Raw genomic sequence first — 72,089 nt, 5'->3', positions numbered from 1 at the left:
GAATAAAATACCAAGGAATAAACTTACCAAGGATATGAAAGACCTATATGCTGAAAACTATAAGACATTTTTGAAAGAAATTGAAGAAGACACAAAGAAATGGAAAGACATTCTGTGTTCATGGATTAGAAGAATCAACATAGTTAAAATGGCCATATTACCCAAAGCAATATACAGCTTTAATGCAATCCCCATTAAAATCCCAATGACACTTTTGAAGAAATAGAACAAAAAATCACCAGATTTGTATGGAACCACAAAAGACCCTGAATACCAAAGCAATCCTAAGAAAAAAGAACAATGCTGGAGGTATCACACTTCCTGACTTTAGCTTTTACTACAGGGCAACAATAATCAAAACAGCATGGTATTGGCAGAAAGACAGACACACAGACCAATGGAATAGAATTGAGAACTCAGAAATAAAACCACATAAATATGGACAGATAATTTTTGACAAAGAAGCCAAAAACATATAATGAAGAAAAGACAGCCTCTTCAATAAATGGTGCGGGCAGAATTGGAAAGCCACATGCAAAAGAATGAAACTGGACTGCTATCTGTCACCATGTACCATACTAATTCAAAATGGATCAAAGACCTAAGCATAAAACCTGAAACAATAAACTCCATGGAAGAAAACATCAGTACTAAACTTATGGACCTTGCGTTCAAAGAGCATTTTATGAATTTGACCTCGAAGGCAAGGGAAATAAAAGCTAAAATAAATGAAAGGGACTGTATCAAACTTAAAAGCTTCTGCACAGCAAAAGAAACCATCGACAAAATAAAGAGGCCTCCAATAAGGGACTAATATCCAAAATATACAAGGAACTCATACAACTCAACAACCAAAAAACAAAGAACCCAATTGAAAAATGGGCAGAGGACCTGAAGATAAACTTTACAAGGGGACATATAAATGTCAAATAGACATATGAAAAAGTGCTCAACATCACTAATCATCAGAGAAATGCAAATAAAAACCACAATGAGATATCACCTCACCCCAGTCAGAATGGCTATCATCAACAAGACAAATAGTACCAAGTTTTGGAGAGGCTGTGGAGAAAAAGGAACCCTCATACACTGTTGGTGGGAATGCAGACTGGTGCAGGCACCATGGAAGCCAGTATGGAGGTTCCTCAAAAAATTAAGAATAGAATTACCAAATGACCCAGCAATCTCTCTCCTGGGTATATACCCTAAAAACCTGAAAACATTTATCCATAAAGATATATGTGCTCTGATGTTCATCGCAGCTTTATTTACGGTGGCCAAGACTTGAAAACAACCAAAGTGTCCTTCAATAGATGAATGGATAAAGAAGATGTGGTACATATACACAATGGAATACTATTCAGCAGTAAGAAAAGATGAAATAGTACTATTTGTGACAACTTAAATGGATCTTGAGATTATAATGCTAAGTGAAATAAAGAACTCACTTGAAGGAATTAACAGCAGGTTAGATGAAGCAGAGGATCGAATCAGCGACTTAGAAGACAAGTTAGCAGAGATCACCCAAACAGAACAACAGAAAGAAAAAAGAATAAAAAACAATGAAGATGGTTTAAGAGACCTCTGGGATAACATCAAGCGCAACAACATGTGCATCATAGGAATACCAGAAGGTGAAGAGAGGAAGCAAGGGATTGAGAACATATTTGAAGTAATAATGTCCGAAAACCTCCCTAACCTGATGAAGGAAACGAACATACAAACCCAGGAAGTGCAGAGAGTTCCAACCAGGATAAACCCAAACAGGTCCACACCAAGACACATTATAGTTAAAATGCCAAAGGTTAAAGACAAAGAGAGAATCCTAAAAGCAGCAAGAGAAAGACAGAGGGTTACATACAAGGGAACTCCCATAAGATTATCATAGTAGGGGACTTCAACACACCTCTGACAACAAGGGACAGGTCTTCCAGACAGAGAATCAATATAGAAACAACAGCCTTAAATGATACATTGGACCACTTGGATTTAATCGATATTTTCAGAGCATTGCACCCCAATGCTGCAGAACACACGTTCTTCTCAAGCACCCATGGAACATTTTCCAAGATAGACCATATGTTAGGCCACAAAAAAAGTCTTGATAAATTTAAGAAAATTGAAATCATACCAATTGTCTTCTCTGACCACAGTGCTATGAAATTAGAAATGAACTACAGGAAAAAAACTGGAAGACACACAAATTCATGGAGGCTGAATAACGTGTTACTAAATAAGGAACGGATCAAGCAGGAGATCAAGGAAGAAATCAAAAGATATCTCGAGACAAATGAAAATGAAAACACGACGACCCAAAAATCTATGGGATGCCACGAAAGCAGTCCTAAGAGGGAAATTCATAGCATTGCAGGCCTACCTAAAGAAACAAGAAACATCACTAATCAACAGTTTATCTGTAATGGAGCATCATGGGGGACTTGACTTGATTTCCCGAAGCTGTTTGTGACTGACCTTCTACACTCCAAAACCACCTGACAGACACAGGGCTCAGAAGCGAATGTCCTGTGTATAACGCAGGCATTCCCCGTCCGGGTTCTGGTCCTCTTGAGACGCTCGAGGCCTCGAGTCCTAAGTCTCCCAGAACTTCTGAGTGCTGCCCACCAGGTAAGACTTCCCCCAGTTGACACTCTACCACCGGCCTGGCCAGGCCAGTCGGTAGAGGCCTCTGTCCCAAACCGCTAGACTCGGTGTCCTGGGCTTCTCTTTCCAGAAGTTCTCTGCCTGCCTGTCGCTGACGGATGTCTGGCTTAAACTCACTCTTTTAGCTTCCGCCTCTTACTTTCGGTTTAGATTGTTGGCCTCCCCAGGACGCTAACATTTATCTTCACACTTAAGGGATCTGGAAAAAGAACAGCAAAATAAGCCCAAAGGGAGTACAAGGAAGGAGATAATAAAGATCAGAGCGGAAATAAATGAAATAGAAACCAGAAAACAATACAAAAGATCAATGAATCCAAGAGTTGGTTCTTAGAGAAGATAAACAAAATCGACAAACCTTTAGCCAGACTCCTTTAAAAAAAGAGAGAGAGGACCCAAATTAATAAAATCAGAAATGAAAGAGGAGAAGTGACAACAGACACCGCAGAAATACAAAAAGTTTTAAGAAATTACTATGAACAACTATATGCCAACAAATTTGACAATCTGGAAGAAATGGGCAATTTTCTAGAGACGTACAACCTTCCAAGGCTAACTCAAGAAGAAACAGAAAACCTGAATAGACTGATTACCACCAGGGAAATTGAATCAGTAATCAACAATCTCCCAACAAACAACAGCCCTGGACCAGATGGCTGTACAGCTGAATTTTACAAAACGTTCAAAAAAGAATTATCACCTATTCTCCTCAAGCTCTTCCAAAAAATCCAGAAGGAGGGAAGACTCCCAAACACTTTTTATAAAGCCACTATCACCCTGATCTGAAAATCAAAGACTCCACAAGAAAAGAAAACTACAGGCCGATATTGCTAATGAACATAGATGCAAAAATCTTCAACAAAATATTAGCAAACAGAATTCAGCAATACAATTAAAAGATCATACACCATGATCAAGAGGGATTCATCCCTGGTATGCAAGGGTGGTTCAACATCCGTAAATCAATTAATGTGATACACCACATTAACAAAATGAAAAATAATTATCACATGATCATATCAATAGGTGCAGAAAAAGCATTTGATAAAATCCAGCCGCCATTTATGATGAAAACCCTTAAGAAAGTGGGAATAGAGTGATCATATCTCAACATAATAAAGGCCATATATGATAAACCCACAGCTAACATCATACTCAATGGGGAAAAGCTAAAACCATTCCCCTTAAGATCAGGAACAAGGCAAGGTTGCCCACTTTCTCCACTTCCATTCAACATAGTGCTGGAATTTCTAGCCACAGCAATCAGACAAGAAAAAGAAATAAAAGGGATCCAAATCGGTAAGGAGGAAGTAAAATTGTCATTATATGCAGATGATATGATACTATATAGAGAGAACCCTAAAGACTCCACCAAGAAACTATTAGAGCTGATAGATGAATTTAGTAAAGTAGCAGGATACAAAATTAATATTCAGAAATCAGTTGCATTTGTGTATACCAATAATAAAACATCAGAAGGAGAAATTTTAAAAGCAATCCCATTTACAATTGCTCCAAAGACTATAAAATACCTGGGAATAAATTTAACCAAAGAAGTAAAAGATCTGTACTCAGAAAATTGTAAGACACTGAAGTGAGAAATGAAAGAAGATACAAATAGATGGAAACACATACCATGTTCATGGATAGGAAGAACTAAAACAGTTAAAATGTCCATACTGCCTAAGGCAATATACATATTCAATGCAATTCCTATCAAACTACCAACGACGTTTTTCACAGAAATAGAACATATAACCCTAAAATTTATATGGAACCATAAAAGACCCCAGATAGCCTCAGCAATCTTGAGAAATAAGAACAAAGTGGGAGGTGTAACAATACCTGACATCAAATTATACTACAAGGCTACAGTAATCAAAACAGCATGGTACTGGCATAAAAATAGACACATAGATCAATGGAGCAGAATAGAGAGTCCAGAAATAAATCCATGTCTATATGGCCATTTAATCTACAACAATGGAAGCAAGAATGTACGGTGGGGTAAAGACTGTCTATTCAATAAATGGTGCTGGGAAACCTGGACAGACACATGCAAAACAATGGAGCTGGACCACCTCCTTACACCATATACAAAAATAAATTCAAAATGGTTTAAAGACTTAAGTATAAGATCTGAAACCATAAAATTCCTAGAAGAAAATGTAGGAAGAAACTTCACAGACATTACCCAGAGTAAGATTTTTACTGATATATCCCCTCACATGAGGGAAGTAAGAGAAAAAATAAACATGTGGGATTACATCAAACTAAAAAGTTTTTTCACAGCAAAGGAAACCATCAATAAAGCAAAAAGGGATCCTACTGAATGGGAAAAGATATTTGCCAATGATATATCTGATAAGGGGTTAATAACACAAATTTATTAAAAAACTCACTCAACTCAACTCCAAAAAAACAAACAACCCAATTAAAAAATGGGCAGAGGACATGAAGAGACATTTTTCTAAAAAGGACATACAGATGGAAAACAGACATATGAAGAAATGCTCAACCTCACTAACCATCAGAGAAATGCAAATAAAAACTACAATGAGATACTACCTCACCCCAGTCAAATGACTATCACCAATAAATCAAGAAACAAGTGCTGGCGCAGATGTGGAGAAAAGGGAACGCTTGTGCACTGTTGGTAGGATTGCAGATTGGCGCAGCCACTATGGAAAACAGTATAGAGGTATCTCAAAAATGTGAAAATGGAACTTCCTTATGATCCAGCAATTCCACTCCTAGGTATCTATCCAGAGAGATCCAAAACTCCAATTCAAAAATCTTTATGCACTCCTATGTTTATTGCAGCACTATACACAATAGCCAAGACCTGGAAACAACCGAAATGCCCATTGATAGATGACTGGATTAAGAAACTGTGGTACATTTATACAATGGAGTATTACACAGCCATAAAGAAGAAAGAAATCTTACCATTTGCAACAACATGGATGGACCTAGAGAACATTATGTTAAGTGAAATAAGTCAGACAGAGAAAGACAAATGCCATATGATCTCAGTTATATGAGGAATCTAAAGAAAAGAATAAGTGAATGAACTAATCAGAAACAGTTTTGGAGACATAGAGGAACAACTGAGGGTTGCTAGATGGGAGGGGGGTGGGGATAAGGGGGAAGGTGAGGGGATTAGAAAGCACAGTCAGTAACCACAAGATGGCCACGGGGTTTTGAAAATTAATTTGGGGAACGTAATCAATAATGTTGTAAAGATTTTGTAGGGTATCCGACGGACACATGTCCCATTTGGGAGACCACCTCAGGGATGATGTAGATGCCTGATCACTGCATTGTACACCAACTATAATTATATATATATATATATATATATATATATATATATATATATATATATATATATATATAATTATAGTATATGTGTGTGTGTATATATATATATATATATATACATATCCTCCCAACCTTCATTTCATTTCATATATATATGTATGTATATACTTAAAAGTGGAGTACAGCATTAGGAATAGAGACAGTGGAAATGTAATGGCTCTGTGTGATGTCAGAGGGATAGTGGAGGGGAGAGGGGGGTTCACACAGTGTGAGAGATATAAATGATAAACATCTAAGTATTACTTTGTTTTCTGCACCTGAAAGTAATAAAAAAATTTTTTTTAATGCAACTGTCTTATGAACTCAGCAATTTTACTCCTCTGTATTTATCCAAAGACACCCAAAACACTAATTTAAATGATATATGCACCCTTCTGTTCACTGCAGCTCTGCTACAATAGCCAAGATTTTGAAACAACAAAAATGCCACTCAGTAGGCGGTTGGCTAAAGAAATTGTACATTTATACAATGGAGTATTATTCTGCCATAAAAAATAAAATCTTAACATTTGCACCACCGTGGATGGACCTAGAGGATATTTTGCTAAGTGAAATAAGTCAGACTGAGAAAGACAAATATCATATGATCTCACTTATATGTGGAATTTAAAGTACAGAATAGACAACAAACAAAACAGAAATACACTCATAGATAAAGAGAACAAACTGATGGTTGCTAAATGAAATGAAGGTTGGGAGGATAGGTGAGAAAGGTGAAGGGATTAGGAAGTATAAATTGGTACTCACAAAATAGTCACAGGTATGTGAAATACAGTATAGGGAATATAGTCGATAATGTTGTAAAAACTGTGTATGGTGTCAAATTAGTACTAGACTTATGAGGGGGTGGGGGGGTAACTTCTTAAATTATATCATTGCCCATTGCCTAATCACTGTGCTATACACCTGAAACTAATATAAAATAATATTAAATTCATATATATATATATATATATATATATATATATATATATATAGTATATAGTCATGGGATGTAATGTATAGCATAGAGAATATAGTCAGTGGTATTATAATAGCTATGTATAGTGTCAGATGAGTAGTAGACTTGTTGGGGTTATCACTTTGTGAAGTGTGTAAATGTCTAATCATTACATTGTTTTGTATACCTGAATCTAATTATATATATTTGTACATATATGTGTATATATATGTGTATTTATAAATGCGAAGAAAAAAAACAGGACATCCTACTTAACAATGTTTTCCCAACAATTTGCAGCACTTCTGAAAACTATTATATGAATATTTTTATATTCCATACTTAGCTAAATTTCTTTAAAAGCATCTGTCTTACTAGAAGAACATTTTACAATAATTGAAAGCACATTACCAAAATCCCATTGTTGTTCTTTTCCTTAATATAACAATACCTCAATTGAACATAAAAATCCCTATGGCTTGGCAGTGTGCAAAATCCCAATTTGTTTCTAAAAAAAGAAACAATTTCCTTACCGTGGTATATGCAATGCATCATACACAGAGTAATTTGGTATCAGTTAACATTAAAGAATTTATCTAGAAGATTCATCCCCAACTAGTGTCTTTAACTCAGATGAGACCGTACTCTTCTTGCTCCCACTTAGTCTTCTCTTCCTTCTCCATTCCTCCTTTTACCTAGCTCAAAATAGTTTTGTTTTCCATATCAAGTCACAAATTTTTCCTTATAGGCCATCCTACAGATTTTGTTCTTCATTTTGGCACAATGACCAGAAAAAAAAAAGGTTTAATGGGCAACTTTAGTCCTCTTTTTTCACAACACACTCACTAATAACCTGAAATAAACATAATAAAAATAGCCAATATTGATTGCATACATTTCTATTGGCCCTGTTCTAAATGCTTCACATATTAATTCCTTCTATCTCTATAACATTTGTACAAAATAAATAAATACTCCCTCCATTTTATGGAATATAAAACTAAGACAGAAAGCTTGAGAAACTTACCCAAGGTGAAACAGGTAGGATATAACAAATCTAAACCCAGGCATAATCTGGCATCAGAAACCATGTTTTTAGTAACTATGCTGTATTGACTATTAGGTTAAAAAAAAAAAAAAAGGCAGAATGCTTGTTATGCAGATGCAGTGTGAAGCCACATGAAATAAATGTACAGGATAAAATAAAACAATATATTTGCTGTGCAAAAACATTAAGACACTTTCTTGTCCTTTATTTTTTAGTAGATTTTTCTTAGATACCAAATAGGTAATAGGTGAACTTATTAGAATAGGTAATAGGTGAACTTTTATGGACACTTGATAAGAGAACTACATCAAGCTCTCATTAATACAGACTTAACAAATCTTTAAATAAGATCCTAAAATTATCTTAGTGTGCTGTAGATGGAATACTTGTGCCACCCCCCCATTCATATACTGAAACTTAACCACCAGTGTTATGGTATTAGGTGGAACATTTGGGTGGTAATTAGATCATGAGGTTGGGGCCCTCATAAATAAGATTAGTTCCCTTATAAAGGAGAACCCAGGAGGGAATACCAAGATGGCCACAGTAAGTAAATGCTGTGCTTACCATCTCTCATGACCAAATCAAAATTACAACTAAACTACAAAACAACCATCATTGAGAATTGGCTGAAATCTTGCTGAACCAAAGTCCTACAAATATAGACATGCAGAAGAAACCACCTCAAGACTAGCAGGAAAAGCAGAGATGTGGAACGGGCTGGTCCCACATCCAAGTGTGACCATTAAAGATCAGGAGGGATATTTTGGCTGTGGAGCCCTCTTGCCATTCCCCCCAGAGGAGTGAGAAGTCCCAGACCTACCCCAGCCCAGGGTTCCAGTGCCAGGGAGAGAAGTCTCCATAATGTTTGGTTGTGAAAACCAGCGGAGATTGTGACTTAGTGAGACAGAGGGCGGCTGCACTCCCTGGTGCTCCTCTTAAAGGGACTGTGCAATGACTTACCCACCAACAGAATCACCAGCTCTGAGCTCCAGCACTGGGGCAGCAGCTGGAAATGTGGCAGGGACATATGGTGAGGAACTGAGTTGTCTGGCTCGGGACAGAGGCTGGAGAGGCAGCTTTCTCCTGGAAAAAGGAGCTGGTAGAGGCCACTGTTTCTTTGGTGAACCCCACCTTTTCCATCATGCAGACACATGTGGCTGCCATATCTGAGTCTCCGTCATTCATTCACCATGGCATGGTCATTTGAGACCCCACCCCGCCCAAATTTTGGGCACACCCAAGCTGCTTCCCGTGACTTTTTCATACAAACTACCTGCCTTAGCTCAAGCTGCAGACTTTTCTAGTGCTCTCAAAGGTTCGTGGAACCCAGACAAGCAGCATCTGGCTTGAGCATGTCTTGTACCTCTGGCTGAGCAGCCCTAAGCTCAGCACTAGGTCATCCAGCCTTGATTCATGGCTTTACCTCTCAAGGAATATCCTAGTATTGCACAGGCGGCAGCCATCTGCAGATTTTTCTGTGGGTCCTGCCAGGTGGCCCCCGGTGGGGCATGGGCTGTGGTTGAACTTGACCTATAGTGGATCCCCCCCAAGGTTGTCCTGGGGCTGGAGCCCCCAGTGGCCAGCTTCAAAACAAGACAGAGCATCACACAGCCACCTCCAAGTATGACACACTGGGCAGGCACCAGAGTCCTGCTGAGGCAGATTCTGCTCTGTAGGGTCAGCCCCTGCACAACAATTCTTTGACTGCAGTCAAGGCCAATCCTCACAACAAGTGAACCCAGGGGTCAGTCCCTCCCATTGATATGCAATTATCAGCCAAGGCTCAACTATAAAAGAAGGGCACATACATCCCACAAAAGGGACACACCTGGAGTTCATGGCTCAGGTGACAAGAAAGACTGTGCCACTGCCCCATACCTACTACATAAGGCCACTCTACTAAGACCAGAGGAAATAGAAGCCCTACCTAATCCATAGAAATAAACAAGGGAGACAGCCTAACTGGGGAGACAAAGAAACATGTCTCAAATAAAAGACTAGAACAAAGCTCCAGAAAAAGAACTAAGCAAAATGGAGACAAGCAATCTATCAGACACAGAACTCCAAACACTGGTTATAAGGATGCTCACTGATCTCAAGGAGAACTCTAACAAAAAGATAAGAAACATAAAAATGGAGATAGAAAACATGAAGAAGAACCAGTCAGAAATAAAGAATACAATAATGGAAGTGAAGAATATATTACAGGAACAGAACAGTAGATTAAATGAAGCAGAGGATCGAACCAGCAATGTAGAAAATAAGGTAACAGAAAACAACCAGCCAGAACAGCAAAATGAAAACAGAATCCAAAAAACTGAGGAGAGTTTAAGGGGCCTCTGGGACAACATCAAGTGTACCAACATTCTCATTATTGGTGTACCAGATGGAGAAGAGAGAGAGCAGGGAGTTGAAAACCTATTTGAAGAAATAATGATGGAAAACTTCCCTAACCTGGTGAAGGAAATAGATATACAAGCCCAGGAAGCACAGAGAGTCCCAAACAAGATGAACCCTAAAAGGCCAACACCAAGACACATCATAATTAAAATCCCAAAGGTTAAAGACAAAGAGAGAATCTTAAAAGCAGCAAGAGAAAAGCAGTTAGTTACCTACAAGAAAGCCCTCATAAGACTGTCAGCTGATTTCCTAACAGAAACTTTTCAGACCAGAAGGGATTGGCAGGAAATATTCAAAGTAATGAAAAGCAACCAAGATTATTCTACCCAGCAAAGCTATCATTTAGAATTGAAGGACAGATAAAGAGCTTCCCAGACAAGAAAAAGCTAAAGGAGTTCATCATCACCAAACCAGTGTTACAAGAATCTTAGAGGGACTTCTTTAAGATGGGAGTGGGTTAGGGATTGGTTGTAAGGCGAAGGAATTAAGAGGTACAAATTGGTTGTTACACTGTAGTCCTGGGGATATAGGGTATAACATAACGAATATAGTCAATAATGTTGTAGTAACTATGTGTGATGCCAGGTAGGTATTAGATCTATCAGAGTGGTAGATGGGAGGGAGCTGGGTGTCAGAGTGAAAAAGGTAAAGGGATTAAAAAGTACAAACTGGTAGTTACAAAATAGTCATGGGGATGTAAAGTATAGGGAATATAATCAGTAATATGGTAAAAACTATACCTAGCGCCAGGTGGTACTAGTTAAGGTGATCACTTCTTAAATTATATAAATGTCTAACCACTGTGCTGTACACTTGAAACTAATATAAAATAATATAGAATGTCAACTCTAATTGAAAATTTTTTAAAAGGGGGGGAAGAGCAGTAATATTGTGATAGTGTGGTACAGTGTCAGATGGTTGCTGGACTTATCATGGTGATCGCTTCTTTACTATAGGGAACGAAACCAACAATGTGGTAATAACACTGTATAGAGCTAAGTGGGTACTACTCAATAACTATGATGCACACCTGAAACTAATATAATATTATATGTTAGCTGTATTTTAATTAAAAATCTCAAAACAAAGAAAAAAGAACCCAGAAACAAAGAGAAGATGGTTATGAACTAGAAAGTGGGTCCTCACCAAACATCGAATCTGCCAGCATTTTTACCTTGGACTACCCAGCCTTGAGTACTGTGAGAAATAAATATCTGTTATATAAACCACCCAATCTGAGGTATTTTTGTTATAGCAGCTTCAACAGATTAAGACAGAATACATTAATTTTTTTTTTAATGATAGTTGGTATTGATGATGATGTTCAAAGAAATTTAAATAAACTGGTAAAAAAGAAAATGTCTGATTTATCCTGTCAGTTTTCATGATTCATGTGTACTACATACATTGAAATCTGAACAGATTGATATAATATGAACCAGCTGAACCTCTGGTTGACTGATTGCCTTTGCTGGGTTTCATGATTCTTTTTCTTTTTTTTTTTTAAATCAATAGCCAAATGTCCCTTAAAAGCAAGCAGGAATGGCCTGAGATGCAGGGCCACCCATTCTGTAAAGGTAAATGAAGGGAATTTCTCAAGGCCTCAATATTTAAGAACTCCATGAAGCCAGTGACTAGGCAACAACTCAAGGAAACATCCAGTAAAAAAGAACTTGCTCTACCAACTTTTGCTTAAAATACACACCTGATGCTCAAATACACAGAACTGGTCCAGGATATAATTTCTCCTCATTGTTTCTGCAAAAGAATGGCATTGCCGCTCACATATTCCATATATCTTCTTAGGCCAATATTGTTTAACTTTATCTCCCGTTTGCAGTTTCCCATGCAAAAGCTGATGGAGAAGAGATTGGTAGTAGGGAAGATCGTTGGCTTGGGTACTGAGAAACCAAGTTCTACTTGCAAGTTACCAAGAAGCTATGTGATCTGAGCAGTCTGTCCTAACAGGGCCTCAGTTTCTTCATCTACAAAATGGGAGGGCTTGTAATAAACAGAGATGCACTCTAAAATATCTTCCACTTTTAAAAATATTCTGTTATTTTAGACTTACAAAAATAAGGGATCAACAACTTAACTGCATATAATACCCCAAAATTTCTTATGCTGAATGATCACATTATTAGCTGACTTAAATATCACTTCCTCAGAGAAGTCTTTGTGACAACCCTACCAAGTGGAGCACCCTCCCCCAGTCATCTTTTATCCCTTTACTTCATTGTTTTTCTTCCTAATATTTACCACCTTGTAGTATGTGTGCCCGTATTCTATCTTCCCTTTGGGGAGGGTACAGACTTAGAACTCTCTTTGTTTACTGTTATATCCTCATTACCTCGGACAGTTCCTGGTATTGGTTAAAAGAGTGAATTTTTATCCCTCCCTAATTATTACTTTTACTTTAGCAGTCTGGTTTTTAATACACTTCTTTCAAGTAATGATCTAATCTCTAATTCTTAAAACTCAAAACATTAACATCTCTTGATTTTTTACAAATTTCATTCTCAAAAGTCAAATCAAAAGTAAGCTAATAAAAAAGTAAAGGAACCAACTTCTATATAAATTTTAGTACAAAAAAGTTTTTGTTGGAGTTTTGCTGAAAATTAAAACAGCATTGAAGTTGGAAAAATCTTATTTAACTCTGGTTCTCATGGGTTTTATTTTCTTCCCTTCTCAGTTTAGTTGAACAGATATTTCTTTACAGTCAATCACGAAATAAGTACTAGAAGGTCAAAGCTAAATAATACTTGATCTGTGCCTTAAAAAATGTAAAGTTTATTAGGAATTACAAAGAAAGAGATCGTTTATGCTACTTAAGGAGCAGACAAAAGAGGAATTTAGAATAAATGGAAACTTCTTTCTGAAATGTGTAATTCCTGAAACATTACCAGTCTACTTTTCTTTTTTGTTTAATTAAAGTTGATTGGGGTGACAATGGTTAGTAAACTTACATAGGTTTCAAGTGACAATTCTGTAACACATCATCTATATATCACATTGTGTGTTCACTTCCCGGAGTCAGTTCTCCTTCCGTAGAATTACCATATGACCTAGCAATCCCTCTCTTAGGTATATACCAAAATAATCTGAAAACACTTATCCATAAAGATATATGTGCTCTGATGTTCATTGCATCTTTATTTATGATGGCCAAGACATGGAAACAACCAAAGTGTTTTTCAATAGATGGATAAAGATGTGGTATATATACATAATGGAATACTATTCTGCCATAAGAAAAGATGAAATACTGCCATCTGAAACAACATGGATGGATCCTGAGATTATTACACTAAAGCAAAACAAGCCAGACAGAAAAAGTTGAGAACCATATGATTTCACATATGTCTATTTGGGATATAAAGCTGAAAGCAACAAAGGAACAAGACAAACAAATAAAGAAACAAAAACTCATAGACATAGACAATAGTTTAGTGGTTACCAGGGGGTTAAGGGGGAGGGAGCTGGTAGATGAGGGCAAATGGGATCAAATATATGGTGATGGAAGGAGGAACCAGTCTACTTTTCAAACACTTACATGAGGAATTTCTTCCTACATCTGGTTGTGTGAAACTTCAAGTAGAAAAGTGTTTCATTATATAGTAAGGTGGAAATTTTCTTTTGTTTTTGTATGTGATTTTTATTCTGCATTTTAATATCTAATCTGTTTACTTTAGTTTGGATCAGTTCCATTAATGATGTTGGAGAAGGTTAATAATGCAGTAATTTCCATACTAGGTAATATATGGGAGAGCAGGAAAAACAACATAAAAACAATTGAAGGTACAAACATTCTTGTTGATTCAGAAGGTTCACCTTCACTTCTCGAATTTTGTAGTTGCTTGCTTATTAGCATATCCATCACATACTATTCAAGGGGAAATTTTTAAAATTATAATCTAGGAATTTGCCAGTTATTAAGCATTCTAGTAAAAGAGAAGATTAACTTCCTACTAAGGTTAGGGATTTAACTATTTGTGAATTTCTATTATGCCTTCTACAATTATCAGGAATAGAGGAAAAAGGCAAGGTCTGGGAATTTCAGTCTTGGTGGCTAGTTTGTCATCTTAGATGGGTCTTTTACCTTTTCTTGGCCTAAGTTTCTTTATCTGAGGAAGAGGAAAAACAAGAGATTGAAAAAGATAATTGCTATGATATCTTCAAGTTCCAAATTTTCTAAGCATGTGTTTTGAATAATTAAAAACTTGCTATTATCTCTCCAAATAATTGCAGTACAAACCACTACTTGTGGTCTATGAGAAATTCAGTACTTTTCCCTGTGTAAACATCATCGGCAATAATATTTGTTGCAATTTACATTTGTCAAGATACAAAGCTTACAACATAACTGAGAAAAATTTTTTTTTAATTTTTTGAAAAATTACCTACCAGAACAAGTTAAAGCTACTGATTATCAAAAGACTAGCATATACTAGTGGTATCCAAACCAGCATAGTAACCAGAATCATAAGGAATTTTAAAAAATAAAAATAGAACACAGAAAAAGAGTACCTCAGCATGGGGTCCAGGATTTTTTTTTTTTTTTAATTTCCTCCTGTGATTTTTGATGTGTAGTCAAGTTTGTTAACCACTGTTATGAACAATAAATGTTATGAGCTCTGAACACTGAGGGACGTCTGTGCTCTAAATTAGTTTGGGAAAGCTAATAATAACGTGTATTATTGAAATTGATTCATAATATTTCCTTGATCAGCCAGTAATTGTTCAAACAAAACTGACAGTGGTAAGTCCTTAGGGAAATGATAATCAGCCAAACTTTTCATAAGGCAAGTGAATTGCATTCAAATAGACTCATATATTCTCTCTCAAATCTCATAACAATAATAATTATTACACCTTGTATTTGTATAGTGTTATATGGATTACAATGTGCTCCACATGAATTCTCATTTAAACCTTACTTAGCTATGTTATCACCATTTTAAAAATCAGGAAATTAAAGCTCAGAAATAATTATTCCAGGATCAGACAAACAAGTAGAAGCTTGAATTTAAACAAAAGTTATTCTGACTCCAAATGCTTCTTATCTAATCTCATAAACAGTAAAACTTGTTCTTGCCATAAGATACTATCTAAAGATATTCCATTCGAACCTATATGTTTGTATAATTTAAATATAACTTTATTTAATTTAGGTAGGTAAGAAATTTTTATTTCTCAAAGATTTGCAAATATTTTTATTTTATATAACTTCTGAGGCAGAATCACTCTTACCTCAACAGCTCAAATTAATATTCAGAGTGATCTTAATTCTACTTTTTAAGCTCCATCTAGAAACCTGGGGAAAAGTCTCTGCTAGGCATGACAGTGGGTGGGAATGATTTCTCCCACTAGGAAGCAAACAAACCTGAATGCAACAGAAGAAAGTGTTGTAAATAAAAACAGAAAAAAAACAAAAACAGAAAACTAAAAACTGTAACCTCATCCAAGAGAAAATTCCAGAGAGGATCGTTTAATAAGAGCAGAGCTTATAAAACAGAGCAGAATAGCACAGACTTGAGGTCAGATAACTTTAAATACAGGCCTTAAATGCACTTAATTTTCATGTCAGCTTGGGCAAATAATCTTACAAATGGAGATATATAGTATATATCCTATGGTATTAGTTTTTTATGCTGCTATAAAAATTTACCACAAATTTTGTGCTTTAAAGCAACACAAATTTATCTTGTAATTCTAGAGGTCAGAAGTCTGAAGCAAACCTCACTGGACTAAAATCAAGATGTCAGGGCTGCATTCCTTCTGGAATCTCCACTTTCTTGCCTTTTCCAGCTTCTAGGAACTGCCTACATTCCTTCGGTTGTGACCACTTTTATCTTCAAAGCCAACAATGACTGGCTAAGTCTTTCTCACATTGCATCACTCTGAAACTGCCTCTGCTGTCTCCCTCCTCCACATTTTAGGACCCTTTGTAGTTCCACTGGGCCCACCTGGATAATCCAGGATAATTTCCCTATTTTAAGGTTAGCAGATTATCGACTATCTAGATACAGAAGAGAAGTGGTGATTTATCCACGATAAACTGGCCTGCTCTTCCAAACTGGCCTGCTGTTCCTTTCCCATAGGCATATTCCCTGCTCTTTCAAGAACTCCAACTGGTTATTCATTGTCTTGCAGTTCATTTTTCTTGAGCAATATATGAGTTTAGAAAATTTCCTTACAATGCAATGTATAGCCACCCCAAGTCCAGTTTCATTCTAAACGTGTTCCAAAACTAGCCTACTTTGAGAACTTTTTATAATTTTTCTAGGAATGAGCACATGTATCTAGATAACTAAGTTTACTTACCCAAATAATCTTAGTCTCTTAGACTCACAACTGTTAGCAGGGGGAAGAAAATTCAGTGAGATGGAGAGACAGGTAAATAATATAGCAAACTCTCAAATATTAGTAAACGCAAGAAGACATTTATTATTGCTTTCTGTTCCCAAGTTTCTCATGCAGAAATGACTCCTTTGATATATCAATCATAGTACCAGACCCTTTTGATCATATGATTGCTTAGAGTTGGAATTTGACCAAAGACAAGCCAAAGTTCCAACATGGCCATTAGCCTAAAGTCTTCATGTTCATACATAGAGCCATAGGTCACTGCCAAATGACTGATCTGAATCCCTCATCATTCAAATTCCCAGAAAGAGAATCTGACTGTCCTTTGGCAGATGAATGCACTGAGTAGCTTTGGGTTAGGTGTCCATCTCTGTCCATTGTTGAGTTGAATAATGGAATTGCAAAAAGAGCTAGGAATCATGAGAGAGAGAGAGAGAGAGAGAGAGAGAGAGAGAGACAGAGAGACAGAGAGACAGAGAGACAGAGAGAGAGAATATTTTAACTGTAATCCCAAAATGGAATGAATAAATAGATTAAATAAAACACACATCTTAGTAGAAAGTGTACCTCACACATTTTAGTTAGCATTTTAGTTGACTCATATTGCTTAAAATAAAAGGATGATCAAAGGCTCTTTGACCCTAGTAGCACAGCATAGCACAGCATAGCCATGGCTATGAACTGCTCTGAATCTCTGTTCCCAGGTACCAGGCTATGTCAGAAGTATTTCCTGAAGGAGCTGGTCTTCCATGTGATACTTCCAGCAGAACTTTCCCTGCCGAAAACTATTGGTTTTCCATAAGAATTAAATGCTACATCTCCCATTCCATGAGGTACAGAGTCAGAGGACACACCAGACAGCTAAAGGTAGAGTGCAGAAAGCCACCAGCAAGGACAAGAACAGCCCCCACAGTAAACCCGAGTGAGGTCTTTAACACTAGCAAAGCCCTGGCTTTGACCCAAAAGGGTCTACACTGAGAACATTAAAGTCTCTACAGTTTGCCAACCAACAAGAACCACAATTCTCTAGAAGCCAACAGCTAGAGTTTCTGAAAAAATAGATCAAGACATTGTGGAATAGGCCCAGAAATCAGGACAAAGGAGGAGCCCAGAGAACTGAGCCAACAAAACAACACGTGCTTCACGAAAGATGACTGGCTACTTCTGGCCAGTGGAGAGATGCCAACTTTCCATGTGAAAAAATGGTTTTGATGGTCTAAAAAGCTCACAATGTAAACAGACATGTAGCCAGCTATGTCTGCTTTGTAAACATTAGTTATACTCCCCCACAAAGAGTGGGAATCCAGTAATTCTTATAAAACCCCTTTTGCTAAAAGGCACTACCTTAAGTATCTTGTTAAGTATTGTTATACCTAATATAGCTAAATCTAAGTAGACTAGACCAACAATATCCTCTCTTTATCGATGTGTATGTAAAAACTGAAGAATTCTAACTGGCTCTACCTCTGCTCCCACCTTCTAGGTTTGAAAAAATAGAAGATTAAAATTTTCTAAGAGAGTATATCTCATGTTAAGTGTTCTTACCACAAACACACACACACGCACATGCACACACATGATAATAATATAGGGGGCAGGAAGAAGCTGAGAGGTGATGGTTATGTCTATGGCCTTTGTGGTAGTGATAGTTCATGGTGTATATTTATCCCCAACTCATCAAGTTGTATACATTAACTATGTACAGCTTTTTGCATATCAATCATATCTCAATAAACTAGTTTATGTATTCAACTTAATATGTAAGAAGAGTCATCCAGAAAATGTTTTGTCTCTCTTCCTGGTAACTAAAGAACAGTTACGTATAATTTCTTCTAAGGCTGTTTTTCAGCTTGGGTTATTGTAGTTAAAAGGAATCATTGCTTATTGCTTTACACAATGCATTTCTATGAAATAAAACATCATTTATGATCTTGAATCTCTATTTTTAACTACATTGTGTTACATTCCTAAGAAACATGAAGCAAAACAAACAAATAAGCAACAACAACAAAAAAGAACTAGCCCTGGCTGATATAATAAAGTCCTCATCTTATGAATATGTCATTCTCAAGTTCAGCTATTGAAACTGAGAAACTATTGATTGGCTATATCTACAGTCTGTGTATACTTATGAAACAGAACATTTACATTAATTGTTTAAATATTGTCAAATAAATAACTCCCTAAAACCTTTATCCCAGCACATGCCTCCTCTTGCTTGTTTTATTAATAAGCACACTTTATAGAATGCCTTTCTACAAATGCATACCTGAGGGATGAGGATATGGGGTGGAAAGATGGCACGGAGGATATTGCTAATACAAGTTGAATACATAAATACATTAATCACACAGACCACGCTATTATTCAGCAGCTGACATTATAGTATGAGATCAGCCAGCTCGTGGCTCCTCTGCCTGTCAACTGAACACATATTTATCAAAGCCTTACTCTATACCTTGTACTCTGGTGAGAAGCTGTGGGGGAGAGAAAAACGGGGAGAAAAAGAAAGGAGAAGAAAAAGGAGAGAGAGAGGGAGAGAGAGAGGAAGAGGGAGAGAGAGAGAGGTGCAGAGACAGAGGACACACCAGACACCTAAAGGTAGAGTGCAGAAAGCCACCAGCAAGGACAAGAACAGCCCCCACAGTAAACCCGAGTGAGGTCTTTAACACTAGCAAAGCCCTGCCCTGGCTTTGACCCAAAAGGGTCTACAGTGAGAGAGAGAGGAAGAGGGAGAAGGCACTGCCTGAGGAATGCAGCTCTGGCTGGGAAAATGCAATGTACCTGGGGAAAACAACTGCAGATCAGTACTTATGTGCTGTCATATTCTTCCTTTGACCAGGAATTTGTTAGGGAGATTCATTGTCTATCATTACTGCTACCACAAGGCATTTAAGAGAATTGGGACTCAAATAAGTTTGTTGTTTTTCTCCTATTTAATAGATCTGGGAAAAGTCTTCATAGGAGAGGAGGGGAAGAGGGTAAATTTATTGATAAAAAGAAAGTATGAGGTTACCTACAAATGGCATTTTCCGTGTTATAACACATTCATATTAGCATGGGAAATCACATAATAGCTTTATTGGGCACTATAACATATTAAAACATTATTGTGAAATATGATATATAGATGTTCTACATAGGCAAAAGTCTCTTTTCAAGGTTCTAGTTTTCTTTATGAAACAGATTGAGTTACATATTTGGACTACAATAAAAGCAGAAAGTCTTTGGTATTACCCTGTTTCCCCGAAAATAAGACCTAGCTGGACCATCAGCTCTAATGCATCTTTTGGAGCAAAAATTAACATAAGACCCGGTATTATATTATATTATATTATATTATATTATATTATATTATTATGTTATGTTATGTTTTATGTTATATTATACCGGTATTTATTATATTTTATATTATATTATATTATATTATATTTATTATATTATATTATATAGACCTGGTCTTATAGTAAAATAAGACTGGGTCTTACATTAATTTTTGCTCTATAAGACGCATTAGAGCTGATGGTCCGGCTAGGTCTTATTTTTGGGGGAAACACAGTAGATAGACCTTGATTTGAATACTTATTCCCTGAATTTTTTACTTATGACTCACGTGATCAAGGGCAGATAATTTAAGTTCCCTGAGCTTTAATTTCTTTTTATGTCAAACAAGGGTAACTACAGCTATTATAAAGGAAATAATGAAAATTAAAATAAGTGATATGAATAATTTCACCTAGAATAGTGCCAGGTACATAACAAGTAATCAATAGATGCCTGTTTCCTTTCCCTCTAAGCATAGAAGTGGGCAAACATGTGTTCTAAAGCTTAAAAAGAGAAATATTCAAAAATAGAATTGTGTATTATGCAAAATTAAGAAGAGAACACAACTGCATTTAATTTAAAATATCACCCTGAAGCAGGCATTAACTTAAGTGAACATTTGTATGGTGCTCCCTTACTGTAGATTAATGGTACTTAAAATAGATCTCTCTATTAGAGTAATTATTATCCTCATTTATAATTAACAGTGTGCATATCTGTCTCTTCCATCCTACAAGGAGCTCTGTGGGGTCGATAATCAAATCTGATATATAACCTCACAGTTTTAAATGACTGTCAATCGAGATTAATAATTGGCTCTTAAAGGACACTCACTTTAAATGTTTATTTTATTTGATCTCACTCTCTCAATTTGATCCTGAGGTTTTCTTCTCACTGTACTCATTTTTTTTTTTTAATTAAATTTATTGGGGTGACAATTGTTAGTAAAATTACATAGATTTCAGGTGTACAATTCTGTATTACATCATCTATAAATCCCATTGTGTGTTCATCACCCAGAGTCAGTTCTCCTTCCATCACCATATATTCGATCTCCCTTACCCTCATCTCCCACTCCCCACCCCCCGCCCCCGTTACCCTCTGGCAACCACTAAACTATTGTCTGTGTCTATGAGTTTCTGTTTCTCATTTGTTTGTCTTGTTCTTTTGTTGCTTTTGGTTTATATACCACATATCAGTGAAATCACATGGTTCTCTGCTTTTTCTGTCTGACTTGTTTCGCTCAGCATTACTCTCTCAAGATCCATCCATGTTGTCACAAATGTTCCTATATCATCTTTTCTTACCGCCGAATAGTATTCCATTGTGTATATATACCACAACTTCTTTATCCATTCATTTTTCATGAACAATCTTCTTTATTCACTTATTTAATCAGTCAATCAACATATATTACTTTAGTACCTCCCATGTGCCAAGCATCCTGCTAGACTGAATACATTGAAGGGAATGAGGCTGGCATATTTCCTGCCCTCATTGATCTTGCCAGGAGGACAAGCATTTAAGGAGAGTGCTGAGGGTCAACAGGCTCAGAACAGTGTGCCAGCAGAGCACGTAACTCACTCAGGTAAAAGGGAAAGTCTGTTGGAGGAAGTAATTTTAAACTGAAATACAAAGTATAAGAAGGAGTTAGCCTTGAAAGAGATGAAGAAACTGGTCGGGGCAGGGGGTACATTTCATTGACTTCAATTGCAATCTATGTACTAGTATCTCTCACATTTGCATATCTAGCCCAGAAAATTCTCATTACCTTCAAGCTAATATATATATGGCCTTCAACCACCTTATAGCCAACATGGCCAAACTGAAATCCTTTGTCTCCATTTCTTCTTCTACATTCAAAAAGGGGTGGGGAGGGCCACATTTACTCCATATTTCCACTCCTTCCAATCACCTGACAGAAATATCACATTATTCTATATTTCTCTCCCTCATCTTCCATATCCCATGAGTCACTGAGTGCTATTCTAACACTTCCTGCTCATCCCCACCATCATAGCTTCAATCCAGTTCCTTATCATCTCCTCAAAGGGCTATTAAAATAATTGCCCTATGTCCTTATTTGGCTTCACTGCTTCCAATTTCACCTCAACTCTCAGTCCATTTCTCACATTTCCTGCAGAGTATTATTTCAAAAATGCAAATCTGGTCATATTTCTTCGTGCCTCCCTCAATAACTCCCCATTGCTCACAGATAAAAGTTTAGATTCTGTATGGCTTTGACATCCTTCATCATCTGGCTTCTGCCCACTCCCCCGTTTTAACCTAGCACTGGTGCCTTCTTCACACTTGAGTATCACAGTACACCAAATTATAATCCAATTTCTAAAGAATATGGATAAAGCTTCTAAAATTCTCCTTTGGCCAGGAGTATACTGTCTGCCTTCCTCCAATTTCTACTCGACAAAATCTTCCCCCTCCTTCAAAAATCCACTCAATATCTCCCCTTCTACAAATCATTTCTGAGTCTCTAGTCATGAATTTAGTGTTATTTCCTGTATCTTCCCACTGTATCTTCATCCATCTTAAAACAACTGTCTAACTCTGCCTACAATACTCCCCCTTACGCAATTTTTGTCCCGTTAACTCCTCTTCAATCTTTAGATTCCTCCAAACATTACTTCCTAAGGAAGATCTGAGACCCATGACTAGGTCAGGCCTTTTTTAATAAGCTATTTTAGAAGTATGTTTTTATTTCTTCTCACAACTTTTATTAGTTTGCAATTATACGTATTCACTACAGTGATTTCTTTATTAATGTCTCTTTGCCTGTAGACTATACTCGTATATAGTGACAGGTGTCAGGTCCATTTTTGTAGTAATTTGCTTGATAACACACCATTACATGATAAGTATTTAATCCCCACAACAACCTTAAGTTATTGTTATTATTTCTATATTTATAGGTAGAGAAATTGAGGTTTTGAGAGGTCATGTAACTTTCCCAAAGTCAGATATTGAGTCAGGCTTTAACTCCAAGATTGTCTGGCTTTGGAGTCCAAGCTTTACAAATCACCATCATATAAATATTTTAAATAACTTATTAAATAATCCTTTTCATCAATTATATTTAATTCATAAGACTATAGGTGAATTTTGTTATCTGCTTTATATATTTTTATATTTTCCAAATTCTCTATAATAATATTGTATTGATTTTTGACAAAAAAGTGAACATTTTAAGTCAACTAAATTTTACATGAAGATTTTAAAGTGTGCTTTGTTCTGCACAAACAATGTTCAAAGAACAGAGATAAAGGTTAAAGTAAGTTATGAGAGATAGAATAACACTTCACACCTATTAGGGTGGCTATTATTTAAAAAAAACACATAAAATAACAAGTAATGATGAGAATGTGGAAAAATTGGAACCCTTGTAGACTGGTGGGGATGTAAAACGGTTCAGCTACTGTGGAAAACAGTATGGCAGTTCCTCAAAAATAAAAAATTAAATTACCACGTGATTCAGCGATTTTACTTTTAGGTATATAACCAAAAGAATTGAGAGCAGGGACCTGACTGTATATTTGTATACAGTGTGCCTAGCAGCATTATTCACAATAGCTGAAGGTGAAAACAACCCAAGTGTCTGTTAACAGATGAACAGATAAAATGCGGTATACAAGTTCTGACAATTAAGTTCATAAAGTTGCCAACTGTGCACTTACATCGGCAGCACTGTACAAACAGCTTGGTAAGGTTCCATAACCCTGGTATATCAGTGTCTCACAGCTGTGTTCGTGTCAACATGTGACAGTGTCTTGCTGAGTGGTGTTCATTATTGTTGTTGCGTGTTTTTGTGCAACATCACAAGGAAGTCTGAGCTTGAATTAGAGCAACGAACAAACATTAAATTTCTTATTAAACTTGGCAAGAGTGGAAGTGAAATCAGGGACATGTTAGTCCAAGTTTGTGGGGATAATGCAATGAAGAAAATGGCAGTGTACAAATGCTTTAAACATTTTTCTGAGGGGAGAGAACTTGTCACTGATGAAGAGAGGTCAGTAATGAGCAGAACTGATGAAAACATTGCAAAAAATCATCGAATTGTGTGTCAAAATCGTCGGCTAAATGTGAGATGCCTAGCAGACCAAGTAAACATTGAGAAACAGTTAGGAAAATCTTAGCTGAAAATCCGTAAAGATATATGTGCTCCAATGTTCATTGCAGCTTTATTTATGATGGCCAAGACCTGGAAACAAACAAAGTGTCCTTCGATAGATGATTGGATAAAGAAGATGTGGTATATATACACAATAGAATGCTTCTCTGTCATAAGAAAAGATGAAATAGTGCCATTTGTGACAACATGGATAGATCTTGAGATTATTATGATAAGCGAAATAAGTCAGACACAAAAAGTCAAGAACCATATGATTTCACTGATATGTGGGACATAAAACTGAGAACAACAAAGGAACAAGACAAACAAATAAAGAAACAAAAAGTCATAGACACAGACAATAGTTTAGTGGTTACCTGAGAGTAAGGGAGGAGTGTGCTGGTAAATGAGGGTAAAAGGAATCAAATATATGGTGATGGAAGGAGAACTGACTCTGGGTGGTGAACACACAACATGATATATAGATGACATATTACAGAATTGTACACTTGAAATCTATGTAACTTTACTAACAGTTGTCACCCCAATAACCTTTAATTTAAAAAAAAGAAAGGAAAATCCTGGCATGAGAAAGGTGTGTGCAAAAATGGTCCTGAAGGAGCTTACCATGAACAAAAGCAAAGGAGAGTGGAAGTTTGCCAAGACCTTTTGGAGAGGCAAGACGATGTTTTAGGCTGTGTTATCACTGGTGATGAAACATACAACCCTGAAACAAAGCATTAAAATGCACAGCAGAAGTCAGCCTGTTCTCCATGACCAAAAATGTTCCGTCAGTCCAAATCAAGAGTCAAAACAATATTGCTAAACTTTTTTTATATCAGAGTGATTATTCATTATGAATTTGTACCAATTGGACATATAGTTAACCAAGTTTACTATTTGCAAGTGCTGAAATGGCTGCATGAAAAGTTAGACGATGACAACCTGAACTTTTCACCAACAATTCATGGCTCTTGCATCACGACAATGCACCAGTTCACACGGCACTGTCTGTGAGGGAGGTTTTAACCAGTAAACAAATACCTGTATTGGAACACCTTCCCTACTCACCTGATCTGGCCCCCAATGACTTCTTTCTTTACCCAAAGATGAAGGAAATATTGAAAGGAAGCCATTTTGATGACATTCAGGACATCAAGGGTAATACGATGACAGCTCTGATGGCCATTCCAGAAAAAGTTACAAAATTGCTTTGAAGAGTGGACTAGTCGCTGGCATCAGTGCACAGCTTCCCAAGGGGAGTACTTTGAAGGTAACCATAGTGATATTCAGCAATGAGGTACATAGCACTTTTTTCTAGGATGATTTCTTGAACTTAAGTGTCAGACCTCATATACATGAAAAGGAATATAAAAAAGGAATAAAATTCTGATACATGCCACACATGGATGAACCTTGAAGACATTATGCTAAGTGAAAGAATCCAGACAAAAAAGGACAAATATTCCACTTACATCAAATATCTCAAATAGTCAAATTCATTGAGACACAAAGTAGAATAGAGGTTACCAAGGGCTAAGGAGAGGTACAATTGGAGAGCTATTGTTAATGGATACAGAGTTTCAGTTTGGGATGATGACAAAGTTCTGGAGATGGATGGTGGTGATGGTTGCACAACATTGGGAATCTACTTAATGCCACTAAACTGTACACTTTAAAATGGTTAATATGGTAAGTTTTATGTTATCTATATTTTGCCAGTTTTTCAGAATAAGAAGCTAATATGGCAATACTTTCAAAGGAAGAAGCAAAACAATGTATTGTCAGAGACCTAGGACAAATTTTTGCCAGAAAAAAATAAGAAGAAAAGAATATGTGACAAACTATGTCAATGCCTGCTCATGTTCCCCTGGCATGACCTCCTATGTTGAAGACTGCTTAGGAATACCTGTGTCTCCTTGCCTGTGAGGTTTTTCTAGTTCCACCTGTGCATGGGCAAGCTGTAAGAGTTAATGCACCAGGAAGTAGCCCTCGAACACTGCTGGGTGGGAATAAATACCTCAGCTTCTTTGCCTCTCTGGGAGGATAACTTTGAGGCATGTTCTACATGTATTCCAGAGATCCCCAGCCAGTTTGGGCTGCAGTGGCTTGATCACACACTCTTGGTTTTCTTCTCTTCTGTCTCCCTTCCTCATTCCTCTATTTTCTGGAATCATCTCCGAAATAAACTGGTTGCACTCAAGTCCTGTCTAAGGGTCTCCCTGATGCATTCAGACTAAGACACAATAAAAATTATGGCTCTGATGAAACTGCCTTTGCAAACAGCACAAATACGAAAAATAACACAAGAAAAAAAAATGTTCATTTTAATATCCAAAGGGACCAGATTTGGAGAAAAATTCAACAATAATTTGACACAAAAGTGGACTTACACACACTGATTCCTCATACTTTGCCTATACATTTAAATAAGAAACATATCGAATTATGAAACTTAGAAGAATGCTTTGGCATATTCTTATTTAATAAATAGATGACTAGCTTATTTATAATTTATAATTATAATTTATAGAATTTATGATTCTATTGATGCATCTGTGAAGAAAATTTCTTCTTTTTATGGATTTTTTTGCAAATAGCTGTATAATCACACAGTTTGCTATAAAGCTCTCCTTACTCTATATGCTAAATGAATCTGCAGCCTGTTTTGAACTGAAAGCTTACTGAGTAATATAAAGTACTAACAATATGTTTGCCATTAGCCCTGCATACCCCTTCTGTCAGAGAGTAAAACCATACTGAGAAAATCTTCAGTTAAATGATAGTTAAAATGAAAACACCACTGTAATAAAAGCTTTAACAAGCCTCCTAGCTTCAGGTTAGCAATCAATCCTCATTGCTTATTAAGTCATTTCAGTGTCACTATTGGAGAAGGGATAAATAAGTATTATCTCCTCTGGTCTGCAATTGAAGTCCCAATATCCAACCACTTCTGCTTTACCACTAAATCCCTGAAGTCGATGCTGATCCAGGGGAAAAAGTAAATACCAAATGTGTTGCTTTAAATGAGGACTAATGTTGTTGTTTTTTTCACTTTTCCCTATCATTCCATTCCCCACTCTCTCTGGCAAAAATTCATCACTTCTGACAGTCCCCCTATGAGGTATACATAGGGAGGTGACATCTCCATTGGACAAGGGATTTAACCAACTACTGAAGAGCCAAAGGGGAATGGAACCAGAACAACTGACTCACACATCACAGCATGAACCACTAGACCGAGCTTCCGCCCTGAGAGAGAGATGAATCAGTCAACAGTGATTCATCCCACCAAGGAAAAATGTGTTTTCCCTGGGATGGAAAAGTTCATTTTAAACATAATAATACAGAAAATATAAAAGTTAATGAAAAGAACAGTCTGCTTAAATTCAACAGCCATGTAGACTTTTCAATTACAACATACAAATATGTGCTGTCATATACTTGTATTCACAATAAACTGTGAACGTTGTTCATGGAAATGTCCGAAAGAAACTATGAAGATTTCAGTTGAGATACTATCAAAAAAGTAGGGAAATATTCACATATTTAAATTAGATAAACTAAACTCTAAAAACATTTTAACTTTAAAAATTTAAACCATCATTAAAGAAGACTCTTTAAAGGAATAATTTTAACCTCTGGCAAAACCACAAAAGAAGAGAATTTTTAATATAAACATACTTGCTGCAAATGACTTGCTGAATTGGTACATTAATTCAGTGAAAATAAGGATAGCTGCCGGCTTAATGTCCGAGGAAGACTCGATCAAGATAAGATGCCTAGGACAGGGGCCCCATCCGCAATAAAGCCTCAATTGATGGCCACCCAGAGTTTAAAAAAAAAGAATGAAAATAAGGATAGCTGCCATTTACTGAATGCCTACTGTATGCCATCTCTAATTTCATAACAACTGTCAAAATAAATATTATCTGCATTGTACTGAGGAGGGATCAGAGGGTCAAGGAAGTTCAATGACTTGCCCAAGTTCAAATTTAAGCTATTCTGGTTCCAAAACTATCCTGACAATTCTTCACCACTATACCATTCTCTCTCTCTCTCTCTCTCTCTCTCTCTCTCTCTCTCTCTCTCCCCCTCTACACACACACACACACACACACACACACACACACACACACCATAGTCACATACAACTAGTTATTGGAATTCTGAGTTTGTATAGCAAACTTAATACTATTTCCACCCAGCTCATTCAAATACTTTTACTGTGTTACTGTACAGTAGACTCAACTACAAGTAGGTTGTTTAAAGTGTTTCCTTACATGATTAAGAAGCAATCAACGCTAAAAGAAGTGACTCTGATATCATTTTATATATCCGTAAGTTGAAGCTGCCAGTCTTAGATTTGGATACTCAAGGAACCAGATGCATTTATACGTCTAGATGCGCAGTTCTGATTTTTTTTTATTTGTATTAAGTATTTTAACAGTGGTTTTCATACAGGTCAAAGCATAAAGGTTTTATCGCACTTCTCTGATGTAAGAAGTAGCATCCAGTAACTTTTATAAAGACTTTTATACAAGTAAACCTGGCATACTTAAGACATTCACCAGGATCCTCAGGCCCATGTGATGGTGTGGCCAGTCAGTTTGGTGGAATAAGTAGGATTATCATATAGTAAATACCATATATCACTACAATTATTATTTTTTATTATTGTTATTATAAATACTAACACCTAAATGCCTCAAGAACCTTCTAGTGTTGGTACTGTTATTATCATCGATGTGTTATAAACGGAGTATATTCGTGACATGCCTTGGAAAGAGTAACTCAGATTATTAGGAAGTGGGGCTGATATTCCAAGCCAGGAATGCCTGCACTCTTAATCATCTTGACTTAACTGCTTCCCAACTTCCATAGAGGCCTACAAGATATTATCATACCTTTCCAGTCCTTGAGGTCAAGCTTAATTGATCAACCTCAAAACTGCAAGTTATGCACTAATTATAGTACACTGGTTATTGTACTTCTAAAGTGAAGACAAAGAAGTATTCACTAATTATGATCAATTTCAAATCCACTTCAGAGTGTGGTACTGTCACTGGCATGTTAACAAGTCTGCAGTCACTGAGCCAAGAACTACCACTATCCATGCCTGTGCTACCAGAGGCAACTATCAGTGCAAACATCTGCACTCAGGTGGCCCTGGGAGCTGTTTGTGGTGCTGACTGGAAACTCCTGGCTTGAGTTTGTTTTTACATATTTCCTCTCAGATTCTGCCTGCTAACCAAACCCCAATCTTCCTTGTCTATAAATCCTGCTTCTAACCAAGTCTTTATTTATCTTCAGTGCTATTATAATCTTACTCTGTTCAGCTCTCTACCTGCTAACCGTGCATAGTGTCTAAGCTCTGCCTGTGTTGTAATGATACCACCACCATAGCTTCATTAATGCTTGGATTCTTGAATCAGCCTACCACTATCTTGTCTAAGACACTCTTTAAGAAGAAAAAATATACATACTCTTACATAGTAAATAGTAGTGATGTTAGGATTATCCTTGGCATTTGTCGCTTCTTATATTGCTTGGGATATACGGGAGAGGTCCCCCTCTTATAACCACAAAGCCCCCAGCCAAGTGTTACTTGAAAGTTGTTATAGGAAATGGAGTCAAGGGTGAGAAGAGCAAAACTGGCATGGGAGGCACTGATGGAATTGACTTAGGTTGGTGTGGGAAGCAAGAGATAAAAGGGAAGGTCCTATGGGGAAGCTAAGCCCAAATCATGCAATGTTTCCAGTGAATATTGGAAGATGATTTTCAGGCCCAAAGGAAAAAGCTTAAAAGGTAGAAACCAATTTATAAATAATTGTCACAAAAGAAAATTAAGTCTAAAGTTTTATCTTTGCGTAACATACCTATTTGTAGCTATATCACCTTGGCAAACATAATTTTCCAGGCCTAATTTATAAGTGGAATGCTATCTCTAATTAATTTAAAGTGTCCAATATATAAATAACTCTCACAAATGAATTCAAACTAGCAATGTATGACACTAGTCTCAGAGATAGTGTGAAATTTGCTTTAAAAATTGCTGCTGGCTGTCCAATAATTATACACTGTGACATTGCAGCAATATTCTTGCTTGGCCTCCACCTTAAATTAGAAAATGTTAAGCTAGTAAAAAAAATGATGTACCAGCATGATATCACCCTACTGCATAAATACAGTTAAATTTATTTAACTAATTGCCCCCTTGGTAGCCAGGTATTTATAGCCTTAAATGTTTTTGACGATATCACTGTGGGAGTCATCCCATGGTCATTCTTCTCGCTACTTAACAATTTATTCCAGGCATAAAGCGAGGCATTTTGTTGTAGACAAGTTTACCCTAATGATCACAGCTCAGTACGAATAATCAGCATTTTAACAAAAGTTAGGTGCTAATAGCAAATCAATAACATGCATCTTCTTGTTAGCAAAAGTTTAAATACAAAAATTAGTGCAAGATATTTTAAGTTCTTAATATAAAATCTAAGAAGCTTGAGCAAATTTGTGAAGAAAATGAGAATTTAAGAGGAAAAAATATTTCATCATCTGACTGAACCTAAGGACAATAGGCAAACTCTTTTTTTCATGTTACGTTATTTAGATGTCAAACCTAAGTTAGGGAATATATTGCCCTCATTTTTTTTGTGTTTTCCTGTAGGGAGTCAGAGGTATAGGGGGTGGTGTCTCCCACTACCAATGCCTTCCTTTCCTTCTGGGATACATTTATGGAATTTTTCTGTGAAAGTTCCATAAGGACCATCCAGGGTAACTTTTCATCTCACAGAAGAGAAGAAAAAGCCCACACATACCAAGGGCTTTTCCAAAGTTACACACACAAAAATAGAGCCTAGCACATCTGACTACAAATAAAATGTTCTTTCCACCAAACTGTACTACTTGATATAGAATTTGTATTTCCAGCTGTCTTTTAAATAAGGTTAACCATTGTTATATGTAGATCTGGCAAAAATAATTCTACAGTAATTATGAGTGAACCAATCACTAAAGTTTGCATCTGAACATGGACCAAGATGCTTGGTTTTCTTTTTTGGTTTACATTTAAAAAGTATAGAAATTTTTACAATTCTATTCCTGTTTGTATTATTTTTCAAATATATTCTACTCCTTAACTCTAGGAAACCTTTACTTTATCATAAAGCTAAATGATTGCATAATTTTGATTGTGTAAGGAAGAATAACCTATGATCCTTAGGTCACAAACCCCAAATTCTAAGCACATAGATATCTTTAGCTCAGCTACATTTTATTAAATTTGCTAACTTATCCCTTTTAAACTCTACTCTGGGTTCTCACCAAAAACTCTTCCTTTTTAAATGCCAAAATAGACTTTCACAAAAATGCATCTAACAGTGTACCTAACAGTGTTTAGAGTCCAAAAGATTAAATGCCCTTTTTTGAGATATAATTGTTATATAATATTAGTTTCAGCTGTACAAAATAATGATTTGATATATGTATATATTATGAAATAACCACCACAGTAAGTCTGGTTACCATCCATCACCACACATAGTTAAACAAATTTTTCTTGTGTTGAGAACTTTTAAGATCTACTCTCTGAGCAACTTGCAAATATACAATACAGTATTATTAACTATAGTCAGCATGCTGCATATTATATCCCCAGTATTTATTTATTTTATAACTGAAAGTTTATACCTTTTCACCACCTTAATCTATTCACCCAACTCCCACCCCTGACCTCTGGCAACCCACCAATCTGTTCTCTGTATCTATGAGTTTGGTGTTTTGTTTTGTTTTGTTTTGTTTTGTGTGTGTGTGTGTTTAGATTCCACATATATATGAGATCATAAAGTATTTGTATTTCTCTGACTTATTTCACTTAGCATATATCATCAATATCCATCCATGTTGCTGCAAAGATTGCCCCAGTTGCCCCAGTTTTTATACAAAGCAACAGAGGATGATAATTAGAGATGCATTCATTTCAAAGAAAATCTCATACAATACTTTAAAAACATGGCTATAATATCTACAGAACTTATGAGGGAAATTCTAGAAGGTGAAAGTGGAAAATTAGCAAAAGTAAGTGACAGGGAACTCAGAAAAGAATAAGAGATTATGAACACTCTAATCATCAAACATTGGGGGGAAATTGGACATCATGATTTTTTTTGTTATAAAAATATTTGGGGGCCAGCCCGGTGGCTCAGGCGGTTAGAGCTCCATGCTCCTAACTCCGAAGGCTGTCGGTTCGATTCCCACATGGGCCAGTGGGCTCTCACCCACAAGGTTGCCAGTTCAACTCCTTGAGTCCCGCAAGGGATGGTGGGCTCCGCCCCTGCAACTAAGATTGAACATGACACTTTGAGCTGAGCTGCAGCTGAGCTCCCGGATGGTTCAGTTGGTTGGAGTGCACCCTCTCAACCACAGGGTTGCCGGTCTGACTCCCACAAGGGATGGTGGGCTGCGCCCCCTGCAGCTAGCAATGGCAACTGGACCTGGAGCTGAGGGGCACCCTCCACAACTAAGACTGAAAGAACAACAACTTGAAGCTGAACGGCACCCTCCACAACTAAGATTGGAAGGACAACAACTTGACTTGGAAAAAAGTCCTCGAAGTACACACTGTTCCCCAATCAAGTCCCGTTCCCCTTTCCCAATAAAAATCTTTTAAAAAAATTTGGCCATCATTTTGTTCAGTTACTAACTGAGGTGACTGTATATGTATTGCTACTCCATGACATGACAGAAAAGAATAAAATTCTGCTGCCTAATTCAAGACAAGAAAATTACACATGTATGATTATGGACAGAAATTTGAGCAAAAAATGAACACTGAGTTTGTGCACCCTCAAGAAGATACCATGATCTAACCAATGCATTGTGCAGTAAAATGACATGATTCCCAGGTAGTAATATCTTTCCATAAGAGAAGAATTCCCCTACTTGCCATCCATGTGATTCTCAAACTTCCTGGAAAATTCCAAGATGTCCAGCCCAGATTCAGGAGCTCCAAGCAGAAAAGGGGCAAAATGTACTACGCTGCAGACAAGTCAGAGACAAAGACCAAGAAGATCAAGCAAGGCCAAGAGACGAAAACAGTGTAGTCAACCCAAAGACCAAACATTTGGAGGGTACAATCAAGATCCCAGGATAGGATATCACATGGCAAAGGATAGTGACCCAAGCACAGGAAGTCCTTCACTTGGTATGTGAGATCCTTTATAACCTGACCCTTATTTGCCTTTCCATCCTCAAACCTCAGCAGTACTCATGTTGTCACAGTTCTATGCATCTGCTTGGCATTCTCTTTCTTAACTATCCACCCCAGAAATTTTAACTCTCCTTCAAGAGAATTCAAAATCACCCCCACAAATAAATTAGTTTTGAATGTTCTCAGAAGATTTGAGGACACTATCCTAATGTTTCCAATGCACTTTATGCATATCACCATTATAACATGTATTATATTACATTTAACTGCTTATGCGAAAGTTATCCCATTAACTAAAATTTCCCTGAGAACAGGCACTGTGTCTTTATCATTGATTTTCCAAAAATACTTAGCACACAGTGCCTGATACACCACAAGCTCTCAAATATTTGAATAAATGAACACCTCTATAGTAACACTCATGTTCTAAGATAGTCATTTATATTCTACCTTTTACTTAAGAATAGGAGCTATCATATTCATTCTTTTTCTCTAGCACTTAGCTCAAGTTCTGGCAAAGAACATGTGCCCAATAAATATTTAACAAATTAATAAATGAGTGAAAACTCTTCACTTTCAACTGTTAACCAGTTTAAGAAGAATTATACAGCTAAGAGTCCCAAAATGTGCTTTGAATATTGGAGTAACAACGGCAGTATAAGAGACATAGCAACTTACTAGCTGTGTCTCCTCAGTCAAATGATTTTATCTGTCTATGCCTCAGTTTCATTAGCTATAAACTATTGTTATTAATAATACTAACACTGCTGTGAGGATTAGAAGAGTATCTAATACATAGGAAGCACTATTTCAGTATTTGTTGTTGCTGCTGTTGTTATTGTTAGAGTTCTCAGCTAGCAAGGAAAATTTTTAAATGAGAGGAAGTGAGTGACTATCCAGCAAGAAGAATTAATATTTCTTCTCCTTGTAAAGCAGAACAGAATTGACCAACAGAACAAGGAAGCAATCAGAAATCCCAACCATAAAACTTACTAGCCATTTGACTTCGCTCAAATCACTTCCCATTCTGTACCCCAGTATCATCTTTATCCATTCAATAGACATTTACTGAGCAACTGCTATGCAAGATTTTAAGGGTAAACAACACAGACATAAAGGTTACAAACTAGTAAACCCAGTTCTTTCCATTCTAAAATGAGAGTGTTGGTTCAGAGATTTGAAATAAGAGTGCTGTCTCCCCAGGAGTTTTTCAGACTTCTAAAAACCATGCCCACTCCTCTCCTCTGTTGGGACCTGCTATATTGAACCACTGTTATTGAGGTGACTGTGGTATATCCTCCAAATGTGCTCTGATAGGAAAGGTAGAGAATTGTTTGATTAGATGTTCTGTGTGATTTGTCCAACAGTTTCAGTATCATGAGCAAACTACACCATAATGTCATTATTCTAAGAAGACATTATTGCCCTGAAACCACAGCCTTCACACACAACTACCAACTCACAAATACACGCCATTAATATAAAATGATGAAACTGAGAAAACAGATAGAATAATAAAGATCTATCTTTTCAGCCAGCAAAACAATTCAAAGTTTTGTGAGTGGATGAGTTTTCCACTCTTCAGAGTAAAATCAAAATAAAATCACAAAGAAAAGTAATGGTCAATGGTGTAGAAGAATGAGATGTAAGAATACAACAATAGAGCAAGCCTATAAAAATGCAGTAAAGGTTTAAGTGGAGAAAAAGATGTTTGGGAACCAGGACCCTATTAGTAAGTTTTATGTTAAGAAAAGCCAGAACTGTACTCAGTACAGAGACTGGGCAAAAATTTGTTCAGTTAATTAATACTGATCAAAATAATCCCACTAGTGTGGGGGCTGGGTATTAGAAACATTCACTCAAGGAAAAAAAAAAAATAGTCATCAGACAAATAATGTGGGAAAGGGCAACTTAAATTTCAAATACATGTACAAAGTACCATGACACCAAAAGAAAGACCAGGTATTTTTCAAGTGATTGATATGATTAAAGTTAGAATAATGGAAGTCCTCCCAGTGAGAAGCAACTAAGACAGCAAAAAGATTATGCAGTACCATAGACACTCTGACAAGTGTCTTAGATCTTTTTCTTTGAGAAAAGTAAATTAAGCTACCTGATATGCACCTAGACTCTATTTAAAAAAAATTGTTTTAAAGTATGAAAAGTTACTTATCAACATGTCTAAAGCACTAGCAAACTCTACTAAGTTTTTCAGAGTCCCATGATTGTGGTAATAAAATAGATATATTCTCCTTTCAAAATAATAGCACTGAAGGACCTAAGTATAAATACTTCTATAAAAAAGAAGTAGAGTGAATAAATACCAAAAATTCTTTCTCCACAACGTAAAACAGACTTTTCCACACATTGTTGATAAAAATGTAAATTAGAAAATCTTTTTGGAAATTTATCTAGCAACATGTTTTGAGTCATAAAAAAAATGTTCTTAGTCTTTTACTCAATAAAATCAAACCTGGTTATCTGTTTTTAAGAAAGAATCCTAAATAACAGAAAAAAAGCCTAATACACATAATAAATTGGAAACTATCTAAAAATGCATTGTTATTCCCTGCCCACTTTACCTCATTGCCCTAAGTCAAATATCACCTCACAAATATTTTATGTTGGTAGAATACTTAAATTTAACATATTTTTTCACTCTATGTATCTACTGGCTATCTTTAAAAAACAAAATTTCAGTCTTTATTAAATGTATTTTAACACGTTGCATACGGCGGCGTTTAAATCCCTCATGAAGATTCTTGTGATCTATATGCAACGTGTTAACAATTTTTTTTCTGAAGACATTCGTCCAGCAGTAGAAATAAAAGTTTAAATAAATGTGTTGTCAAGTTTTTTTATGGAAATATGTCATATTCTTTCACATAATAATCTCATTTCGACACAGTATGTATTCACGTGATATTCATAAAGTGAAATATGAGTTTTATGACAATTAGTGGCTTTCAGTACTGCTAATATGTAATGAATTCAAGGTAAGGCATCTTAGTTAATCAAAAAATGAAATTGTTACTCCCTCTACAACTACTATACATAAATCTCATAAAATAGTTATATAAATCCTGTACGTGTAGGTTTTCCCTTCCATAGTCAATTAACTACATTATTAATTTTCTTTAATGAAACGCCACCATTTAAAAACAAATTTTAAGTTTTAAATACAAAAATATCTTTCATAGACATTATTTTAAAATGTTAATATACGTTTACCTTTTCAATAATCAGGTTATTATCCTTGAATATTATGAACTAGTGTCACCTATGCCTTCAGAAATTTAAAACTAAACAAACCCAATGATTTTCAACCTTGCTACAAATAGACTTACTAACTGGAAGCTTTAAAAAAAAAAAGTCCGGGTTGCAAGGGAACCCAAGCCTTAGCATTTCTGAAATCTCCTCAGGTGATTCTAATGCACTGCCAGGTGGAGACTCCTGCCATATTGTGACCACAGACATCAAGATGAAGATTAAGTGTGAGGTAATTCAGGAAGAACCACTGCAATAGTAAAAGATGCTTCTCGAACTAGGCCCAGAAGCAAGCTCTAGCTAATGCTCAAACTTCTGCCACATGTGCATTCTCAGGCTATTCTGCAGGCCTGGACACGTGCATTTACGAGATGAGGGATATTTCCTACCACAGGTGTCACACTGCTGTCTCCAGGTGTATGTCGATGAAGCAGAGACCTCAACTGATGGAGGTTCAGAGATGGTGTTTTAGGCACTTGAGCAGTTTGTCACACCTGTTATGTCATATGTCCTGGATTTGCCACAGGAGAAATGATTTGTTCTGGAGAAGCATTTTCTAAATTTGTTTACACAGAGATATCCTACCTGGAAAATACACACACACACACACACACACCAGCCTACTTGGTGGAATTCATTCCTTTATTTTTCTGACCAGAGAGCACATATTAGAAATTGGTAATCATACACATATTTTTCAGAGTATCTTGGGGTCCTTTTTAGCACACTATCCCCACTGTGGTCCCTTAACTGCTTTCTTCAAGTACTCAAGGTTTTCATGTTCTCAGTACATCCCTTTCCTCTAAATCTGTTCTTTAGAGGTGACTTAACTAGTCACATTTACGGTACACTAGTATGAATTGAGTTTGCTATGTTGCCTCTTTAGATTTCAGCTCTAATTGTAGAACTAGGGGTTTTGTCCCCCTTTTGAAAGGATTCTATGCAAGTAGGGGCTATTTCTTTTGGATGTGTAGTCTTTTCTGGCACAATTGAATCAACGCTCAATAGAGAGCTGTTAACTCCTACACCCATGCTAAGTCTAATAGTAAGTTAACTATTCATTAAATCCATGATAGTCGGTAAAAGATAAAGAAATAAAAATAAAATAACCTTTAATCGTGTCCAGTTTCTTACATCTAAACAACTGAAGAAGACTTTGTAGATGTTCTTCTAGTCTCATTGCTCCATTCCACAGCTCCCAGAACCATCTTTCCTAAATTGTCCAATTAAAAGTACTTTACACAATGTAGGACATTAAACTACATGAAGAAATGACCAGGAGACTATCAAACTTTATTTTCAAATATTCCCCTCCTACAAACAGTATGCTAAGGAAACCCATTTTAATTAGAAAAATACATGGGAAAACTCATAATAAGCACTAAGTAACTAGGTTTGCAGGGAGATTTTCTCCAGATATAGAGCCTCAATGTCAATCCATCAAGCCAAAGAAAATTTCTGAAATGCATTGCTACTCATTTCTCACCCAAAAAGGGGCATTTTAAAAGGGAAATATGACTCACTTTTACTAGAACAGCAACTTGGGCCAAGTGTAATCACCTGTTTGTTTTCCTTTAAGTATTACTTTATTTTAGTTAAGTAAAGATTTTTACTTCAGGCCCTGTCAGCCTTGCTTTTTCTTTTTCACTTAATAAATTATGCCCATTCTATTTTCATGTTCTGATATATAGTAGCCATATATCATGTACACATTCGTACATTATCCAGAAGCAAATGCATTTCTAAGTGCTTTTGTGAGTCACTGAGGACTCCTTGGTTGATGTATGCCTCCATGATTAACTTTTGACTTACAAAATTGCTATCACAAAGGAGAATATTTTTAAACTCGTATGTGTACTTTGATTAATACATATTTCAAAAGGAAACTTCAAATTGAATTAATCTACCAAGACAGAAGAAATTCTCATCCAAAACTGTGTATGTGTTAAATATATATATTATATATATATATATATATATATATATATATATATATATATATCATATATATAATATTCACAGATTTTTTTCTAATTTCTTCCTATCAATTAATATTCATAAGCATAATAATTTGAAATTCAATCTGAGACAGGGATATAATTTCTAGATAAGACAACACAGATGGTGGCATGCATTCTTGCAGACTATTTTTATATTGACTCACTTACAGGCAATCTGCTTTAACAGCTTTCCAATAGATCCACAGTATGAAGAACTCCAAAAAAGAAAATTCCAAGATTCTAAAAACACTTGGCTGTGAACAGATATAGTGGGTATAGTGTCTCCCTCTGTCAAATCTCTAGGATGTAAAGAACTAGGAATATAGCCCAGCATGTCCTTCCCCCATCCTATTTAAGACCCCTGTAACTGTATTGCTATTATATATGCTGATATAGTCACTACCCAACTAACACTGAGAAAGGTAAATACAAGAGCTTTGGGCTATAATGGTAATGGAAATTTGCTACATAGTGTGATGAAAATGTATTAGGCATAAGAGCTATGTGATCAAGGAATGAATTAACAAATAGGATGATACCACACAAGCAATATCATAGGGTCAGGGTTCAGGAACAATCTGGCTGCAGATTGTTATCTGAAAATGATCACAAGTAGACCAGACACAGAGCCTATTTGTTATACACATACAGTAAATGAATATGTAATCACTGGGGTAACATTAAGAGAACAGCCAGCTTCATGTCTAACCATTAATGATTGGTAATAAAAGTGACAGTGTTTGTTCAGGGGAGAGAAAAAGCTGTTTCCTATTGAGGAAACACAACACAATTTAGTCAAAAGCCATTCATCTATGCAGGGATGGTGCCAACCTCGCCTAATTCAAAATAAATGAGTCTGGGGCTAAGCTGTGCTTTTCGTGGTTAAAGACGGTCTATTTCAACATGTCGAGCCTCTGAATTTTGAACAGGGGTAACACAAAGGCAAAGAAAACAAGTTATATATAAATATTGAAAACATTGCTAGAGATTCTAGGTTATTATCATTAACTAGAAATAATGTCGGCACTTAGGATCACATGCTACCTGTTCTAATGTCACTATTTTCTAGACAAGAAGATTGAGCTCTGTTAAATAACTAAATAATTAAAGAAGTTATTAAGAAGCCATTTCACCATTTAAATAAGTAACTCAATTAGTAGACAGGCTGAGCTCATAGCAATCATGAGATTCACAGGAAAATGTATTTTATTGGTTGAGGGAAATGTTTAAACTAAATATTAACTCTTATGGATCCTTAAATTTCAACAAATACCTGTAAAAAAAAGTGTATGTGGAAACATAAGAGTATATGATAGCATTAAAAAATAAAAAGGTCAAATTTTTAAAAAGATTTAGAAGAGACCTGGTCCACATAAATTAGTATTTCACTTCAATTATATAACCTAATCTAACTGTGATCATATTTGGAGGAAATTTAATTTTAGGTCGAGAAAATGACCATAGATGGTCTAAAATTTTTCCAATCAGTGGCAAACTCACCAAACAGCATATATCATTGAAGATATATATACATGTTCCCATAACACAGCTTTTTCCTTCAGTTAAAATTACTAACAAGAGTTCATATAAAGCCAGCCCCAAAGTTTGAGAAGGTAAAATAACCACAACTGCCCTTACTGTTTTCTGACTATGTAAAGATGAGTCACCTCACAAATAGGGAAAATTTGAGGTATCATTTAGCTAGAAAAAAGAATAGCCTGAACTGAACCATAATGACCTCCACACACTGTTGCCAGAACTTCCATGAGACAACTAAATTGCTACTGCATTCATTTGATGGACAATACTTTAGCTAAGAGACAACATAAAGCAGTTTTGTTTCACCATCTTGACTCCTAACTCTTTATGGTTCTATTATATAAATATATACATATACATACATACATACATGTATATGTATATGTATATGTATATGTATATGTATATGTATATGTATATGTATATGTATATGTATATATTTACAGGTAACTCTTCAAATTTTAGCCTGACCAGTGTGGAAACTCCAGAGAACCATACAGTGGGGTAAAAAACATGAAACTAACAGGCAAGACACTTGGATTTTAGTTCTATCTTGCCACTACCTGGCCTTTACACTGAAGATAACTCACTCAGTTTTCCTGGTTTCTCGTCTGTCTCAAAACACCCCACCACCGGTTTGGTGATTTAAAATAATACTTTAGTCTACTCAAATATTTACCTATCTCATTAAATAAATGCTTTCTAGAATAAAATTAAATTCATTAACAATTATTTGTTGAACTCTTAGTAACAACTGAGTATTAACTATGTTAATTGCTGGGGAAAACACCTCCATACAACACAATGCAATCCAAAAGGACACTGGGTTTCAATTTTAAAAGTGGGTGTGAGTGGGGCAAGATCTGCAATGCTTTATATTCTGTAATAAATTGAAATGGTGCATCAAATAAGAGAACTTATTTATTTTATTAATAAAATGTACTGTAATGGCACTCTATGCAGTTGGTTTACACGAAATATGTACATAACCTTCAAGTGTTCCCTATTATATTTTATATTTTAAGATGTTTCTTAACATTTAATGAGATTTTATTCTCTAATTTTAAAAACCCAGTCACTCCAGAGTTCAAGTACAAAATTAAATGTTTGTGGTGTTCGGTATCCAATGGTTCAAGAAAATATACTAAGAATTGGTACAGCTTAAAATAAAACATTAACATGGGAGACAAAAGAGTTATATATATATTTCATATATATATACTTTTTTCAAATCAATTTACAGATGTATAAAATAAATTCTCTGTTCCTCCTATAATTAGAAGCATAAAGGTGTATATGTTTTTGCTATTTTACTTTAGCCTTCAAATTTATTCTTATTTACAAATTTTAAGTTGTAATTTCATCTGAGAGCTGGCCAAAGATTTAGGACAGTTCTGCTATTAATGGAATCTGTTGACCCATCTCAATTTATAAAGTCACTAACCCCAGTCTGTTTCTACCTGACTGGGCTCCAAAAGGGTGAAGGCAGCGGGAAAGTTTGCAAACTACAGCATAATGGAATGACTTCCTAAGTAGAGTGCATATTGCATCTTTCTATGCACAATATGAATACACGTGTGCAGCAACTCACCTGTCTAGCAACTCATTTGTGGAATAAAGTAACCCACAAAGGTAGATTTTCCAGATTATGCGAAGCTTTATTTAATCCTTTCCCTAACAGTCCTTTTTTATGTTTCAGGGTAATCTTTAAAATGATTATATCACAAAATAATATATGTGAATATATGAATAATATATATTGCAAAATAATATAATAATGCTCTCAGAGGATATTGCCCTACAATATCTTATGTAACTACAATTATAGGTTTCTATCTCTTCCCTTAATGTCAAGCTAGCCACTGTTTTCTTAATACTTTATTAACTCTACCAATTTCTGAAATTTTTGTTAATGCTTTGTCAAAAGCAGAAATAGACTGTAAGTGAAAGCGTAGAGACTCTGTAGCATTAAATACATGCTACACAGACTTTGATGCATGACCTCTGTGTCAACTATGTATTCATAGTTTTTCCCTCTATTCTTTCTCAGAATTGTGACTATATATCATAGTTGGGTAGATAATGTGTTACTATTATTTATATATACTTGTTACTTTTAATCAATTTCTATCTTTTATTTATTTTTTTACCTTTTTTTGTTATCGATACGTATATATACATATATATACACATATAGATATATACATATACACATATATATATATATATATATATATATATATATATATATATATAAATGTTTATTGGGGGGACAATTGTTAGTAAAGTTACATAGGTTTCAGGTGTCCAATTCCGTAATACATCATTTGTATATCACATTGTGTGTTCACCACCCAAAGTTCTCCTTCCATCACCATATATTTGATCCCTTTTACCCTCATTTACCACCCCCCTCCCCCCTTACCCTCTGGTAACCACCAAACAATCATCTGTGTCTATGAGTTTTTGTTTCTTCATTTGTTTGTCTTGTTCTTTTTGTTGTTTTCATTTTATATACCATATATCAGTGAAATCATATGGTTCTTGACTTTTTCTGTCTGATTTATTTCGCTCAACATGATAATCTCAAGGTCCATCCATGAGGTCGCAAATGGCACTATTTCATCTTTTCTTGTGGCAGAATAGTATTCCATTGTGTGTATATACCACATCTTCCTTATCCAATCGTCTATCAAAGGACACTTTTGTTTTTCCACCATAAGTTTTACCCACCATAAATAAAGCAGCAATGAACATCGGAGCACATGTATCTTTATGGATAAATGTTTTCAGATTTTTTGGGTAGATACCCAGGAGAGGGATTGCTGAGTCATATGGTAATTCTATTCTTAATTTTTTGAGGAACCTCCACACTGCCTTCCATAGCGGCTGCACCAGTCTGCATTCCCACCAACAGTGTGTGAGGGTTCCTTTTTCTCCACAGCTTCTCCAACACTTGTTATGATATTTTAGCTTTTTTTTAAATTACATTTATTGGGATGACATTGGTTAGTAAAACTATATAGATTTCAAGTGTATGATTCTATAATCTATCATCTATATATTGCATTGTGTGTTCACCACCCAGGGTCAGTTCTATTTCCATCACCATATATTTGACCCCTTTTACCCTCTTCTATCATCTCCCTTCCCCCTTACCCTCTGGTAAACACTAAACTGTTGTCTGTGTCTATTAGTTTTTGTTTGTTTGTCTTGTTCATTTGTTGTTTTCAGTTTTATATTCCACATATGAGTGAAATGGTATGGTTCCCTTTTTTCTGTCTGACTTGTTTTGCTAAACATAATAATCTCAAGATCCATCCATATTGTCACAAATGACAGTATTTCATCTTCTCTTATGTCTGAGTAATATTCCACTGTATATTTGTATCACATCTTCTTTATCCAATCAACTCTCAAAGGACACTTTGGTTGTTTCCATGTCTTGGCCACTGTGAATAATATTACAATGAACATAGAGTACATATCTTTATGGATAAAAGTTTTCAGGTTTTTTTGGGTAGATACCAAAAGAGGGATTGCTGGGTCATATGGTAATTCTAGTCTTAATTTTTTGAGGAGCCTCCACACTGTTTTCCATAGTGGCTGCACCAGTCTGCATTCCCACCAACAGTGTATGAGGGTTCCTTTTCCTCCACAGCCTCTCCAACACTTGTTACTATTTGTCTTGTTGATAATAGCCATTTTAACAGGTGTGAGATGGCATTCTCATGGTTTTGATTTGCATTTCCCTAATTGCTAGTAAAGTTGAGCATCTTTCCTTTTAAATCCCTTCTCAAATTTTGGGTCTTTTCATTCTTGACAAGTATTGGCGTTTTTAAAACAACTAATCCACAAAGTGTTACTAAAAATTATTGGAAGATTTCACAGATATGTTTTTAGATCAGTAAAGGAACATTGTGGATGCAGAGATTACTATTTACTATAATTACAGTTTTTTCTAACTTGAGAAAAGTGTTCATAAAATTTACTAGCCAATGGTAGAGAAATAGAATATTTCCATCATTTTCTATTCTTAGATTATTGACAATAAGAAAAAATAGCCTATCCCATTATCTTTAAATCAAAAGCATTTTACAACTCAGAATACCCTAATGAACTACTATAAAGTAATAGACGTTGTTACTATTGTATTTTATGAGCTTTTATTTTTAACTTCAGAACCATAGATATGAACAAAATTAACCAAATCAAACATTAACCCATTTGTTAAATATGGTGCAAATGTACCTTGCCATATATGACAGTGAGATATACCAAAAGTAATAAGTAAATTATGTGTCCGTCACAAAATCTTTTTCAACATATTTATATAATTTTAGTGATGCTTCAGTTCCACTTCCAATGAATCATCATTTTCTAATATTTCAGCTGTAGGCTTCTCTGCTAAGCTGTTAAGCAGCTAATGGTCTGCAAAATGCAAAATATATAAGAGTAGACATTACTAAAGTAAAACATTTTTTCAATGCAAATTATTGCCACATAAACTGTCATAAACTCTGATTTGAAATGTACTCCATAATAATAAAACATTAACCAGAATTAAGTACACAAAAATAAGGATGTTCTAGCTAGAAAGTGATTCTCTCTTTAAGCTGACATTCTGTATCACTGCTTTCAACTATTATGAGCATTTTTTAAAACTTAATACTCATAGGCCAATCTTATTTCTAAGTTCAGACAACTTCTCACTATCATACAAGTATAGGCAGTAATTTGCCTAAATGCATTCAACAATCATATTAACATAAAACTATTATTTTCAGGCCAAAAATAAAAGCCAATAAATAAATAAGATCAGATGTTGGTTTTATATTGATATAAAGGTAGAAGACATGAACCGTCATGCACTAAATATCAAAGCACTAAAACATATCAAAGAAAGCCCAATATAAATACAAGGAGAAGTTGACAGAATCATAAGTATAATAGGAGATGCACCCCTGTTAGTCTATGGCATAATAAGTAAATGTATATTTGAGGACAATTAACAATGTTTTAAACACACATGCATGTTATATTTCCTACAAAGATTACATTATCCTTTCAAATGTCTCTAGAATGTTTATAAAAAAATAAATATTATCAAAACTTTGTAAAATTTATTTTTTTAAATTCCAGCATCAGATTCAGAGAAAAACTCAATTAATTTTTAAAGGCTAAAATGTATAGGCCACACACTCTAACAATAATGCAATTAAATTATAAATTAATAAAAAAGTTTCAAATGGAAAAGCTCTACTTTTTAAAAACACAAAACTATGATCTTATATAACAAACACTTGATCCAAAAAGAAATATAACAAAGCTAAGAACACTAAATTTATTCAACCAACATTTATTAGGCCCCTACAATATGCCAAGTGCCATACTTTGAAATCACAAAGAATGAGAAATCTTCAGTGTGTCCTTTGTGTAAATTTAAAGTCTAATAAATAGAAAGAAACATAAAACAAACAAACAAAACTAAAGTGTGTCACACATACTCTGATAGAATGTGTATAGAGCATGGGGAGTATCCAAGGCAATGAGGGTTTACTTCTACTTTGGCTAGGAAATAAATTTCATGAAAGAAGTAACCTTTACAATAATTTGTCTCAAAGTATGAAGAGTGTACTATACTAGGGCTTAGTGACTTGAAATGAGACTCTGAAGCAGTGAGAAAAGACACACATCATTCTGGCATGGTCTAGAATGATGTAATGTTGAACTGAGTCTTAAAGGATGAACAGGAATTCAGCAATAAATAAAAGAATAAAGATAGAAGGAAGAATATAAGCAAAGACTGCTGTGATTCCACTAGCCAACCTTAAAAATAAGATTGTGATACTGCCTCCAAGTAACTTAATAGCATAGTAAATCAAAAACACCCAGCATCTAATAAAAAAAAATCACAATGGGTAGCATCCAATCAAAAACTATGAGACATGCAAAGAAGGAAAATATCCATAATGAGGTGGGAAAAAAAACTAACCAATCCAAACCAACATAGAAATGACACAGATGATAGAATTAACAGGCAAGAACATTAAAACATTGTATGTTAAAAGACTAAAACACACACACACACACATTAATTAGACACATCAAGATATTTAAGAGACTCAAATCAAGCTTCTAGAATTGAAAACTAAAGTGTCTGAAAAGAAAAAATAATTTGGATGAGATTAATTGTAGAATAAGTATTGCAAAAGAAAATATTAGTAACCTTGAAGACATAATAGTAGACAATTTCAAGTAGCTTCATATACTTATAGCTGGAGTCCCTGACAGAGGAGAGAAATACATTCAAAAAAATTTTTTTAAAGAAGTAATGGCTGATGTTTCCAAATTTGATGAAAATTATAAAAGCTCAACAAACTCCAAATGCCAAAAATGAAAAAAAGAAAAACACACCAGAGCACATAACAATCAAATTGCTTAAAACTAATGATAAAGAGATAATCTTAAAAGCAGAGAAAAAAAAGCATATGATGTACAGAGAAACAAAATAAGGACTACAGTGAATTTCTTGTCAGAAATAATGCAAGTCAAAAGAGAATAAGCAACATAATTAAAGTGCCAAAATGGTCAATCTACAATTCTTTTAAAAACAAAGGTGATACAGACACAACCATAGATGTCTATGTACACATCGGTCAGTATATATACATATATTTCCTAGCCTGTAGACTGAGAGGGCTTAGAAGCAATGGTATCTCAGTAGCAACAACCACACCCAGCACCTAAATCTTGAGTTCTTTACCAAATTGTTAGGAACTGCCATAATAAAGTACCACAAAGTGAGTGACTTAAACAACAGGAATTCATTGCCTCACAGTTCTGGAGACTGGAAGCCCAAAATCGAGGTGTCAACAAGGCTGGTTCCTCTCCAGGGCTGTGAGGGAGAATCAGTTCCATGCCTCTCACGTAGCTTCTGGTGGTTTGCAGGAAATCTTTGACATTCCTTGGTTTGTAGAGGCGTTACTCCAATCTCTGCCTTCACATTCACATTGTGTTCTCCCAGAGGTGGAGCATCTGGAGCATCTTGCAGAACCAGAAATTAAGAAAGTGCTGTAGACTAGAACATCACCAAGTTAACAACATAGGAGGCTCCTGACTTTCCCTTCTCCCACAGATGCACTGAATATAAAGCTAAACATGGAGCAATTCCCTCGGAGAGAAATCCAAAAACTAATTGACTCCTACACATCGGGAAACTAAGAAAACACCCACATAGAAACAGGTAGGAAAGGCTGATACATACATATGCTCACTATAAATCCCACCCCTGTCACAGCGACTTACAACCGGGAAGGAACCCCCAAATTTCTGCTTCTGAAAAGCAAATGGTTTGGACCACACATTTAGCACCCCAACTTTTAAGACTGCCACCCAAGGAACATGCCCCCAAATCATCTAGTTCTGAAAGGCAACAGGAATGCATTCACGAGTCCCACATAGCAAACAAAAAGCAGTTGTTAAATAGGAATGTGGGTATTTCTTGAAACTATCACCCCTGGGCTGAGAAGAGAGGGAACAGACAGTTCCCAGTTTTTCCCTGGAAGGGGTTGACCACATACTTTACCAGCTACTGTCTAGGGGTCTGACTTCCAATTAGTTGGCATCTAGGAGCTGACTGTGATCCTCCCTGGAGACCTAAAGAGCCAGTGGGCACTTCCTCTTGCCTTCTCCCCATGGCTTGCTGCAACAATAAAACCAGGTCACAGTATTTTCCTGAAAAGAGCTTGTCCACACATTTAGCTCCTCAATTTTTGCAGCTACCATACAAATGATGGCCTTCCAATCACCTAGCCCTGATAGCCAACAAGATTCAGCATTCATGAGTCTCACAGGTCATATTAAACAAACAAAAAAATCAGTTTCCAAACAGGCACATAAGCACTTCCTGCAGCTCCCTCCCCTCCACCCCAGGCACACTGCAGAGGGAACAAGCAAAAATACCCTCTCCCATTTTGCTCTCTGGAAGGGATCTGAATGCAAACTTTCCCAACTGCTTCCTCAGGTTACTACTTCAAGTCAGCCAGTATATGGGTTATGACAGGGATTTTCCTGGAAGCCTGAACAAGCTGATAAACACATCCCCTACGGTCTCCATCAGTGTACTGGAACAGTAAAACCAAGTCTTCAGCTTCTCTCTGGAAGAAGTTGTCCACATATCTAGCACCCCAATTGTTATAATTGCCACCTGAGGAACCAATTCCCAAATTCCCAATTCACCTATCTCTGAGAGCTGATGAGGCTCAGCATTCACAAGTCCTCTGAGACCACACAAACAATGGGTTGTTCTCTTTGGGAACATAAGCTCTCTCAGTAACTATTCCCTCTGGCTCAGCACAGAGTACATAGGCAAAAACACTCAACTCCTGGTTTCTCCCTAGTAGGGGCTGCGCAGCATATCTAACACCCTGCTTTTCCCAGCTGTTGCCTTAAGGTCTGGTTTCCAATTAGCCTGCATCAGGGAGCTGAAGAGGCAGGTAATTAGGAATTCCCTGGGAGCCTGAATAGGCGTAATGGGCATTTCACATGCTTTGGGAAATTGACAGGTCTTAGCACACCTTCAACTACTGAGAGAAAATAACAGCAAAGACAGCAGCTTGGACAATTACAAAGGTTTGAGAGACAAACATTTATAGGTTTCATCTCCTACACAGTGTCCGTCTGTCAAGACTGGGAAAGGTGGCTGTCTTATCTAATTCACAGAAACCAATACAGAAAAAAGGAGGAAGAAGAAGAGAAGAGGAGGAGGAGAAGGAGGAGAAGGAAAAAGGGAATGGGAAGAAGGAGAAGAAGAAGAAACAAGGGAATATGTTCCAAACAAGAAAACAACATAGATCTTCAGAAATCAACCTTAATTAAACAGAAATAAGTGATTTATACAATACAGAGTTTAAAATAAAGGTCATTAAGATCATCACCAAGGTCAGAAGAGTAATGCATAAACAGAGCAAGAATGTTAACAAAGAGGTAGAAATAATTTTAAGTACCAAACAAAAATCATGTAGCTAAAGAACGCAATAACTGAACAAAAATAAATACATAGAGGGTTTAACAGCAGACTAGATGGAGTTGAAAAAAAGCATCAGTGAACTCGAAGACAGGGCAGTGGAGTTCATTTAATCAGAAAAGCAAAAAGAAAAATGAATTTAAAAGAGTGAAGATAACTTCTTGGACTAATAGGACTCCATCAAGCAGACCATTATATGCTTTATAGGGGTCCCAGAGTAGAAAAGAGAGATAAAGGGGCAGTGTGAGCTTACTCAAAGAAATAATGACTGAAACCTCCCTAGCCTAGGGAAAAAACAAGATATCTAGATACAGGAAGCCCAAAAAATACCAAAGAAGATGAACCCAAAAAGGCCCACACTGAGAAACATTATAATTAAACTTCCAAAAGTTAAAGACGAAAAGAATCTTAAAAGCTGCAAGTGAAGAGCAACTTTGTACACCATGCACAAAAATCCACTCAAAATGGATTTAAGAATTGAACATAAGACCTGAAACCATAAAACTTCTAGAAGAAAACATAGAGGGTAAGCTCTTTCACAGTGGCCTTAGCAATTAGTTTTTGGATTTGACACTAAAAGTAAAGGCAACAAGAGCAAAAATAAATAAGTGGGACTATATCAAACTAAAAAGCTTCGCACAGCAAAGGAAATCATCAACAAAATGAAAAAGCAACCTATGAAACAGGAGAAAAATATTTGCAAACCACATGTCTAGTAAGGGGTTAATATGCAAAATATACAAGAGACTCATACAACTCAATAGCAAAAATTAATAGTAATAACCCAATTTACAAATTGGCAAAGTACCTGAGTAGACATTTTTCCAAAAAAGACGTATAAATGGCCAATAGGTACATGAAAAGATGCTCAACATCATTAGTCATCAGGGACTTGCAAATCAAAACCACAATGAGATATCACCTCACACCTGTTAGGATATCTATTAACAAAATGATAAGCAATAACAAATGCTAACAAGGATGTGAAGAAATAGAATCCTGTACACTGTCTGTGTGAATGTAAATTAGTATGGGCATTATAGAAAACAACATGAAGGTTCCTCAAGAACTTAAAATAAAACTATCATATGATCCAGCAATTCTACCTCTTTATATATACAAAGGAGGTGAAATCGTTATCTTGAAGAGATATCTATACTCCCATGTTCATTGTAGCATTATTCTCAACAGCTAAGCTATGGAAACAATGTAATTGTTCATTGACAAAAGAATGGATAAGGAAAATGTGATACACATCCCTGTGACTATTTTGTAACTACTAATTGTACTTCCTAATCCCTTCACCTTTCTCACCCATCTCCCCAACCACCCTCCCATCTAGCAACTATCAGTTTGTTCTCTGTATCTATGAATCTACTTCTGTTTTCTTTGTTCATTTATTCTGTTCTTTAGATTCCACATATAAGTGAGATCATATAGAATTTGTCTTTCTCAGTCTGAATGGGGAATACAGTCAATAATATTGTAAAAACTGTGTATAATGTCAAATGAGTAGCATACTTATGGGGGGATCACTTCATAAATTATATAAATGCTTAACTAGTATACTGTACACCTGAAACTAATATAATATTGAGTGTCAACTATAATTAATATATATATAGTCATAGAATGTAAAGTACAGCATAGGGAATATATTCAATGGTTTTGTAATAGCCATGTATGGTGTCAGGGGGTTAGTAGACTTGCTGTGGTTATAACTTTGTGAGGTGTGTAAATGTCTAATCATTATGCTGTTTTGTACATCTGAAACTAATAATAAAACAGTCACACACATACACACACACACACACACACACACACAAATACACACGACTATTTTTCATCCTTTAAAAAGAAGGACATTCTCCCATTTGTAACACCATGGATGAACCTGGAGACAAGCATTATGTTTAGTGACATAGCCAGACAGAAAAAGACAAATACTGCATGGTATCACCTATATGCATAAGATTTTTAAAAAAAACAAAAATGCAAACTCAGAAACAGAGAGTAGAAAGGTAGTTGCCAGGAGCTGGGACACGGGAAATAGGAGAGGTTGGTAAAATCTTTATTACAAGAATAGAATTGGAGGACTTCTACTTTGGAGGATTTCTATTCCTGACTTCAAAACGTATTATAAAGCTACAGTAATTAAGATAACGTGGCATTGGTATAGAGTCATATAGAACAATGAAACAGAACAGAGAGCCCAGAAAGAGATTCACCCATATTTGGTCAATTGATTTTTGTGAAGATACGAAAGCAATTTAGTGGAGAAAGATACTGTTATTCAACAAATGGTACTGGAATAACTGAATACCCCAATGCAAAAAAAAAAAAAAAAAAAGAACATCAACCTATACCTCACATGATATACATATAACTCAAAATGATTCATAGACCTAAAATTATAAAACTTCTAGAAGGAATTATAAGAGAAAATCTTTGTGACCTTGAGTTAGGCAAAGATTTATTGAATGCTTCCCCAAACCATGACCCATAAAAGAAAAATTCAATGAATTATGCTTCATCAAAATTTCTGCTCTGAAATACACTGTGAGGAGAATGAAAAGACAAGCCACAAACTGGGAGAAAATATTTTCAAATTACACCTATGATAAAGGAGTTACCTCCGGAATATACAAAGAACTCTCAAAACTCAATAATAAGAAAATAAACATCCCAATCTAAAAAAAAAAAAACAAACAAAAAAAAACGCAAAATATTTTAATAAGCACTTCATCAAAGAAGATACAAGAATGACACATAGGCACACAAAAAGATGTTCAACGCAAAGAGTAATTAGTAAAATGCAAATCAAAATCACAATGAGTTACAATTACACATCTATTAAGGGGGAAGGGGGGTGGGAGATGAGGGTAAGGGAGATCAAATATATGGTGATAGAAGGAGAACTGGCTCTGGGTGGTGAACACACAATGGGATTTATTGATGATGTAATACAGAATTGTACACCTGAAATCTATGTAAGTCTACTAACAATTGTCACCCCAATAAATAAAAAATAAATAAAATAAATAAAAATAAAAAACAAGTGAATGGATAAACTGTGGTATATGCATACAATGAAGTAGTACTTAGCAATAAAAAGTGATGAACTATAATACATACCAAGAAACATAGGTCAGTTTCAAAATTACTATGTTGAAGGAAAGAATGCAATCAAAAAGACTATGTACTGTATGCTTCAAGGTACTCATATATAAAATTCAAGAATATTCAAATTTTAATGGTTGCCTGTGGACAGTGCAGGGGGTGAGTCGTATCACATTTTACAATTTAAATATGTGTACTTTATTGCATGTCAATTATACCTCAATCAAGTTATTAAAAGTGACTATCCATTTTATGAGTTTTAAACATATAAAATTTATTCTAAGTTTGAGAATGTTATGTATGAGGTGTGATCAAACACTTAGGTGAATGTTTAAATATAAAAAATTATTACAGTAAAAGACACATTGCCATAAATCCCCCTCAAAATACTCCTCACTTTGGACACACTTATCCCATATTCTTGCCACTTTCTGAAGCAGTTCTGGAAGTCCTCTTGTGTGAGTGTCTTTAGTTGTGCTGTCATGGCTGCTTTGATGTCCTGAATCAATTCAAAATGTTTATCTTTCATGGTCATTTTCACTTTGGGGAAGAGCCAAAAGTTGCATGGTTCCAGATCTGATGAATAAGATGAATGAGGACACACCATGATATTTTTATTTGACAGAAATTGCCATATACCAGAAGTCATGTGTGAAACGGAGTGTTGTCATGATGGAAGACGATTTATGGCACACTTTAAAACACACCTTCTCTCAACCTTACCTCACACCCAACTGACTGCACCAAACAAGTTGAGACTTCTCTCACACTGTTACTAAGGTTGGACATGCTACTTCTCATATTGAAGAGCCCTGCCTTTCCATTGGATGGCACTCGGTAGCATCATTCACCATATTTTGTGATCACAACGGAAAGGCACTGTGTCACACATTGTTTCTGGTATGGCAATTTCTGTCAAATAAAAACATTACGGTGTGTTCTCATCTACCTTATTCACTGGGTTTGGCGCTGTGCGACTCTTCCCCAAAGTCAATATTACCATGAATAACATTTTGAATCAATTCAGGATCTCAAGGCAGCCACAACAGCACAACTAAAGACACGCACGAAAGAGGACTTCCAGAACTGCTTCAGAAAGTGGCAAGAATAATGGGATAAGTGTGTTTGAAGCAACAGCGAGTATTTTGAGGTGGGTTAATGGCAATGTATCTTTTACTGTAATAAAATTTCTTTTAATTTAAACTCTCACCATATTTTTTAATCACACCTCATACATACTGACAACTTCAATCTCCAATATGATTAAATTAGCTTTCTATTCAAGCTCCATCTATTTCCTTTTACTAACTCAGTCACAATTTAACCTAATTATTCCCTCAGATTTAATTAGAATACCTTTGCCTTGGCTTGAATTGATGACTCTATAATCATGCCTAAGGAATAGAGAAATTAACAAAGACAATATCATGTTTCAATAATCAAGAGTCAATCCAATTCTTTATGTTAAAAGTTTCATTACCAGAGGGTAAGGAAGGAGGGGGCTCTAAAAGAGGGTAAACGGGCTCTAATATATGGTAATGGAAAGAGAACTGACTCTGGGTAGTGAACACACAATGTGAGATATAGATAATGTATTACAGAACTGTACACCTGAAATCTATATAACTTTACTAACAATTGTCACCCCAATAAACTTTAATCTAAAAAAAAAGAGTCAATCCAATTCTAATGGTATATGCTATTGTTTCTGAAAATAAAAATACAGTAAGAATTTCTAAAACTTTTCATGCCAACATAAGTTTTCCCAAGTATAATAAATGTACTCAAAAACACTGCTTTCATTGAATTTTAATTTGTCAAAAGAAAATAGGTAATCATGGAGAAAATGCAACTTAAGCAAGCAATTGAGTCACTATACTCCCAAGAATAACATCGCAGGATTATTTACAGTGGCCAAGACATGGAAATAACCAGTGTCCTTTGATAGATGATTGGATAATGAAGATGTGGTATATATCATGTTTCCCTGAAAATAAGACCTAGATGGACAATCAGCTCTAATGCATCTTTTGGAGCATAATATAAGACTTGGTATTATGTTTTATTATATTATATTATATTATATTATATTATATTATATTATATTATATTACATTACATTATATTACATTACATTACATTATATTATAAAGACCTGGTCTTATAGTAAAATAAGAGGGGGTCTTATATTAATTTTTGCTCCAAAAACACATTATTGCTGATTGCCTGGCTAGGTCTTATTTTCAGGGAAACATAGTATACACAATGGAATACTACTCGGCCATAACAAAAGATGAAATACTGCCATTTGCAGCAACATGGATGAATCTTGACATTGTCATGCTAAGCAAAATAAGTCAGGCAGGAAAAGTCAAGAACCATATAACTTCACTCATATGTGGAAACAACAAAGGAACACACAAACAAACAAAGAAACAAACACTCATAGACACAGACAACAGTTTAGTGGTTATCAGAGAGTAAGGGGAAGAAGCGGTGATAGAAGAAGGAAAAGAGGATCAAATATATGGTGATGGAAGAAGAACTGATTTTAGGTAGTGAACAGACAATGTGATATTTAGATGATGTATTATAGAATTGTACACTTGAAACCTATGTAATTTTACTAACAATTGTCACCCCAATAACTTTAATAGAATAAAGAAAAAAATAATTATTTTTTGTCTTTCAAAGAGAATATACAGGGGTTCATATTTTCACTGTTTTAAATGTTAGCAATCGCTTTGATGATCACTGAGATCCCTCAATGTTCCTGGAGAGTCCTTGCAATACAATCGTGTGTCTCTGGGAGCTCCGGTGAATTAAATCAAAATCACCCAAATACTAGTAAATAAATGAAATGTTGGGAAAGCCAAGAGAATGGAAACTTGGGTAGACTTCATTCTCTCTTGCTAGTTGATCTAACCAGGATTGACTAAAAGGCTTAGAACTTCTCCCTCACCACCTCCTTTGCTTATAAGGCCTAATTAACCACATTTGAAGACTGAAGCCACAAAATTCTTGGAGGACTGCTTCAAGAGCAGTTAGAGAGGGATGATAATGCCATTTTGACATCATTTCCTTTCTCTTATTCTGTTTCACTATTGTAAGACCACTCAATAAAACACCCTCAGAAAGCTACTGTAATTTCTAAAAGAGCCTAAGTGACTCTCCATCTTCAGTCTAGGCAAGCAGAATCTTATTCCTTCAGCACACTTTTAAGAACCTACTCTTTGCTAGGAAAAAAGTACCTGTACTTACACCTCAGAAGTTCATATAAAAGCCATAAAGAGTATATAAAAATGAAAACAACAAAGGAACAAGACAAACAAATGAAGAAACAAAAACTCATAGACACAGTTAACAGTTTAGTGGTTACCAGAGGGTAAGGGACAGGAGGGAGGTTGTAGATGAAGTAAAAGGGATAAAATACAAGGTGATAGAAAGAGAACTGATTCTAGGTGGTGAACACACAATGTGTCCATAAATGATGTAGTACAGAATTGTACACCTGAAACCTATGTAACTTTACTAACAATTGTCCATCCAATAAACTTTAATTTTAAAAAAAAAGAGCCATAAACATCATTAGACTAAATTTTGCCTTTACAATTCCTCTTCCCTTTTCTCTCTCACTCAATTTACTTCAGGGGTTGGGGGAAGTGAATGGATAACAAACTTTATTTTCTCCCTAAAAATAAGATCTCTTGCTCTCAATGCAAAAAAAGTTTTCAAAGGCAGGAAGTTGCTGTTGGCAATTTTGTTGCATGAAAATTAAAAGAGTTAAAACCTTCTTAAAGTTTCAGCTTCTCCATGAATCTAATACAATAAACAACATGGAAATATACAAAAACACGAAAATTCTTGAATTGTGGATACCTGAGACAGGTGAGTGTATGTCAGGAGATAACAGAGACTCCAGCAATGGTACGCTGTAGCAGACTTATAGCAGTTCCTAATTATACCAGCTCATCGGCCGATTATTAAATTATCAGAAATTTTGCAAGTTAGCAGTTAAATCTTTGGTACCTTGAAAGTAGTCATGGAGGAAGTATTTACATGGAAATCAGCTCATTCTACAAATCAGGGCTTTTCTTTCTTTATTTTTGGCAAGCCAGTTATTAAATATTTACCAGCACACCCCTGGATGGAGGGTTAGAGCAGAGATAAAAACTGACCCCCTGCGTAATACATTCAGGGAATCTTATTTTCAGTCCCAAATTAACTTAAAGGTACAGTTCTGCAAATTTGTAACATTTATAAAATCTCTTAATTACCAAAAAAAATTGGTAACCTGACATATTATTTAAAAAAAACAATTGAAACTATAATAAAATGACAAGATATACTGTATAAAAAGAAATCTGGTAGTTAGGTTGTAAATATGATTAAAGCTTTCATGTCAAATTTCTGAAACTGTCCTCCAAAAATCACATTCCCTAGACCTAGCCAAACCACCAGTCGTCAGTTCCAACTTCCAAGTTTAGACAAAGTCTAAGTTCTGCAGGTGCTGTTTATTGAGTGTTTTGGCTGCAGATTCATCATCTGTAAATATTTCAAGAGATTCAGAAAGCACAACATGCTTCAAAACAACCACCTGGACAAAACAGAACCTTTGCAGAAGCTAAAAGCAATTAGGGGATAAAAGAAACAGAGCATTCTCCCTCTTCTTCATTGGAAATCTATTTATGGGAGTGAGGTCATTGTGCATTGGAACTATATTTGTGGTCTCTTAATCCACTGATTAAAATAGTTTAAAATCAGAGCAAGTGGATTCTGAAGTGAAAATGAAACTCATAAGAGTCGGCAGTCCAATTAAAATTGTGATTCCACAAAATTTTTTTGAATCACCTACAGCATTCACAATGTTTAAAGTTCCAAATTTGGAACATAACAGTTTAATAAAATAATCAATTAGATTAACATATTATTATAGTACTTTCCTTTTTTAAATTTTTATTAAATTTATTAAGGTGACATTTGTTAGTAAAATAATACATCATCTATATGTTGCATTGTGTGTTCACCACCCAGAGTCAGTTCTCCTTCCATCACCATACATATCATTATAATATTTTCAAAATTAAATGTGAGACATAAGAAATACTTTTAAAAAACAAAAATGGATATTATAAAGAATTTTTTTTCACCAAAAATACACTCATTCAAGGTTAATGAAGTTAAGATTGAACAAATAACAAATAATAGTCAGCTTGACAATAGAAACTCCACAAAACTAAAACTGATGTATGCCTAAAGTTTTCAAATAATGAAGAATACAATCATAATACAAAGGCAAACTTGCTTTAAATGGCAGTGCAACTTGATGCAGAGCAATTCATTTTGTTCCTAGAGACCCTTTATTTCTTTTCTGTTTGCAATAGAAGTAGAGATTACTTTATAAACTACACATTTCAAGGTACTATTAAATGGATGGACCTGTTTCAATCAACAACAGATCAAAGACTGATTAAAAATTTAACCATAACATTCTAAAAAAAAGAAAAAGAAAAGAAAAATTTATACGGGAAAGATTTAACTCTTCACTAGGGAACTTCCTACCTTCTGTACAGGTGTGTGACTGATTAAAAAAAGTTGTATGCATCCACTTAAAGAAAACTCACTATGCAAAAATTCACTGTTATGGAAATAATAATTTAGAAGTATGAATCATTAAAATATAGTGGATATTTTCCATTTCATAGAAAGTAAGTATTAGCTCTAGATCAATAAAAATACAAATTAAACAGATTAATCTACAGGCAGCATTTATCATGCAACTATTAATAGTTTGCCTATGAAAAGTGTTAAATGTCATGAGGAATGATTATGATTAAAAAAATAATGAAAACTAACGATGCAGAGAGTGTGACCAAAAATATGACTGAAAATTTAAAAACTGAAACACACATTGTGCACAAAAAAAGATTAAGATAAAATATGGCAAAAACATTAACAGTATTTATTTATATTCCTTGTGTATTACATATCTATGTGTATGTATTATATATAAGGTCTAATACAACACGAACTTGACATTGTGCACTTACATTGGCAGCACTACAAACAGCTCGGTAGGGTTTCATAACCTCACCGCTGTGTTTGTGTGGACGTGTACTGGTGTCTTGATGAGTGGCGTTCGTTATTGTTGTTGCATGTTTTTGTGTGCCATTGTAAGAATGTCTGAGCCTAAATTAGAGCAACGAACAAACATTAAATTTCTTGTTAAACTTGGCAAGATTGGAAGTGAAATCAGGGACATGTTACTCCAAGTTTATGGGGATAATGCCATGAAAAAGACAGCAGTGTACAAACAGATTAAACGTATTTCTGAGGGGAGAGAATGAGCCACTGATGAAGTGAGGTCAGGGCAGCCAGTAACGAGCAGAACTGATGAAAACTTTGCAAAAATTCATCGAATTGTGCATAAAAATCATCGGCTGAAAGTAAGAAGCATAGCAGACCAAGAAAACATCGATAGAGGAACAGGAAAATCTTAACTGAAAATCTTGTCATGAGAAGGTGTGTGCAAAAATGGTCCCAAAGGAGCTCTTGCATTACAACAATGCACCAGCTCACACAGCACTGTCTGTGAGGAATTTTTAGCCAGTAAACAAATAACTGTATTGGAAATCCCTCTCTACTCACCTAATCTGGCCCCCAATGACTTCTTTCTGTACCTGAAGATAAAGGAAATATTGAAAGAAAGACATTTTGATGACTTTCAGGGAATCAAGGGTCAGCTCTGATCAATACGACGACAGCTCTGATGGCCATTTCAGAAAAAGAGATCCAAACTTGCTTTGAAGAGTGGACTAGGTGCTGGCATTAGTGCATAGCTTCCTAAGGGGAGTACTTCGAAGGTGACCATATTGATATTCAGTAATGAGGTAGGTAGCACTTTTTCAAAGATAAGTTCGCAAATTAATTGGCAGACATTGTCTGACTACAACGTCTATTCATAACCAGGAAGCAATATATATTAAACTAAAAATTAAATTGGGCTAAAAATTTAAAAGCTTAAAACTCTTTAAAATATAGGTCTATAGAAATGCATTAGCTATAGAAACAATGTATAAACTAACATTTGTCCAATTTTTAGTTTATGCTTTGGAATTTTTAAAGGAAAATATTTGGGTTATAGAAATCCAAGCTCATCCCTATGGTGGGCAGAACTCTATGAATGGCCTCCAATCACCCTCATTGTTATATAACCTCCTCCCCTTTGAGTGTGGGTGGAACCCATGAATATGGTAGGATACAATTGTAATTATATTACTCTATTAAGCAAAATGGAAATTAACCTGGTGGGCCTAATCTAATCACAGGAGCCCTTTAAAAGCAAAGAATTTTCTTCAGTTAATGGCAGAAAGGGAAGTCAGAGTCCAAGCGTCAAAATAACTTGATGTACCCTTGTGACTGTATAAATGGATGTTGTTTTAAGCCAATACATTTATAGTAATTTGTTATGCAGCAACGTATCTTTATTCTGTTGCATCACTAATGACTGACTTTCCAGGCAAGGTCATTTGAAGGATCATTTCCTTCAAATAAGTTTAGTCCCTTGAGAATAAAATTTCTGGCAAGGTTTTTGCATATTGAGACTTGCGGTCATTAACATTTCACATGATTTTAGTACTATGTAATGTAAGTTTCCAAAAGGCAATAGAATATTTTATGCATAGACTTTTTGTTTTGTTTTGTATTTCATGTTGAAACCAAAAAATTTCCCTGAGAGAATATTTCCAATCCATTATGCCAATCATGGTGAAAACAATTTCATGATACAAAATTTGTTTTACAACCAATTTGGGGGGGAAACAAACCAATATCATTAAGTAGAGAATATTTGAGTATGGCCACCTTTTTAAAAAATAAAGGACTGAGCATTCATGAATTTCAGTAGTGGAATTCACCATTTGCTATGTTGGCCATTTTCTCCCAGCTACCCCATGGAGCCATCTGAACTGGGATATCAGCTACCCAATCTGACACCTCTAAGGCCATGTTCTAAATTGAAATTTAACTTTCCTAGCTTTGGTGATGTTCCTTTAGACTTCCTTAGCCTGTATGTTTACTCACTGTTCTTTTGACATTTCAAATCTGATCTCTAGAGAACTTTGCTTTATACCAAAAGCAACATAAAACAATGATTCTATTTCCTAACTTCTAAATCTATTCCTCAAAATGCAATACGAGTTCACTAAACCTGTCCCAAGAGGAAAATGAAGAAGATGGACAAAGCAATGTCCAAAATCCCTTCCAAATATAATATTTGACAGATCAGGCATTTAATCTAAATGGCAATACAGCTAAAACATAAACACATTTTTACAAGATTTAAGCTAGGAAGTCAAGAGAATAACAAATGATGCTTGTCATAATTTGATAAAATTCCCTTTGAAGATAGAGAATTTTAAGCAAATACTGGCCAGTCTTTGACCACAACTATCTACAGGCTTCACAGTATTTCTAGCATCTTCTTCTCCAACTAGATGCTTCAGGAACAAAATGTGGAACCAAGAAACTATCCTGAGCTGAGGAAGTGTCCCTTTTTATTTTAGTTACACTTCTTTCATATGTGCTAGTGTCATCAAAAGGCAGGCCAGAAAAACACATTTTCAACTGTCCATAAACCTAACCAAGGATTGTAACAAATTTTCTACAGCTATTTTAATTGATCTTTCCATGAAATGGAAGAGCAGTGTGTCTATTTGCTCCTTTCATTCCATTTAGCAGTAAAATATTAGACAGACAAGAGAGAAGGATGAGAAGCAATAAAAGACTGCAAAGAAACAGAATCAGATTTTAATATGTAGAATTTGGTTGACTTGTAGTTTTATATTCCCAGACTTTAGGAGAATTGCCATATAATGATTGATACTTTGGGGAAATCATCAGGATATGAAATTAATTTCTTAGCCTGGAACTTTAATTTGACATATGAAGAATTAAGACATAACTGAAATCAAATATCCTTTATTAGCCATAATTCTCCTCTGCAAAAATTACTTTGTGCTTCCACCCACCAATGCCCATCTCCACTCTTAAGAGTTTGATTCACAATATGTCATCACCTACCTTTATTTTTAAACTAGAAGAATTAATGTAATTAAACCCAATTTCATTTGTCACTCCTACCTACAAAATCAAGTCAAGAATTAAAAATAAGATTGGGGGAACACTGCCATACTACTAGACTCAGTTAAAAATAGTTTCACAAAGAAGTGTTTTATATGGGATTTTAAAACAAGAAAGATTTAAGGATACAATAATCAAATTGTCAAAATACAATTTCAGTCTTTCAAGGATAACTTTTCCTGCGCAGAATGTATCAGTTTTATGCTTCCGGGTTTTATATCCACTGGTCCCTCAGCCCCAGAATTCACCTTTCTCACACCTATTCTTATTAACTACAGTTCTCATTCTTTAATGCCCAGTTCAAATGCCATGAGCTTCCTGTAAACTTCCTGTATCACCACATTACAAGTCATTCTTTCTAGTTCCCTCACTGGTCGTGGACTAAACATAGAGATTCAAGAGAAGTAATTTGGGTGTTATCCCATTCATTAGATTATAGAAGGGTGCCTTATAAACCAGAGAAGGAAAAGCTGCCTTAGCATAATAAAGTCATTCCTGAGAAATATCAGGAAGAAATATTTTTAATATTTTAATTAATACTTAAAATATTAATTCCTTATTTAATATGGAAGAAAAATATCAATTCTCTAATAAAGAGGCACCAATTTCAGGTTCAGGGAAAAGCCAGCTGTCAAACAGGGTAAAAACCTCCATGGTTTTTCTCCTAACCCCACACTGTACCCATTCATGGCTTGTCCTCACTCCTCCCCTCTGCAAGGCCAAAAGAGCTGAGCAGAAGAGAATGTTCTGGCATTTCATTAGACAACAGAGGCGGTGAAATCGGCAAAACACAAGGAGAGAACAAGTGGATATGTTTGAGAAGATGGAAGGGAGAAGCATGGAACATGCCAAGATATATCCGGAAGAACAGAAGGGCACTGAGGACACCTACAGGGAACAAGTTAAAGAGACGCGAAAAAAAGGAGGAAGAGTTGGGAATAGATGAGCTTCCTTTGTGACAGCCTTCAAGGTTTACACCGTGGGGCTTCATTTTGTAGGATGCAATGGAATGATGTAGCTAAACTGAATATCTCCCCAACTCACTGTGGCTTGGGAAAATTACCTAAACCATTCACTTAAATTTTCATACAGGTTTATTCGGGAAGGCAGGGGAGGCAATATCCAAAGACAGAAAGTTAAACACCTTTGCTGTCTAATCAGCCTCCTCCCTGAGGGCCAATGAACAGCAAGGTCTATCTGCCACAGAATAGAACTCTATACGACAACCAGCAAAACTGACTCCCTTGCCCCTACAATCCCCATACCCCAAGAGGAAAAGGCTCCCTGTGGTTTACAATACTGTTTAACATTCATGACTTTTTACTGTACTTATTTATTTACTCCTCTGTCTCCTCAAACTTACAAAAGTTTTGTTTTTCATTTTTTCTTAGTGTTATACCCAGCCCTTTGCCCATAGTAGTTATTATATTTGTAGTGAATACTGTTTGTTAGCCAGCCAGTATCCACTCCCTCCTTCCTCCATCCTAGCAGAACCCTGACTTCATTCAGGTAATTCCAGAGGGCATCTTGATTAATTTCCAAAGGAATAAATGCATTGTATGCCCTGATGGCTATTATTGGTCAGGAATGGGAATATAACTAACGTTGGTACAATCAAGCTGAAGGAAACGACTTGTATTGTATGTTTTAGGGGTTTAAAAAAAAAGTTCCTTTCTCTTTATTTTGCTAGACCTGAACCAAGAAATGCATGGCTCTGGTTGACACTGGTGGCCATCTTGCAATCACAAGGGGTATCAGGTTTAGGACAAAGAAAACACTGAGGATGGCAGAGAACAGACACTAAAAGACCCTAGACATCAGTATCATCACCAAGCCCATGACCTCATTGTGCCTGTGCCCTGGCAGACCTCTGGTCTCCTAGTTACGAGATACTATTCTTTTGTGTTTTGACTCAGTGTCAGTCACAGTTTTCAATATTTGACTAGTAAAGTTACAAATGAATTTTTTAAATTGAAGAGCAGGGATTGACAGTTATTTACACATATTTAATTATTGTTTTAAGAGTTGTTTTTTTAAAAAGGTAAATGTCACAACAAAGGCTGTGGGAGCTTAGAAGCTGGACAGACCATATGGGATTGAATGGAGAAAATATTAACAGCTAACCGCTCAGACATAGAAAAGAAACCCATAGGAAATGGGTTTCCAGAGGCAAGATTTAAGATCTTGCAATGACCAGAGGGAGAAACAGGAATGGACTGGAATATTGGGCAAAGAACCAAGACAAGGATTTAAGCACAGAAACTAAAGGCAAACTTGGTGACAGAGCCTGGGCTACAAGTTGGTGACTTGTTCATAAGTTTTATAAGACATGCTTCCTTGAAATACAGTATGATAGATATGAAGATAACACAGTTTTCATTCACTCAGTAATATTTGAGAACTTGCTCTATGTCAGGCACTGTGCTAGGTGCTAGAAATATAATGGTGAGCAAGAACAAAGATCTTACAACCTAGTGGGGAGTTAGGCATTATACAAACTTTAACAATGTAAAATTGCACCAGTAATGTGAAATGAAGGAGAGCTACCCTGTGCTGGATGAATATTTAAGCAGGCGATTTCAGCTCGTCAAGATGGCAATTAAGAAAGGTTTCCCTGAGATACAGCCTCTTGAGCAAAGTTAAGAACCATTAGCAGGAACTAATGAGGTAAAGAAAGGAGAGAAAAGAGCATTCCAGGAAGAGAGAAGAGCATATGCCAATGCCCTGGGAAAGGAGGAAACAAGAGAGTAAGAGTGAAGAGGAGCATGGTAGGAGATGAAGCTAAAGAGGTAGTTGGACAAACAGACAATATAGGCCATGTAAGCCATAGTCTTTATCCTAAAAGCGATGGAACTCATTGCAGCTTTCTTAGCAAAGAGGATTATGAATTAAGATTTGTGTTTTGAAGGGATTACTCTAGATGCAAGTAAGGGGAAATCATTGGAGAACGACACATGCAGTTGAGTAAGACCTGATAGGAAGCAATTACAGTAACCCAGGGAACATATGATGTCTAAAGTTATAGCAGTGACAATAGTGAGAAGTGGATAGATAGGAAATATATTTAGGTGGTAAAAGGCGTATTACATAGGCATTATAGAGCAAGAATAAAAGAGGACCAGTGCCTAGGTGAAAGAGAAGAAAATGAGGTGATCTCCTAGGAAAGGATACACAAGGTACAGCCCAGGCTGTGGGGTTGAGTTCTTTCTTTTCTTTTCTATATATAATTTTATTTATTTGTTACTCTTAGAAAAATCTAATTTTTGACTTGACTCAGTCTTAGAGGTAGAAGCTCTCAGAGAGGACAGACTGTGTCTCTTGGCAATCTGTTTCTGGCGTTTTGCTTTGACCTCCTTCATTCTCTTGGCCAAAAGTTTAGCGGATTCTGCAGCCTCTTCCTTATTTTTCTTTTCTTCTTTTCTTTGTTTTGTTTTTTAAATTAAAGCTTATTGGGATGACAATTGTTAGTAAAGTTACATGGGTTTCAAGTGTACAACTCTGTAATGCATCATCTATATAACACATTATGTTTTCACGCTGTTTCTTCAGAGCAATATGCCAATGTTTGTGTTGCAGGATGCGTGGAGTAACAAGACATTTAATCTTGGGAGCTTTGGTTCTAGGTTTCTTACCTTATTTGTTTAGGGGCTTTCTCACAACATACTGGCAGACATCATCTTCTCTAGAGAGATTGAAAATTTTGCAGATTCTGCTAGCTCTTTTAGGTCCCAGGCAATGAGGCACAGTAGTATCAATGAGATCAGGAATATCTTTCTCCCTTTTTAAATTTACAATGACCAAGTTGAGAACACTCAGATTGGCATCTACAATGCGACCCCGAACAGATTTGTGCTTGCTTTCTCCAGCCCTCCTTGGTCTATAACAGGAGTGCCCCTTACTCAGGAGCAGGTAGACATGGCCATGGGTCAAGACACCCTGCTTCATGAGGAAACCTTGTTTGTTGTTCCCACCAACTACGTAACCTTTCTATTCTTCACCCAGAACATCAGCAGCAATTTCTGTGGCCATATGCTTCTCATAAAATGTACGACATTTGCGTTCATCGTCCACTTCAATGAGTTTCTGGCAGCCAGTGGCTGTAAAAGAGATGTTCAGCTTCATCCTGAAGCAGCCGACTGCCTCTGATGTGTCACAAAAAAGAACTAAGTTCATTTTTTGTTTTTAATGGATTTTGAATTCATCAGTGATGCTAACTTGAATACTAATGCCCTAAAATTACAGGTCTGGAAGCATGTAGTACATCCTCTCCACATGGAAAAAAATTTTTATTTTCTGGGTTTTTTGTTTTGTTTTGTTTTGTTTTTTCCCCCCAAATCAACACATGACTTTTATTACATCTTTAAAAGTAAGTGAGGCATCACTCGACATCTTGATGTTTTGGTAGCTGGACAACTTAGATCTTATTCATCAGCCTGCTGAATTGTTCCTTTTTCAGAAACATGGATACCATCCAAAAATTTTCTGATATCCTTGTTTTTAACTGTTGTGGCTTGTTGAATCAAAGCAGCTGAATTTGATACAAGTTCAATATCATTTCCTTCAAAAATTAACTCATCTTTCTGGGCTTGAGATACTGAACAAGCAACACCTGACCTCATCTAAACCCTGCAGATGTATTTTTCACCCAAGAAATTTCAGATTTCAACAAGAGAACCATTTTCCTGAATAACGACGTTGTTGGGGAAGTGAGCATACACAGACCTCATCTTGTAACAGGAGCCCAAGGTAACACCGTTGATCATGTTCTGTACGTGACTATGGATAGTGCAAATAGTAGCCAGTTCCTTTCTATCTCCCCGCCATTGGTCAACCCGGAGCTTCTTCTTCTTTCCAAGGAGACTGAGTTCTACATTGATGTGATTGAAGTCCCTCTGCAGGGTGCCTCTGGGGCCCTTCACAGTAACTGTGATCCCTTCAGAGTGATGTCCACATTTTCTGGAATGTCCACAGTTTGATTAGGAGAATGGCCTTCGTCCTCGTAGTAGATGCAGCAAAGAATGATTATTTTCTGTTTTAAGGATAATAGTTCCCCAGACTGAAATATCTACTGATGATGGAATTCAGTTATCAAGTCATACATACTAATACACCCACGTCCAAGCCTGACATGTTACCTCCATTTATTCAACTCTTTTTCTTTCTGCTTCTCTTGTTGTCCCTGGTCTCTTTTTGAAATCCCAATAAAATTGCTTTCTTTTATTTAAAGCTTTTCAGTTTTGTTTTTTGTTTTTTTCTAACAATCAGGAAAACACAATAGAGACAAAAAAAAAAAATTTTTCCCCAAAAGAAATATGTCACCCTTGGCAGAAATGCCAGTGATTTCTCTGTTATTTTATATAGCCATATGGCATGAAGAAAAATAATCTAATTTACTCAACTTTCTTACTGAAAATTAACTTTAAAAGGTAAAAAATACAGTGAAATAAACTATACCAATTGCCCTTTAAGTAACCTCCTTCCATGGAATAATTAGGAAGTTCCTCATTTATACCTACAAAGCAAGAGGTCTGGCCCTTATCTATGCACAGATTTTAAAGAAGTTAACAGATGATTGGAAACTAACCTAAGGGGCACATTAGATTTCTATTTTTCCTAAAGTACCCAAAATGATGTGCATTTATGAACAAACTTCCTGACTCAAAGGGCAATTTTAAAGCAAGAAACCTGCAGACTAATGGGCTCCCTTTCTGAGAGGATGAGACCTCTGGTTACAGATAATTGTAAGTATAGTTTCCTAGATAAAAATAAGGGCAGCTTTCAAAGTAACTAGATTGATTTTTTATTAGTTTTTCCAATGGGTGGTGAACACACACTATGATATATAGATGATATATTACAGAATTGTACACTTGAAACCTATGTAATTTTACCGTGTTTCCCCAAAAATAAGACCTAGCCAGACCATCAGCTCTAATGTGTCTTTTGGAGCAAAAATTAATATAAGATCCGGTCTTATTTTAATCTTTGATCCAAAAGACGCATTAGAGCTGATGGTTCAGCTAGGTCTTCTTTTTGGGGAAACACAGTACTAACCATTGTCAGCCCAATATATTTTAATTTAAAAAAAAAACCTTCGTGTTTATTTAAGGACATGAAAACCTAGTAAAACTTAATTCATGGCTTACTTTACCAAAAGCCTAATGAAAAGTTAAATTATTTCTTCCTTACTCACCCTCCACCAAATCACAGCAGACCTATGATGGTCATCCCTGACCATGCACGTACCAAATTAGGTTGAAAAATAATGATGATACTCTATGTCAAATAGCACTTTATATGAATTATCTCTAATACACACAACAATAATGAAACGTAGAAATTTGTATTTCTATTTCATTAATCAGAGGAGAGAGACTTGAAAAGGTAATAAGCTGGCCAAAGCTAGGCTGCCAAGAGGGAATAAAGCTGGGAATTGAGCCTGAAACTCCTAACTGCAAAATCCATACTGTTTACCACAAAATGCTACATTATCAACTTGACCTACCAGAGTCCATTTCTGGTACAGCTTTGATTCTTACAGTTGGAAGAATTTTTAAAGTTTCACTAGAAAAAGTTCTCTCTGACAGGAAAAAGCGGCTAAATCTTGAGGCATCAACAAAATATGGTGGAAGGTTTCTTCCTCAGGAGGCAGTAGTGAAAAGTTCAAGTTTTGAAATCAGGCTGAGTTTGAATCTCATCTTTATCAATGTGTGACCTCAAGGAAACTTCTCTCTAGGACTCAGTCTCCCCACTTATCTATGAAGTAGATTAAAGTATCTACCATAGGGTAATTTTTAGAATTTAAGGAAATAAAATGTTTAGCACTGTGCTGGAACATACCAAGTGTTCAATAAATGTTAGCTATAATATAGCAAAGAGTAAAATTAGTTTCACTTTAACTGGTTTCACCTTAGTTTGGCTTTCTGCAAAAACAAAGGATAACTCATAAGACAACAAAGCTGCTCAGAATCATCTCATTTTTATTATCATTCTCATATGGCATGACTTCCTATTCCCAAACATTGTTGTTCGGTAAGGGATGGACTAAAAGGATCATTATACTGTTTGGCTTCTATTAGCTTGTGGTCAACTCAAATCTTTTTCATGCAAATAGATGTTAAGCCAACTTGGCTCATAATATATATTTACAACTGATTTGGAAATTTAAATGCGAACATTTAAGAACACGCTTGTTAAATATCACCTTGTTTACAGAATAAATTCATGGAGACCATGAGATGATCCATGCAACCGACTGCATAAAATTTTTGTGGAGATAAAAGCTCTGAAAGACACTAAATGCATATCAGCTGTCCCCTCCACAGAATGTTGTTTTTGTCTATATCACCACAGACGGCAACTTGAACAAATGTTAACAACCTTGACCTCTTCAGCTATTATTGGATTCTGGATAACCCACCCCATGGAGTCTATCTATGATCATTTCAATTCGTGTGGAAAAGAAGTTCCAAATCGGTCATGTTTGCTGACATCAGAAAACAGCCATTTATAGAAAGAATTTCTCTAAGCACAGATTATTTGTGGAAAGGTTCCTCTTCAGATGGCAATTGGTGACTAACATTTTTGACTTTGTGCTTGGCCTTAATTATGCATTGGTTAGGCAAGAGATGTGCATCAAATGTCACTTTATCTTCCTACATCTGAACTTTAAAAGTATCAGCAAAGGTAGACACCAAAAATTTTAGCTGCATCAGGAGGTCTCAAACCCGCTGCACATTAGAATCACCTGGGGAAATTTTTAAAAATGCAAATGTGCTGGCCTCACCCTACCTCCATTAGATCAGAATTTCTGTTGTGGTTTTTTAAAAGCTCCCCAAGTCATTCTAATTTGAATAAAGACTATATGGTCTCTAAAGTTCCTTTCAATCCACCTTTCATTTCAGAAATGCATTGCATATTTTTCTACTTGTCTACTCACCTTAAAAGAAAAATTGAGACAAAGTATTTCACTCTCAATAACTCTCTATATACACACTTGGTTTGCTTTGACTAAACATCTGCTATTTTATGCAGTTTCATCTAAACAAAACACACTTAGCCAGAGCAAACTTAAAAGTTAAATGAAAGAAGCCACTCCCTGTATTTTATTTTCTGAAGCCAGAAAGTACAACTCAGATCTCATTTCCTTTTTCCCTGAGTTGCTGTATCTCATCCTCCTCCTTTCTGAATTCTGAATTCCTCTCACTTCCTCTGTGGGATCTGCAAGTCCCCTATTAACTTTCCTGACCCCGCTCCTCCCCCCAAAAAAGCTACAAATCAAGACTGCTTCCTCCCTTAGCTCCCACCCCATAGACACAAATGTTTAAGGCCAAACTATGAAATGTTAGAACAGAGAATTCTAAATTCAAGTACTATGTTCCAATAATATTCACCTTGTATCTCAGAAATACACACAGATTTTCCTAAGACAGTTGTCTACTAAGCTTTTCAGAAATCAAGAATATACTAAATGAAAGGGTGGAAATTGACACTCCAAGCAAATGGTACCCAGAGAAAATCAGGTGTAGCCATAATGATATCAGATGAAACAGACTTCAAGGTGAAAAAGATAACAAGAGACAAAGATGGACATTTCATAATGGTGAAGGGACTGTACAACAAGAAGACATAACAGTCATCAATATTTATGCCCCCAATCAGGGAGCACCAAATACACCAAGCAACTACTAACAGAACTAAAGGGAGAAATTGACCAAAACACAATTATACTAGGGGACTTAAATACATCATTGACAGCTATGGATAGATCATCCAAACAGAAAATAAATAACGAAATAGTAGCCCTAAATGACACATTAGATGAAATGGACATAATTGACATTTATAGAGCACTTCATCCTAAAACATCAGACTATACATTCTTTTCTAGTGTACATGGAACATTCTCAAGGATAGACCATATATTGGGACATAAAATCAGTCTCAACAAATTTAAGAAGATTGAAATCATACCATGCATATTCTCTGATCACAAGGCTTTGAAATTGATATCAACTGTAAAAAGAAAGCGGAAAAACACAAATACATGGAGATTAAACAACATACTTTTAAAGAAGGACTGGGTCAAAGAAGAAATTAGAGGAGAGATCAAAAGATACATAGAAACAAATGACAATGAAAATACATCCTACCAAAATTTTTGGGATGCAGCGAAAGCAGTTTTAAGAGGGAAATTTATCTCATTACAGGCCTATCTCAAGAAACAAGAAAACTCCCAAATAAATAACCTCATGTTACACCTTAAAGAACTAGAAAAGAAGAACAAGTAAAACCCAAGGTCAGCAGAAGAAAGGAAATAACAAAAATTAGAGCAGAACTAAATGAAATAGAGAACAAAAAGACAATAGAAAAATTAATATGACAAAGAGCTGGTTCTTTGAAAAGATTAACAAAATTGACAAACCCTTGGCTAGACTTACTAAGATAAAAGAGAGAAGACACTGATTAACAAAATCAGAAACGTAAAAGGGAAGTTATCACGGACACCACAGAAATACAAAGGATCATCCAAGAATACTATGAAGGACTATATGCCACCAAATTCAACAACCTAGAAGAAATGGACAAGTTCTTAGAAACATATAGCCTTCCAAGGCTGAACCATGAAGAACTGGAAAATCTAAACAGACCGATCACCAGTAACTAAATTGAATCAGTCATCCAAAACCTTCCCAAAAGCAAAAGTCCGGGACCAGATGGCTTCACTAGTGAATTCTACCAAACCTTCAAAGAGGATCTAATACCAATTCTGCACAAACTCTTCCAAAAATTGAAGAAGAGACAGTACTCCCTAACTCATTTTATGAGGCCAACATTACCCTGATACCAAAACCTGGTAAGGACAGCACAAAAAAGAAAACTACAGACCAATATCTCTAATGAATACCGATGCAAAAATCCTAAATAAAATTCTAGCAAATCGAATACAACAATGCATTAAAAAGATTATTCATCACGACCAAGTGGGGTTCATCCTCGGGCACAAGGATGGTTCAACATACAAATCCATCAATGTGATACATCACATAAACAAAATAAAGGACAAAAATCATATGATTATATCAATTGATGCAGAAAAGCATTTGACAAGATACAACATCCATTTATGATTAAAACACTTAATAAAATGGGTATAGAAGGAAAATACCTTAACATAATAAAGGCCATATATGACAAGCCCTCTGCTAATCTCATAATTAATGGAGAAAACTGAAGCCCTTTGCTCTACGTTCAGGAACACGACAGGATGTCCCCTATCACCTCTGCTTTTCAACATAGTGTTAAAGTCCTTGCCAGAGCAATCAGGCAAGAGAAAGAAATAAAAGGCATCCAAATTGGGAATGAAGAAGTTAAATTATCACTCTTTGCAGATGACATGATGCTATATATAGAAAACCCTAAAGACTCCACCAAAAAGCTATTAGAAACAATCAACGAATACAGTAAAGTTGCGGCTACAAAATCAACGCACAAAAGTCCATTGCCTTCCTATATACTAACAATGAAATCTCAGAAA

The 72,089-nt window shown here is 35.7% G+C and overlaps 2 pseudogenes; both read right to left on the bottom strand.

Annotated features, from left to right (window-relative positions):
• Positions 1 to 47,098: 47,098 nt before the first annotated feature.
• On the bottom strand, positions 47,099 to 65,674 carry LOC141573038 (small ribosomal subunit protein eS6-like; annotated as a pseudogene).
• A 285-nt stretch (positions 65,675 to 65,959) lies between these two features.
• LOC109433836 (large ribosomal subunit protein uL6) lies at positions 65,960 to 67,790 on the bottom strand (annotated as a pseudogene).
• Positions 67,791 to 72,089: the final 4,299 nt, after the last annotated feature.

This window comes from Rhinolophus sinicus, linkage group LG09, assembly GCF_036562045.2.
Source record: "Rhinolophus sinicus isolate RSC01 linkage group LG09, ASM3656204v1, whole genome shotgun sequence".
NCBI lineage: Eukaryota > Metazoa > Chordata > Mammalia > Chiroptera > Rhinolophidae > Rhinolophus > Rhinolophus sinicus.
The sequence above is the reverse complement of the archived record's forward strand: the minus strand, read 5'-3'. Positions and strand labels throughout refer to the sequence as shown.